At 35.2% G+C, this 72,089-nt stretch overlaps 3 protein-coding genes across 5 annotated transcripts; 2 read left to right on the plus strand and 1 right to left on the minus strand.

The window, feature by feature from the left end:
- The first annotated feature begins 31,209 nt into the window (after positions 1-31,209).
- LOC127108088 (ADP,ATP carrier protein 1, mitochondrial) lies at positions 31,210-34,096 on the plus strand. Of its 2 annotated transcripts, none has more exons than XM_051045456.1 (4): positions 31,210-31,370; positions 31,920-32,387; positions 32,851-33,222; positions 33,530-34,096. In XM_051045456.1, the coding sequence occupies exons 2-4, from the start codon at positions 31,941-31,943 to the stop codon at positions 33,824-33,826; spliced, it is 1,116 nt and encodes a 371-aa protein (XP_050901413.1). In that variant the 5' UTR covers positions 31,210-31,370; positions 31,920-31,940; the 3' UTR covers positions 33,827-34,096. The 2 variants fall into 2 exon arrangements, with proteins under 2 accessions (XP_050901413.1, XP_050901414.1); XM_051045457.1 differs by having other exon boundaries at positions 31,245-31,374.
- A 2,010-nt stretch (positions 34,097-36,106) lies between these two features.
- On the plus strand, positions 36,107-37,767 carry LOC127107052 (leucine-rich repeat extensin-like protein 4). Its single transcript, XM_051044324.1, has one exon. The coding sequence runs from the start codon at positions 36,212-36,214 to the stop codon at positions 37,466-37,468; it is 1,257 nt and encodes a 418-aa protein (XP_050900281.1). The 5' UTR covers positions 36,107-36,211; the 3' UTR covers positions 37,469-37,767.
- Positions 37,768-49,152: 11,385 nt separating this feature from the next.
- Positions 49,153-54,036, minus strand: LOC127103638 (transmembrane E3 ubiquitin-protein ligase FLY2). 2 transcript variants are annotated; one of them, XR_007794785.1, is made up of 14 exons: positions 53,481-54,036; positions 52,900-52,972; positions 52,367-52,494; positions 52,009-52,124; positions 51,834-51,897; positions 51,656-51,722; positions 51,455-51,532; positions 51,203-51,360; positions 51,054-51,113; positions 50,787-50,880; positions 50,404-50,571; positions 49,814-50,142; positions 49,447-49,733; positions 49,153-49,341 (listed from the first exon to the last, which is right to left on the minus strand). XR_007794785.1 is itself a non-coding variant. In XM_051040885.1 (13 exons), exons 1-13 carry the CDS (start codon positions 53,625-53,627, stop codon positions 49,512-49,514), a joined length of 1,704 nt encoding a protein of 567 aa, XP_050896842.1. In that variant the 5' UTR covers positions 53,628-54,036; the 3' UTR covers positions 49,153-49,511. The 2 variants fall into 2 exon arrangements, 1 of the variants encoding a protein (XP_050896842.1); XM_051040885.1 differs by having other exon boundaries at positions 49,153-49,733.
- Positions 54,037-72,089: the final 18,053 nt, after the last annotated feature.

Here is a 72,089-nt window from a genome sequence, read left to right on the forward strand (position 1 = left end):
AATTTCAAAAGAATTTTCTCTTTTAAATATAAACATTGGGATGAAAAGGAGAATAGTAAGCTTCCGCTTCACTATCTCTCGACTATTCGAATAATTGGCGTACGCCATATTGCTCGGATTTTCGTCATTCAAATCAAACCCTTTCAATCAATACACTCCTCAAAACCTTTTAATAATTAATCTTTGAATGAAAAGGAGAATAGTGAGCATCCGCTTTATTATCTCTCGATTATTCGAATAATTGGCGTACGCCATATTGCTCGGATCTTCGTCATTCAAATCAAAACCATAATCATACAATTTCAAATCATTTCTACAAATTCCAAATCCTTTTAATTCCATATTTCAGATGAAAAGGAGAATAGTGAGCATCCGTTTCATTATCTCTCGATTATTCGAATAATTGGCGTACGCCATATTGCTCGAATCTTCGTCATCAAATCAAAACCACAATCGAATAAATCCAAGCCTACCAAAATTTAAATTATTTTCGCAAATCAAATACGACATCTAAGGGAATTTCTTTTATAATTTAAACCTCGGATGATAAAAGAGATAGGAGGCGTACGCCTCACCATCTCTCGATTATTTGAATAATTGGCGAACGCCATATTGCACAAATTATCGACTTCCGATTAAAACACGCTAAATAAACTTGGATAAAGGAATAGTAGGCGCACGCCTCATTATTCTTTGAATAAGCAAGTAGGGGCGTACGCTTCACTACCGTGCATATTCAACATCCACAAGCAAACTTTCAAAATAATTCGAACGAAAAGGGACTAGAAGGCGGACGCCTTATTATTCCTCGAAAGAATTGGATAATTGGTGTACACCATATTGCTCAATCTTTCGTCGTTCTCCAAAAACATCTCAAACACATCAAACCTAGCTTCTCTCCCCCGTGCGATCGAAACCAACCAAACCAAAACACCCCAACACATCAAATCAACTTGTCACCCCCGCGTGAACAAAACCTCTTCAAAAGAACACTGTCAATCCTTTCTAATGCGCCCAACAAACCAGTGCTAGAGCCTCCCCCGAGAGTAGACAAGCCAACGTTTAGTCGTTAGAATGCCGACCTACACAGTCGTTCATCAAAACAAAACACACCAAATATTCGTAGTAGCCCGAACTACGAATGCTCTGATTTCCTTATTGCACTATAAGGATACGTAGGCAGGAGATTGCTGTATCTTCGCGAGCACACTAATAAAAAACCTCCCATTTCCCCTCCTGAGGTCTTCATCCATATCTATCATCAATTCTAATCACTCGAAGCAAGCAAATAACAGTCAATTAACAGTCAAATAGCAAAATCAGACTAAAAGGTTCCCGTTGAGTACAATGGACGTGAGGGGTGCTAATACCTTCCCCTTGCGTAATCGACTCCCGAACCCGAATATGGTTGCGACGACCATCATTCTTATTTTTAAAGGTTTTCTCGATATTTTCCTATTCCTTCATTGGAATGAATAAAGTTCGGTGGCGACTCTGTTTCGAACAACATTTTTTCCGCGTCCTATCGCAAGGGATCGCATTTTTGAGGTGCGACAGACTGGCGACTCTGCTGGGGATCCTGCTCCAAGCAAGAGAGAGTCTAGCCTAACTTAGTCTGATTTTGCTATGACTGTTGGAGGATATTCTTTTCTTCCATATTTATTTCTCTATATTCTATTCTGATTGCTTGTGTTGTATGTATTTTATCTTGATACTTTGATATGGGACTTGGTGTATGTTGTGAGATAAGCTCCATACCCGAGCTTCGAGAAAAAACTTAGAACCCGGAGTTGTGTAGTATTGAACCGGGGGGTGTACACCTCATTGGGACAATACGAAGACTCCACCTAGAGTAGATCTGTTTGGAGTTTCCATCACAATATGGCTAGCCCATCATTGTGGGGGAGGTTCTAAACACGATCCGTGACTCTAGGGACCTCGCCTTAAACCCAAGTTTTGTTTTCATGATTGGTGATTATGTAGTATTGAACCGAAGGGTCTACACCCTGTTCGTACAATACGAGAATCCCACTTAGATTAGATCATTTCAGAACTCCCATCACGATGTGGCTAGCCCACCATTGCGAGGAAGTTTTGAACTTGATCCGTGAGTCTAAGTTCCTTCCTTGAAAACATAACTTTAGAACCTACCTTTGGGAATTTCTAATCAGAGAAACCTTTGCTTCTTCCAGTTATACTGATGTACTCGACATGTGGATAATCTTGAGTCTGTATTCCTTTGCGAAAAACATGGCAGAATTTCATGCATTTGCATATCATCAACATGCATTGCATATCATTGTCCAGAAACAAAAAAAAAACTCACACCATATTCTACCCTTTGTCCAGTAACGCTGACTACTCGACACCGGTATGAGACACGCCGCAATTGCAAGATGACACTTGAACAGTTGAAAGCAAACCAGGTTTCGATGAGAACCAACATTGACTCCATGCAGGCAAAGATGGATCGCTTGCTGGAAAACATGTTACTCTTGGCCCAGAAGGAGAAAGATGCTAAGACTAACGCTGAAGCCAGAAGAGTTGCTTCCCAGTTTGGATCACCATCACTTAGCATCCCTGGAGTAACTGAACTTGATGGTAATCCTGCCCATCCTGGAGGAGGACTCATACCTATTTCGATCCCCATAGTCAACATGAACCCTCACGAGCATTCTGCTACATCTGCTTGACATGGATCAATGATGGGTGATGAAGATCCATATGACGCCTTCTTCATGCCACAACCCTCCAAACCTGTTGTTGGAGGTCTCCCAGACCCAGTTGTTGATAGACTCCATGCTTTGGAGGAAAAGTTTAAGTCCTTGGAGGTTCATACTACTCCCGGCTTGGACGCTGTTGATATGTGCCTGGTGCCAGGCCTCGTGATTCCGCAGAAGTTCAAAGTCCTAGACTTTGACAAGTACAAAGGGATCAGCTGCCCAAGAACACACCTCAGAGCTTATTGCCGTAAAATGGCTGCCCACATCAGTAATGATCAACTCCTGATCCATTACTTCCAAGATAGCCTCAGTGGGGCATCTTTGGAGTGGTACATGCAACTAGAGAGGGGCCAGGTCCAATCATGGAGAGACCTTGCTGAAGCTTTCCTCAGGCATTATCAGTACAACACTGATCTAGCGCCCAATCGCGCACAACTGCAAGACATGACTCAACGCAACAATGAGTCATTCAAAGAATACGCCCAGCGGTGGAGGGAGCTCGCAGCTCGTGTCCAACCTCCTCTCCTTGACAAAGAGCTAATTGACATGTTTATGGGAACTCTGCATACCCAATACATGGAGAAAATGGCAGGATCCAGCTTCCCAACTTTTGCTGAGGTTGTCTCCGTGGGAGAACGAATTGAAAGCCAGATCAAGAAGGGAAAGCTACCTTGTGCTGCTAATGCTTCAATTGGGATGAAGAAACCTTATCCTAATATTCCGAAGAAGCCAGAAGGTCAAACCAATGCCATAATGGGAGGAGGAGGACATAGGGCACATCCGAATGTTCCTATGCCTTATCACCAGACTGCCGCGGTCATCCCAACATCGTATCAGCAACCCTATCAGCAACCGTATCAACAACCTTACCAACAACAACATCAGAATCAACAACAACATGCTCCACAACCACGTCCACCTAACCAACAAAGGGCAAGGAGGCAAGAAAGACATTTCGATCCTTTGCCAGTATCATACAGCAAGATCCTTCCCTACTTGCTAAAGGATGGATCAATTGTTCTAAAGGAGATAACACCTGCAACTCCACCATATCCTTCAGGCTACGACGCCAATGCTCACTGTGAGTATCACATGGGTGCCCCAGGGCACACAATAGAGAACTGTAAGGCTTTCAAGCACAAGGTTCAAGATTTGATTGACAGTAAAGCACTTACCTTCACGCCAGTGAGGCCAAACGTTGCAACAAACCCCATGCCAGCGCATGCAGAGCACAGTGAAGCTCGAAGATAGAGCTCCTCACCAGCCTGAAAAAGCAGAACAACTCCCCACGAAGAATCCAAAGATGAAGGCCTGTTCATTTGAATGAAGGCGATCATTATGCCATTTTAACCATTTTGCATTCTTGTAATTTGATCTTGTTGTCTAAGTATTGTATGCTTTAAACATTGTTATTTGTATTTGGCTTTGTTAATGGGATGATTATGCATGCTTTGAATAAATCTTTCATATTCACTCATGTATCACATTTACAAATCACAAACACATACTTTTCCACCTCACTTTCTTCATCACACTATTATTAGTAAATGTTGGAAGGAGGATGACGAAAATGAAATACCCATAATTGCTGATTGTATGCTTTTGGATAAAATCCAGCTAATGATGTACATGCATTGTTTCAAATCCCCAAACACTGGAGAGATAAGGAGTTAATCCCTAGTCAACCACTTCGAGCCTAGAAGTAGGAGTTTTTTTCGGATCTACAAACCCTTGCGCTTAACCTGGGGCAGGGTAATGTTCAGTTGATTTGACTACGCGTTCAAATTACAAGATGAGATATCCCATACAAGGGTCAATCACATGATATTCTTCGCACACATCTTGGAGTGTCGAAGAAACCATACAAATCCAAAATTTATGTCTGTTGTTCTTTAATGACCAATGACTTAGCAGTCACAATTTCAAAAAAAAAAAGTCAAAGAAAGATCCCGCTAAGTCCAACACCCTGAAAGGAGACTTAGGCAAAAACAGGGGCAATCCCGATGGATTAAAGCTTCAAACAAAGTGGTCCATGCAAAAGATAGGGATCAAAACAAAAATCGAAAGAGACAATGAAAGTCTCCAACAAAACAAAACAAGATTCAGTGACCACCATACCAAAATCAAAGGGTCACCGACATCCAAAAACGAAATAAGGTGGTTGCCATTCCAAGAGACCTTGAATCACCATTTTTATCCTTACACCTACAAAAGACGAGTGTGTGTGAATTAACTGAACATAGGATTGGAGATCATCATGAAGAAGGGGTGGGTTAAAATAAACTTTGAGCCTTATATCCTTTTGTTTCAATAACCATGAACCAAGCCACGTTACAACCTTCAAAAGACCTAATTGAAGTAAGGTTTGTTCTGAAAGCATACTATAGCAAGGTTGAGTAAACTGACTCCTAGAGATTTGCTAATATTCTATGCTCACTATATCACTCACACACTAGCTAAATCAGCACCACGTTTGGACTCATGGTCCACTCGCCACACACTACCACAACACTCCAAATGAATGATTGTTTTTCAAAACTTGCATAACTGTTACATTAAAATCACCATTTCTTGAATAACTATTCTTAATTGTCAGTCAGTACTTGACATCAAGAAAAATCCTACAAAGGGCAATTCAAGGGGCACTTGATCGTTGGCGCTGACACGAATCAAGCCCATCTCATAAATCAGGGGCATGGCATCCGTCTGATTATGTTGACTGAAGAGGTAGTCAGTATAAGATAAATCTCCAAGCATCGGTTGACCAGGGAGGAAAAACACTTCAATACTCAGTCCGTCAGGGGCAAGTCCCTCAAAGGCTAATCAGGGAGCAAGACGAGTTGCAAGGGGCAAATTCCCTTCATATCTTCAAGTCAGTCAAGCAGATTGCATCAGACACTAGTAACTGCTTGGATTCACCATCAAAATGTCGAAAGTCCATACATGTCGACAAGAAACCTTGCAGCACGTCAAAGGCACAATCATCATGCGTTGATCACGTCGCTATGCTCAGTTACAGGCTGGCCAGACATCTCAGAAGAAGAAGTTGAGATCTTCTCAAAGACAAGTACACAACATATCAGCAAGAGATCAAACTTGGGGCACCAAGAGTATCCACATCCGTTGCGTGTTCATCACATCATCAACCTCCGAGTGTCGGGAAGTCAGATCCTTTCCACCAACTGATAGTCCAACCCACATCGACAATTACAAAAAAAAAAAATCCAAAGCCCACCTCGTTGGCGCTCCACACAAAAACAAATACAACCAGCACTGGTTTCCACAAAATACATTGCCTTTGAAAAGGGGGGCCAATCCCAAACAAACCAATCAGCCTTTGCATTCAAACATGCATCACATGCATCACCTCATACATAACATATACATGACATTTATGCATATAGCACGATTCAAAATCCAAGGTTTAGCCGTAGGCATCCAGGCCAACCCTCAGTTGAGTCATTGTCACTTTCTCTGAGTGAGTTCCTACCCTACTATCGGGCGTTCCCCATTGAGTTACATCCTTCAACCTTTTGTTGATAAGATGTTATCCTCATCTAAGTCAAGCATTATTTCTTTAAACACTTACCTTGTTTCACGTTGAGCGTCCCTCAACAAGTCGTTTCCTGTAACCTTTTGTTGATAGAAACTACACCTCCCCAGTGAATATTGTTCTGCAACCTTTTGTTGTCAATACCCTGAGCAAATCTTACCCAGCAATGTTCCAATACTACCCAGCAAACCGGGTTTACTGAACTTTGACAGTAGCCTTATGTTTCCAATTTTTTTCTCGCTATCATCCTTTTGGTGAAAGTCCATTGAGGAATAATATTGATCATTGTCCTATTTATGGTAACCGTTATCCTTTTGGTAATGGTAAATCCTTGACATTTGTGATCTTATCGTCATCCTTTTGGTGTCAAAGATCCTTGAAGTTTCAGTTCAACCTTCATCCTTTTGGTGAATGGTGACCTCTACAATTATTACAGCCTACCGTCATCCTTTTGGTGTCGGCGATCCTTGTGGTGATAAGGATCCTTGTCATTTTGGTTCAATCATCATCCTTTTGGTGATGACGTCCAGTTCAATCTAAATATCATCCTTTTGGTGATAGAGACTATGAAGTTTGGTTTAAGCTATCATCCTTTTGGTGATGGTGACATTTGGAAAGTCCATTCCCACTGTCATCCTTTTGGTGTCAGCAATATTTGAAGCTATTATAACTTATTATCATCCTTTTGGTGGTAACAAGTTTCGAAGTTATAATCTCACCTTCATCCTTTTGGTGTTGGTGATAGTTGATTCATTATCATCCTTTTGGTGATAACGAGTTCTGTTGTGTTGTAGTGCCTTCATCCTTTTGGTGATGGTGACTATCGACTTATTATCATCCTTTTGGTGATAACAAGTTTTTGTCCTGATCCTAACTTCATCCTTTTGGTGACGGCGATCAGTAAAAGTTATTAACTTATTATCATCCTTTTGGTGGTAACAAGTTTTGTCGATTGGTCTTACCTTCATCCTTTTGGTGACAGTGACCATTTGAGTTATGGGCTCATTATCATCCTTTTGGTGATAACGGGATTTGTTTTGATCTTACCCTCATCCTTTTGGTGATGGAGATCATTGAGTCTGTTTCAGCTTATTATCATCCTTTTGGTGATAATAAGTTTTGAAGTTTTGTCCTTATTATCATCCTTTTGGTGATAACAAGTTCTGTTGTTGATCTTACCTTCATCCTTTTGGTGATGGTGATCAATTGTGTGTGTGCTTATTATCATCCTTTTGGTGGTAACAAGTTGTGTCGTTTGACAATACCTTCATCCTTTTGGTGATGGTGATTGTCGACTTATTATCATCCTTTTGGTGATAACAAGTTTGTGTCTTGATCCTACCTTCATCCTTTTGGTGATGGTGATCAATTGCGTTGTGTACTTATTATCATCCTTTTGGTGGTAACAAGTTTTATCGTTTGACAACACCTTCATCCTTTTGGTGATGGTGGTTGTTGACTTATTATCATCCTTTTGGTGATAACAAGTTTTTGTCTTGATCCTACCTTCATCCTTTTGGTGATGGTGATCAATTACGTTGTGTGCTTATTATCATCCTTTTGGTGATAACAAGTTTTGGTGTTTGATAATACCTTCATCCTTTTGGTGATGGTGATTGTCGACTTATTATCATCCTTTTGGTGGTAACGAGTTTGGTTGTTTAATCCTACCTTCATCCTTTTGGTGATGGTGACCATTTGAGTTGTAGACTCATTATCATCCTTTTGGTGATAACGGGTTTTTGTTTTGATCTTACCCTCATCCTTTTGGTGATGGCGATCATTGAGTTTGTTTTGACTTATTATCATCCTTTTGGTGGTAACAAGTTTTGTCTTTTATTGTACCTTCACCCTTTTGGTGATGGTGACCGTTGACTTATTATCATCCTTTTGGTGGTAACAAAGTTTTGTTTTGATCTTACTATCATCCTTTTGGTGATGGGGATCCTTTGAGTTGTGTGACTTATTATCATCCTTTTAGTGGTAACAAGTTTGTTGTGTAACTATACCTTCATCCTTTTGGTGATGGTGATCATTGAAGTTATTTGACTTATTATCATCCTTTTGGTGATAACAGGTTTTGTTGTTGGATCTTACCTTCATCCTTTTGGTGGCGGTGATCTTTGAAGTTGATGAGCTAACTATCATCCTTTTGGTGGTAGCCTTGATCTTATACTCCCGGTAGTAGGAAACTTTATCAGAATAACCATCATCCTTTTGGTGACGGACATCATCCTTTTGGTGATGGGAATCTTTGGATTGTGTCTAGCTTTCATCCTTTTGGTGATAGCGATTAGTTCTACTGTCATCCTTTTGGTGCCAGAAAACATGTTCAGTTTGTGTCTCACATCAGAGACGACCTTTGATAGATCGAGTGTTGACTCGAGGGTTGGCATTGATTTGGTATTCTACCCCTATTACCTTGGTGCTGTTAGAATCCATCGCATTTTCTTTCTGCATTTCTCCATTTCATTTCAAAGGACAAAATTTGGATCTTTTCGTATTTAATTACCTTCCACCATGAATGTATGAAGAATGTTGTCATTCTTACCTTCTAGTTCACGTTAATTAAATAGGGGCAGCTGTCATACCCCAATTTTGTCCGGACATATTTAAATTTTCACAGAATTGATTTCATTTTTATTTTTGCATCATATGCATAACATTACATACGTTGCATCATGAATAAACACCTAAAATGTCAGTCGGAATGAATTTATTTGAGAATACAGACAAATCGGTTGAATTGTCAAAATTTGAGGAAACAGTGTATTTTTCAAATAATGTGTTTTGTGTTGATAATTTTAGTATGATTGATTTAAATTTCCGAGCAAATTTTTTTACTCGATTTCTAGTTCCAATTGATCAATAGTCCTTGGTTTAGTTATTTAATTAAAACAATTAAATTTTATTTTAATTAAATATTAGTTAACATTTTTTTTTATGATTTGTTATTCAATAATAGTGTAAAAATAAATATATTTTTTATTGGACAGCTCATTAAGTCCCACTCATACTCCTCACGTTTCTCCCTAAATCTCCAACGGACACTCACAACACCTCACACTAAATGACAAAAATCCTCACTATATCTCTCCATTTCCAACAAACTCTCTGCACACACGCGTTCACCTCACCCTTTCCTCACTCTCAAATCCACCAAATACCTCACACTCACCACTCTCTCAAAAAAAACGGAGAAAACCCTTCATCGCTCACACTTCCTCCATACAAAATCGCTCACCACGCTTCCATAACCCTCAAAACCCATTCTCCGCCGTTTCACCGCCACCACCACTCATCCTAACCTCCGTTCAACCAATCATCCACCACATGCGACCTTCATCATCTCCCTCACCGACGGATTCACCATCGTCAAACCCTTCACAACGCCCTAACCTCCTCAACCCATAGCCGTTCGCAACCCATCCAAAACCCTCCGACGAAACCTTCATCCACCGTGGGAAAAGCCCCAAAACGCTTCCGTCAAACCCCAATCAACAGCCCACTTGAACCAACGTTGCACCTCACCGCCACTACCATTCATCACAAACCATCACCGTGAATCCTCTTCCGTCTCCACCACCAAAGCCCTCACCGACGGATTCGCCACCGTCAAATCACCTCACGACCCGCACCTCATAAAACCATCCCCTAAATCTCCGACCGCAAAGCCACTCCAAGAAGTATATCTTACTGGATTGTTCGTCCTCTTCGATTTCTTGTGTACACGAAGGATCCATCGGATCCGTTTTCTTTTTTTCCTGAAAAAAGCTGTTAAGAAAGAGGAAAGAAAGGAAATCGATTGGGGATAGTCTGTGTTTTGCTATTGTGTTTTTGATTGTTTTTGCAGGAAAAAGGATATCCACTGTTGGAGATGAGATCCATGTGATGGTCCCTTGATCAAAACCCGTATTCGGCACCAATACTAAGAACAAACGCGAATACAACGTCTGTATACCCAGCATCTCCGCCTCCTGACGATCTTCAAATTTCAACCGGGAATCACTGCAGTAAGATTTCCACCATCACCTTGGAAACGTGGACTTCGGTGTCTAGATTTGGAGAGGCTTGAGGTTTGCGTTTTCTTCTTGAACCTTTTCGAATTTCCTCCTAATGTAAAGGCAAACACTTTGATACTTTATACGTATTCATCAAAGCATTATTATTTTTCTTACATACGTATAACTTTAATTTCTTTTATATTATTACTCATTAATTGGTATTTAGTTCTAATTAGTTACTAGAATATGTCATATTGGAAATTTGGTTTATGTTTAGTTTATGTTAAATATAGTGATGTAGTTATGACTCTAGTTGTTGTTTGAAATATTGTAGTGTATATAGATGTTGATTCTATTGAGATCTGTTTGTATTTGATTTTGATACTGTGATGAGATGAATGTTGTAAATATGTAAATATAATATTGGGTTTTTGTTTCATTTTCATTGCGATCAAATCAGATTTTTTCTTAAAACTATGGATTCGGTAATTCAATGCCGTTATGCCGCCCAAGGTTCTAATATATTAACTTGTACATTTTCACCGCGTTACAACCTCGCATAGGACATCAATCATATTGTCTTTATGCTCAAACCGGTTTCGAGAACATATTCATCGTTACATGATTAAATCAATGTTAATTCCTATTTTCTTTCTCTTTTGGCTTAATTAATTGATTAAAACTTGATGAGTTTAATTTCTATTAATCAATTTTAATTAACTTAATTATTTGAATTAATTAAATAATTTTGATAATTAACTTTAACTAATTTAATTAACTGATTTAATCAAATTTTAATAAGTTAATTTTGCTAAAAAGAATTGGATTAATGTCTTCCACTCTCACAAACTTCACATTATTTCAAACAAAAAAGTATATATTTTATGTCATCATCACTTAATAAATCATTTTCAATGTCATTTCAATTCATCAACAACACAAACCAATTTCAAAAAATGCACAATTCTCGATTTAAACATCGAGCCCATTTGAAAACACCTTTGTAAGTCGATTGCTCTTCGCATCGCCATCAACCTCACATAGCTTGCTCTTGGGCTTCCTTACAATGAAACCTATGTGATTATTGATTAATCGAGTAGATGAAATAATACACTAAATAAAATTCATTTCATTTATAAACATGAATTCAAACCTTTTTCCAAACCATTCAATTTCAAAAGAATTTTCTCTTTTAAATATAAACATTGGGATGAAAAGGAGAATAGTAAGCTTCCGCTTCACTATCTCTCGACTATTCGAATAATTGGCGTACGCCATATTGCTCGGATTTTCGTCATTCAAATCAAACCCTTTCAATCAATACACTCCTCAAAACCTTTTAATAATTAATCTTTGAATGAAAAGGAGAATAGTGAGCATCCGCTTTATTATCTCTCGATTATTCGAATAATTGGCGTACGCCATATTGCTTGGATCTTCGTCATTCAAATCAAAACCATAATCATACAATTTCAAATCATTTCTACAAATTCCAAATCCTTTTAATTCCATATTTCAGATGAAAAGGAGAATAGTGAGCATCCGCTTCATTATCTCTCGATTATTCGAATAATTGGCGTACGCCATATTGCTCGAATCTTCGTCATCAAATCAAAACCACAATCGAATAAATCCAAGCCTACCAAAATTCAAATTATTTTCGCAAATCAAATACGACATCTAAGGGAATTTCTTTTATAATTTAAACCTCGGATGATAAAAGAGATAGGAGGCGTACGCCTCACCATCTCTCGATTATTTGAATAATTGGCGAACGCCATATTGCACAAATTATCGACTTCCGATTAAAACACGCTAAATAAACTTGGATAAAGGAATAGTAGGCGCACGCCTCATTATTCTTTGAATAAGCAAGTAGGGGGCGTACGCTTCACTACCGTGCATATTCAACATCCACAAGCAAACTTTCAAAATAATTCGAACGAAAAGGGACTAGAAGGCGGACGCCTTATTATTCCTCGAAAGAATTGGATAATTGGTGTACACCATATTGCTCAATCTTTCGTCGTTCTCCAAAAACATCTCAAACACATCAAACCTAGCTTCTCGCCCCCGTGCGATCGAAACCAACCAAACCAAAACACCCAAACACATCAAATCAACTTGTCACCCCCGCGTGACCAAAACCTCTTCAAAAGAACACTGTCAATCCTTTCTAATGCGCCCAACAAACCAGTGCTAGAGCCTCCCCCGAGAGTAGACAAGCCAGCGTTTAGCCGTTAGAACGCCGACCTACACAGTCGTTCATCAAAACAAAACACACCAAATATTCGTAGTAGCCCGAACTACGAATGCTCTGATTTCCTTATTGCACTATAAGGATACGTAGGCAGGAGATTGTTGTATCTTCGCGAGCACACTAATAAAAAACCTCCCATTTCCCCTCCTGAGGTCTTCATCCATATCTATCATCAATTCTAATCACTCGAAGCAAGCAAATAACAGTCAATTAACAGTCAAATAGCAAAATCAGACTAAAAGGTTCTCGTTGAGTACAATGGACGTGAGGGGTGCTAATACCTTCCCCTTGCGTAATCGACTCCCGAACCCGAATATGGTTGCGACGACCATCATTCTTATTTTTAAAGGTTTTCTCGATATTTTCCTATTCCTTCATTGGAATGAATAAAGTTCGGTGGCGACTCTGTTTCGAACAACATTTTTTCCGCGTCCTATCGCGAGGGATCGCATTTTTGAGGTGCGACACGTTGGTGGTGGCCATGAGGAGGAAGATTGAGGAGTTTGTTTGAATTATAGTAGAATTTTATTTTGAGTTTTTTGAGACTATTATTGTTTTTGTTTAATTATGATTGTACTTTTGGTGGCTCTAGTTTCACCATAAACTTTTGGGTTGTTAATTTGTTTTGTTAATTGCATGAATATTCTGTGAGATTTAAGTGTGTGTTACGATGAATTTGGTATACCAACATTTGTTTGTTTAATTGTTCTTATTCTTAACTCAAGCTTAAAGCAACCAAGAAATGTTTGCAAAGAAGGAAGCGTAGGACACTTCGAGTGGCGATGATAAGAATTAGTGTCGGCATTTCAAGGTACAGTTTATCGCTTTCTAGACTTAACATGAGTAGTTTGATGGTGTGTTCCAAATTCCATATCATAAATTCATTGAGATACATGTCATTTTTTAATCAAATTAGGACTTAACCAATTGTGAGGAAGCTTTCCATTGTACACTAAATGCGGGAAACCAAACATTATTTCAACTCATTCTTATCATGCTAAATCCTACATTAATCTATTTTTGTGAAAATTGTGAAAATGATAGATGCATTGTTTGTCATGAGAAAAACCACTTGACCAAAAAAGTTTTGAATCAACTAACCTTGTGAGGAGTGATCCTTAGTTAACCCCCTTTGAGCTTGTTTTAGGATTCATTTGATTGATAAGTGTAAAGTCAATTGAAAAATTTGTGAATAAATGAATCCTAATTTCTTTTGTTTCAATTGAACCCTCAAACCGAGTTGTTTGCAAATTTTGCCTTTTGCTTATGTCTAAGTAGGGAGCATTATTGAATAAATTTGGTTGTGGAATATAAAGTTGGGGAGAGTAAAGTAAAAAGATTTGATTAGAAACTTGGAAAAGTGATGTTTTATAAAAGGGTGAAAGTATGAAAAGAAACAAGAAAAAGAAATCACCCTTGAAACTATAGAGCAAAGAAAAAGAAAAAGAAAAGAAAGAAGAAACAAAGAAAAAGCTCATGGTTGTGTGGATGTAAAATAAGAAAAGAAGAAAGACGGGGATCAAAGAAATGGAAATTGTGTAGAGTTGAATGTATGAGAATGCTCCCTTAGGATAGACATTTTTGTTGAATTCTCTTAATCATATCCTTTCTTGTAACCCAAGCCACATTATAACCCTTGAAAGACCTCTTGATTCTCATTTTTCACATGATTTGGTATTTGTTTTGATGACCGCATGATTCGAGTTATTGTTGATTTAATTGCTTGGATGAGTGAAAGTAAACCTTCATGTTTATTCATCATTATTATGATGTGTGTGTAAGTTTGATTCAATTTTGACATGTATGGCTTTGAATTCCTTGGTATGATTTTTGCACCCAACCATTGCTCTTATTCATGTTTTGTCTAGCATTGAGATAGGTGGATTGAGAAAGTGCCATACACTTTTGAACCATTTGAATGTCCTTGGTTAATCCTTGTTTCAATCTTTTGTTTCATTGCTTTGGTTGTGTTGGTGAAAACTTTTGTTTAGGGACAAACAAAATGATAAGTTGGGGAGAGTTGTTAGGGACCAATTAGTACTACTTTTCATATAATTTTATTGGTCCCTTTTACCAATTTTTGATTTAATTACACACTTTTATTCTCACAATTTTGTATAAATGCAATTAAGTTTAATTGATTTTGTTTTGAGTAGATATTTCACGTATTTGTTAGTTTTGTAGAGTTTTTGGACAAGAGAGCATCGGAGTGCATAAGCATAATCTGGAAGAAGTGTCAATGGCAATTTGGAGGCATAATTTGGACGACTAACACTTGGGAGAATTATTACATGAAGCTTGCAAGGTAAGGAAGCTGAATTAGCTTCAGTTCGCACCGCGACCAGGGATGGCGCCGCGAACCTTGCGAAACCAGCAAGCAGTTTGTTGGGCCAAGTGTTCTGTTTTCAAGCCAACTGTATTGTGACAGTTTTATATCTGTTTTAGAGTGCTTTTCAGTTTTAGATGAAAATGAACATTTTAGGAAAGGTTCAACTCTTTAAGAAAACAGAATGGAAAATAGAAAAACATTCATTCCTAGATACACATATTGTAAGAGAAAAACAGAGTTTGTTGAGCCATTACATTTTGCTATCCAAAATGATGATAAGGAGCTAAACCCTATTTTGTCAAGATTGGAGGTAGTAGCTATTCCTATCTGTTTATGTATTTCATTTGAATCTTGTATATGACAAAAGGTTATTGATGTTTGAATGATATTTTTGCCCTAAGTTGAATATTTAGATTTGAGTAGTTGTTGAGAAAGATTATTCAAGTCTTGACTTAAAATATACTTTCAAGTAGTGAATGAGTTGTAGAAATAGATTTATACATTACTCTTCTTTTGTATCAAACATTAAAGATTGCTATATTGATAGTTAGGTAGAGAAATCATTTAACCATTAATATAGTGATTATCACAATATCATTTAGAGATAAATGATATTGAGAGGATACTTGAATATCATCAATAATCTTAAGTCTATATAGTTGTCATAAGGAATCATAAGCAATTTGAATAATGAACTCCAATCTTGCCAAGTCTTTCACATTTGATTAAAACTATTTTATTGTTTTAGTGACATTTTACTCAAAAGACAACTTTTCAAACAAAACAACTTGGTTACATTTTGAACTTATAACAATTTGGATTATAGAACGGCGGTAATAACAACCAATCTCTGTGGATACGATATTAAAATATTTGTCGAAAATATACTTTTCAACATACTGCTCTAGTATCCTCAGAGAGTCTTAGATTCAATTAAGGTATCATTCCATTGTTCGGAACATCTTAATTCTATCATATAAGATGCTGCTTCGACTCGATACAGAAAGTCTCATTTTTACTGTTTGAGATACTGCTTCATCAATATGAAGAGTCTCATTTCAGATTTTGTTAGAGATACTGCTCTAAGTATCCTCGGAGAGTCTTAGATTCAATTAAGGTATCTTTCCCTTGCTGGAATATCTTAATTCTATCATATAAGATGCTCTTTCGACTCGATACAGAGAATCTCACTTTTACTGTTTGAGATGCTACTTCATCAATATGAAGAGTTTCATTTCAGATTTTTTTAGAGATACTACTCTAGTATACTTGAAGAGTATTAGATTCAATTAAGGTATCATTCCCTTGTTCGGAATATCTTAATTCTATCATATAAGATACTGCTTCGATTCGATAAAGAGAATCTCATTTTGCTGTTCGAGATGTTGCTTCATCAATATGAAGAGTCTCATTCATTTTTAGAGATACTTCTCTAGTATACTTGAAGATTCTTAGATTCAATTAAGGTATCATTCCCTTGTTCGGAATATCTTAATTCTATCATATAAGATACTGCTTCGATTCGATACAGAGAATCTCATTTTGTTGTTCAAGATGTTGCTTCATCAATATGAAGAGTCTCATTCATTTTTAGAGATACTGCTTTAGTATCCTTGAAGAGTCTTAGATACGATTGAGGTATCATTCCCTTGTCGGAATATCTCGATTATATCATATGGGATACTGCTTCATTGATACCCAGAGAATCTCATGTGTTCAAATCAAGACGCTGTTCTGCTAATGCTCGGAAAGTCTTAGGTACAGTTGAGGTATCATTCCATTGTTGAAAAATCTTAGCCGTGATATCCAAGATACTGTTCTGACGATTCTCAAAGAGTCTTAACTATTTCATTTTACCTTCCGATAACCTTTTCTTACTGTATTTGTCACTGCATTTTGTGTATGCATTTCTTCCTTGCTTTTCAAAGGACAAAATTTGGGTCTTTTCGTATTTAATTACCTTCCACTACGAATGTATGAAGACTGTTGTCATTCTTACCTTCTAGTTCAAGATAATGAAATAGGGATAGCTGTCATACCCCAATTTTGTCCGGGCATTTTAAATTTTCATAAATTCGATTTAATTTTCAGTTTACATCATATGTACAGCATAACATGCATTTTATCATTAATAATACCTGAAATATCAGTCAGGATAAATTTATTGAAAATACAGACAAATCGGTTGAATCTTTCCTTAAGTACGGACAAAATCAGCAGATAAAAAGTTTTAAATTTAAAATTGCAGACGCCAGTATTATTAACCTACGGTTCATGTAGTTTAAACTGGTGTGCCCGTTATATTTTTCAGCGACTATTTCGGTTGCATTTTGACCCGCCTGAGTCTTTTAACCGATGTAAATCTATTTCAAAATTTAACGAAACGCTGTATTTTTTCAATAAGTATATTTTGTGCTGATCATTTTAGTGTGCCCGATTTAATTTTTCGAGCAAATTTATATTCGGGCCCTATTTATAATCGATCACTATTTTTTTGGTTTAGTTATTTAATTAAAGTAATTAGAATTTTTTTTAAAATCAAATATTGATTAGAAATTTTATATATTTCCTTAAATAAATAATAATTGTTTGAAAATAAATAAATATCAACATTGGATTCCTATCTTTTTTTTACAGCTCATGTCTCTCTCATCACTCTCCCTCACGTTTCCTATCTCCCTCACGTTTCCTCTCTCTCACACGTTACCCTCATTGTCTCTCTGCTACAAAAGAAAGCAACTTAAAAGAAAAAGACTCACTGCTCTCTCTCTCAAAAAGAAGAAAAAGAAAACTAAAATGAGAGGATAATAAAAAGAATCCTCACTCCCTTTCCTCAACAACTCCCTTGCCGCTACAACCGCCGGCAAACCCAACCGTCACAACATCACTCCTCTTCTCCACTACACACACACACGACTCCATTCATTTCTCTCTGCTGAAACTCACCTCACTATCACCCACCTCTCCTTCAGCAAAAACGCCAAAACTGTTCACCATCTACCGCCGCTTTTCCCTCCACCACATTCTTCTTCCTCACTACATCGCCTAAACACAACCTCCATCTTCCATTGTTAACCCTGTAACATCATCATAACCATTCACATCTAAGCTTCCAACGCCACCGACAAAGAACCTCTCAGTCGTGTAAGCCTCTCTATTCTGTCGTTTCAACCCGCCGTGGAGCAAACAATAACCTTCACACTTCGTCTTCTCCCTCATAATCACACAAACCTTCCGCTGGATCCCCCTCACCGTTCTCCCTCTGAACCGCGAACCACCCACTTAATATCCAAGGACACTTCTGTTTCAACCACCGTGTGAATGAATGGTTACCGCCACAGATCCGCAACTAGACTCAACGACACCATAAACCCTCATGTCCCTTGACCATCGGAAATTCTCTTAGCCACCACAAAGTTCCTGGATATCACCAAGATGTGGAACTTGTGATCCGTTAGGACTTCGTTGACGAAGCAAGCTCACAAGATTTTCGAACAACAAAACTGCTACAGTGCAGCCTACCTTTGCTACAGCGGCAAGATCGAACAATAAATGAGCCTCTTGCTTCAACGGTATTTTGGACGATTTTGAGTTAGCAAGGTGTTCTTCTATTGGATTGCTGTTGGTTTTGACTTTTATGCAGGTGCTGGTCCGGTTAGGATTTGAAATGGAAGGCAGCCCAAACACGTTGTGTAACTTGCAGCACGTAGATCAAACTCTACAACAACCTCGTTGCTGAATGTTTGTTTTAATCTTTCATGCCATGTACGAGATGAATTCCATGGATGCGCCAGTGAGATAAATATTGAAGTGATGTGTTACCGTTGGTTTCATTTTCGGTCAACAATTCGACATTGCGGTAATTTTTTGAATCAAATTTCAGTTTTATCCAAGTTTCTAATGTTACTAAGTTTAATTTCAATTCAATTTTTTAGATGTTATTGTTTCATGATTGTTTAATGTTATATTAATTTTTGATGTTGCATATGGAATTTCTTTTGCATAGCCATTAGTGATAGTATTTATTGAATTGTTTTACTGTATTTTGATACTGCATGTTGATATTGCACATAACGTTATTATTTCATGAATATGGTGTTCATATTGAATTGCATGGCTTTTAAAAAAGGTTGGTTTGTAATACTGCGGGTTTGTTTTTGTTCCATGAACATGGTGCATATGCATTTGTGTTTTGATTAGTAATTTGTACTACTGTTGTTTTAAAATGTAGTTTGTTTATAAAATTTGTAATTATAATGTTAATAGAATATTGCGGTGCCTGTAAATTTCGATCCGATTATGTCGTGTTGTTGCTGATTTTTGGTAACATATTGTAAATAATATTGAGTGGTTGCTATTTAAAATTGATTCCATTACGATAAAGTCTGAATTTCGATCCGCGGATTCGACAATTTTATGTCGTTGTGCCGCCCAAATTTCAACATATCAATTGAATATTTTCACCGCGTTTAGATCTTGTGAATGACATTAATCATGTTGTCATTTTGCACAAACCGGTTTGAGCACACCGATTCAATTAAATAAATCAATATCGTCACTTAATTCTTTTTATTTTAATCTATATTAAATTAATTAATTAAATTTTGACCAATTAGTTAATTATTATTAATTAAATTTAATTAACATGATTATTTGATTTAACTAAATAATCGTTAATTAATTTTAATTAATTTAGTTAATCGATTCAAGCGAACTTTAATCAACTGATTTTAATAATTAAACATTGATCGATTTATTTTACAATCGTTTCAATTATTTATAAACCAATACCAATTCAATTTCATCATCAATCCAAACCAATTTCAAAACCACTTTAAACCACTAAAAATCACACAGTTCTTGATTCCAAGTCAAGCCCATTTTCAAACACCTTTGTAAGTCGATCGCTTTTAAAGCATCGCCATCAACCTCACATAGCTTACTCTTGGGCTTTCTTACAATGAGACCTATTTGGTTATTAAATAATCGATTAGATGATTGATTCACTCAATAAAGTACAATTTATTCACAAACACCAATTCAAACCTCGATCTAATATCGGACATTTTTATTCAAACTCAATTAAAATACTCAATCACAATCAAATACCATTTCATTTGGAAATGAAAAGGGGGATGGTTTTGAGTTTTCAACTCCTCTCCTCGATTATTTGAATAACGAGTTCTCTTACTCGGTTAGTCAAATAGTCGTCATTTCTATCCTCCTAAACACAATTAAAACGAATCATTCTTGTAATGAAGAAATGAAAAGGGAGATGGTTTTAATCCTTTAACTCCTCTCCTCGATTGTTTGAATACGAGTTTTCTTACTCGGTCAGTTAGACAATCGTCATTTCTTTACAAACCTTAAACCAAGATTAAATCAAATTATTTTCATACTAAATGAAAAGGGAGATGATTTTGAGCCTTTAACTTCTCTCCTCAATTGATTGAATACGAGTTCTCTTACTCAGTTAGTCAAACAATTGTCATTTTCCCACAAACTTGTGACTTAATCAAATCATATTCACAGTAAACTATATGAAAAAGGAGATGGTCTTGAGTTTTCAATTCCTTTCCTCAAATGCTTGGATATGAGTTGTCTTACTCAGCCATTCAAGTATCTGTTGTTTATTCTAAAAATATATCAACCATACCCAAACCTATTTTCATAATCACTCAGATGAAGAAGAAAGCGGTCTAGAGTCTTCTATTCCCTTTCCCGATTATTAGGATATGAGTTGTCTTACTCGGTTATCCGAGTATTCGTCATCCATTTAAAATACCTTAATCATCATTAAGATCCTTTCACAATTAAGGATGAAAAAGAAAGCGGTCTAGAGTCTTCTATTCCCTTTCCTGACTGTTAGGATACGAGTTGTCTTACTCGACTATCCGAGTAATCGTCATCCAACCGAAAATATCTCAACACATCAAACCTATCTTTTCTCGCCATCGTGCGATCATAACCAATCAAACAAAACACCCAACATATTGAGTCAACTTGTCACCCCCTGTGACCAAAACTCTTTTCAGAAAGAACACTGTTTAATCCTTTCTAATGCGCACAACAAGCCAATGCTTAAGCCTCCGCCGAGAATAGACAAGCCAATGTTTAGCCTTTAGGATGCGATCTAAATAGTTGTTCATTAAAAAACACCAACCGACCGTAGTTCCCCGAACTACGAATGCTCTGACTTCCTTATTGCACCATAAGGATACGTAGGCCGGAGATTGGTGTATCTTCGCGAGCACACTAATAAAAAACCTCCCCTTTCCCTTTCTGAGGTTCTCATCCATTTCTATTTTTAATAATTTTATAACCTAAAGATAACAAAAAAAACATAAATTAACACTCGAAACACACATTAGAACTAAAAGGTTCCCGTTGACTATAACAGACGTAAGGGGTGCTAATACATTCCCCTTACGTAATCCACTCCCGAACCCGAATATGGTTGCGACGACCATTATTCCATTTCCTAAAGGTTTTATCGATATTTTCCTATTCCTTCATTGGGATAAATAAAGTTCGGTGGCGACTCTGTTCGAACATAATTTTTTCCGCGACCATCGCGAGGAATCGTATTTTTCGAGATGCGACACAACTATCTGAGGTCGGTCAATAATAATGTAGGCAACAACACAAGTTAGAGATCTTGATTAGTGAATCAAGCTCCTACAACTTGCCATGCCAAAAAGAAGAAGAGAAATGATCTTGTATTGATTTAGGTTCTTTGCTTGATTAGGAAGCAACCTATCCTTAATGCAAAACCATTCACTTGATCCATTGATCAAGATGAATTAGATTTGAATCAAGGAAGGTTAAACCTCTCATGCATCAAGGCTAACCACCAATCTTTAACTCATTGATAAAAAAGAAAAAGAAGAAGGAGAAGAAGAAGATGAATATTAAAGTTCATTAATGGAAATGGAAAGAAATAATCAACAAGCATTGACCAAAGATAGAGAAGATCAAGGTCAAACAATAGAAAACAGAAGCAAAATGAAGATTAGAAGTCAAGAAACAAATAAAATATTTTTGGTATTTTTCAATATTAAAATAAAACTTGAATTAAAATAATAAAGAAAGGTCAAACTTCAAACTCACTTCAAATCAACTTTGAAAAGTCCAAGTGAATTATCCCAAGTTCAATAAGGTCAAACAAGGTTTGACAAAAAATTGCAGCATTTTTAGAAGTCAGAAACTATTTTTAATCAATTAAAAATGCATAAAAATAACCTAATTGAATTAAAATCTCAAATAAATCTCAAATCAATTAATAAATTGATGAGAATATTTTTCATAGATTTATCATCATTCAAAAAGATTGGAAAAATATTTTTGTATTTTTTTAATATCAAAAACTATTTTAAATGAATTAAAAATGAGCAGACAAGAGAAAATTCTTAAAAAATATTAAATGATAAAATAAAAAATATTAAAAATTATTTTTAGAAACTAGAAATTAAAAGGAGAAAAATGCAATTGGTCTCATATTTTTTGGACCAATAATGAAGGAGATGTGCATTTTTAAAATGAAATGGAATTAAAAGAAATAAAAGAAAATAGAAATCAGAAATTAAAATGATGAAAATGCGTGGACCGTCTGATGAGACCTCATTAATTGACGTGGATCATCACGTGGCCAGAAAGCGCACGCTCACCATACACGCGAGTCAAATGGAAAACACCTGGCCTATGGGAAAGTCATAACAATGTGTGGACTGGATCTAATCTGGAAAATGAAATGGATGGTTCATATTCCATCTGGATACCAGACGGTGACCTGCGCCACCGTCTTCTCCGGCCAACTCCGGCGAGGTTCAAAAATTGCAGAGAAAAAAAGTTAATGAAAAGCCACGATCCAGATACCAATCGAAACTTGGGGTGATGTACATTACCCCTGCACCAACCAAATCCACTATAGGTTTCTACATTGAGAGAAATCAGAGATGGAAGTTTAATGGTGTTCAACTGAACTTGCTAAACTTTAAAAATTCAAAGCTCAAGATTGTTGCCTATATGCAGAGGACTTCAGATCACACAACAACAGCAAGAAACAACCAGTATATTAGTTGATTCGAAGAAATTAAAATGTGAAGTGAACCTCTGATTTGCAGAGCTTGGAGTCACAATTCCTTGTTATGGATGCTTGCAGTTTGTTCCTTGGATCAAAGGGAAGAAGGCTAAGGAACTTTAGATCTAAGAAAACAATCGATGCAATTGAATTCTAGATCTGAAAATTGAGAGAAAAATTAGAGAGTTCTTTTGGTGTGAGGGTGAGGGTTCAATTGCACAGCATTTAGGGCGCCTTTAGGTTAGTGAAATGAAGAGCATTGACATTGTATTTATAGGAGAAGCAAGCTGAAATGCATGATCAAAATGCTTGCATGAATGGAAAGGGCCTCCATGCATGGGCCTGTACAGGCGCATGGAGGGCCCAATTCCATCTGGATTTGGCAGCTGATCATCACCATGTGCAAACTGGACGTGCAAATTGTGCATAATCATCTCATGCAATGCAAATTTTATGAATTTCCAAAATTGTACCATAATGTTTAGGTCTTCGAAAATGCCATGTCCAAAATAGAAACACCACCTCATGAGTAATGGTTGGAAAGCTTTTTGCATAAGGATCATTTGTCATGTTGATCAAAACTCCATTTGACCCTTGGAAATTGATGAAAAGTGATCATGAAGTGTAGGGTGCAAAACATGTACATGTGAGATTTTCAAAAATGGTCAAAGTTCAAGCCCTTCTATTTCAATGATGCAAGCTCCAAATAACAAATTCTTCAACATGAAAGTTGTAGATCTTTTCAAGGCAATCAATTTGGCCTTAACATTTGCATCAAATGGATTTTTGATGAAGAAGTTATAGGCACTTGAAGTTGGACTTTTTTCACATTTCAATGCTTTTGGTCCAAAGTGACCTATAATGTTTTGCATTATCACATGTATTTATTTTAAGATTTTGAAATTTTTATTAACATAACATTTGAAGTGGACCTCTTAATACTTCTAATTCATTTTATCCCACCTCAAAATCATGAAAAATGAAGTAGTTATACCCTTGGGAAGTTGACCCAAAATTAGGGTTTCGGTCAAAATGACCTATAATGTCTTGGAATGGATGATGATCTTCCAAGCTTCAAATCAATTTTTGATGAACATGAAAGTTGTTCATATGGTTCTTAAGAATATTGTTTCTCTTGGGGTCATATCCATTTGACAAACACATCAAAAGTTAGGTCTCAGTGTATTTCAAAATAGTCAAATGAATTGACTGATCAACTTCTCAAGTCCATGCCTCATATCTTGATGAATTGATGATTGAGGACACTCAAGTAGGTTCAAATATGCATGAAATTATGAATTAAAGAACTTCCCTTGATTGTATTTGATCATGGGTTGAGGTTGCTTCATGAGCAAGGCACAGTTGATGAACAGATGAATTAAGGTTTCCTTGGGAAACAAGCTTCAACCCTTTGATTTTCTTTTATCAAAATGATGAATTGAGATACTTGGGAGGCATATTTGAAGGATGAGATCTTTTGGAACCATTGTCATGCTTGCTTTCATCTCCCCTTGGCCATATCAATGCACATAGGATCTCCTAGAAGCTTTAGACCTTGTGACTGCTCAAGCTACAAAACAAAAGATGTTAGTGACATATTTTTGTGCTTTTGGTTAGTAAATAAAATGAGAAAAGCAATAATATACAATTCAAGCATGCTTGGTGATCTCAAACCAACTCTCAAGAGATCCCATCCAAAGGTAAGAGCCCTGATGCTATGATCCTTGAGGCAAGATGCAAATGCAATGTTATGATGCCATGAGGGATCTTAGGGTCAAAATTGGGGTCTTACACACCCTTATTTTTAAATTAATATTTTATATAATTATTGGAGTGCTTATGTATGTTTTTTTTGTGTTATTTTGGTGTTTTGAGGGAATTATGGATATTTTAATAATTTAATAATTATTGGGAATTTAGAGTTGAAAGCGGATAAATAAAATAAAATATATTTAAATTATTAGATATAATTAAATAATTTTAATTATTTAATAATAATTGGAGAAAATAGATTTATTATGACTAATTCACATTTTGGAAATTTTTATTAAATATTTACTTAATTGAGATTTTTATTTAAATAAAATAAAATAAAATATTTTATTTAAAAAATAGAATTTTTGGAATAAGTTATGAACATTAGACGTTTGAGTGTGATGGTTTAAGCTCATTTAAGATTTGAAATAACTTAGGTTATTATATATTCCAAAATAGAGAGAAACTAGGTTTTACGTAAAAAGAAAATTAAAAGTTGGGAGCGGCTGATATGGAAATTGAGATTTGCACAAGTCATTGGAAGTGATCGTATGAAGAGGAAAAGTTGCAATTTTTTAGGTAAATGGGGGGTGGGGGAGGATTTCATTACTTATGAGTGATAATAGGCAGTTAGGATGGTGAGGAATCCTTACCCTCCCATTCGCGTCTTGTAAGGGTGGCAAAATGGATCGTGACCCACCAGGCCGACCCGCACACCTGCCAAAAAATGAAGGGTTGGATTGGGATTTTGTGCCCGCCTACCCGTTCAGCCCACTCCGTCTTAAGCCCGTCTCACCTTAAGTCCGTCAAAAAAGGGGTGGATTGCCCCGCCAACCTATTTATCAAGCACTTAAAATATTTTGATTTATTAACATGGCTCTTGTTTAGCTTCAAAGAGTTCACAACTCTAAATTTTGAAACAATAAATATGGAGAAGATTGATATTTGGAGTTTAAACTAAGACTCAAACACATCAAATATTTACAAGATCTTATTTTAAGATGAAGTTCATGCACCCTTTTAACATTTGAGCGATAATCATGATATGTTAATGTGAAACTTAACATATCACAATGATTAATTTATACTTCTTATGCCTAGAAAAGTTGCAGCAAATTAGAAATGATTTATATTAAAGAAGAAACATGATATTGAATTTTACCGAGGATTGATTGATATAATTGTTGAGTTGTAATACAATTTTATAAAATTTGTCTAACAAATATTGATTATGAAGTTTGTTAGAACTTAGTTTCTTGGTTTCAATCATCCATTAATCTCTAATCAAGATTAATGACAAAGTCTATTAATATATTACAAAAATAAAAAATAAACAAACAAATAAATAGGAGGGAATTCGTCATCTTGGCGGGACATACTAGATTTTTAAGTCCAATTTCACTTGACGGGCTTGGCCGCCCCACCTTTTTTTTAGCAGGCTTAAGGCGGGGTGGGGCGAACGATCCGTTTTATCACCCCTAACGTCATGGGTGTCAGTATTTTCTTCAAATTTCCTTAATTATGTAATATGTTGGCAAAACGAGGTTTAGGCAAAACCCCATTGACTTTGATTATTTTGGGTGTTACTGTGTTTGACCAAATAGGATATGGGCAAAACCTATTGGCATCGATAAATAAATATTTTTCTTGTCTGTTATGTTTGTTGTTTTCTATTATCTATGGTTAACTTGTATGAATTGAAGTGATAATATATTCTATTGACGCCTTGCGATAAGGTGAATGTTGAATTTGTTATTCTCCCTATTGATGTCATATGATAAGGGGAGAATTCGAGTTATTATCCTTAAATGGTTAAATCCATGATGTTGTTACGATAACATGTTAGATCTATGGTGTTTGAGACATATTGATCAGTGTTGTATTTATCAGTGTGTTTTTTGGGCTGTTAGAACTCTAATAAGCGAAATAGGTGAGTTTTGAATTTGTTCAATTGGGAGAAAAACGCAAAAATTCACAGGCAGACGTAGAAGGGCTGAACTAAAATGATGTTGAGGAGGAATCAAAGTTTGAAACGTCAGGACTTTGACTCCTTGCACCTAATTCTACACGGCAGTAACAAAATTAGTACGTATCAAGGAAGAAGAAGCTCACCTACGAGGCGAAGATTTTTCAATGATTGCAACTGGCTAATTGAAATGACCTGAATTGGTGACAAAACATCTAGGATGAAATTGACACTAGAACTTGGACTTATGATATTAGTTGTTGGGATTTTATGTTGTTAGTGGATGTTAATTGGACCAGTTAGAAAGTATTCAAATATGTTTGAATGATAGTTATAATATGCTTGTGTCCTAATATGCTCATGGTAGTTATGAGATGCATGTGTAACTGGTTAACCAATAAGGTTAGTCGGTTATAATCATGATTGTTTGTGTTCTTAGCATGCTATATATATATATATATATATATATATATATATATATATATATATATATATATATATATATATATATATATATATATATATATATATATATATATAGAGAGAGAGAGAGAGAGAGAGAGAGAGAGAGAGAGAGAGAGAGAGAGAGAGAGAGAGAGAGAGAGAGAGAGAGAGAGAGAGAGAGAGAGAGAGAGAGAGAGAGAGAGAGAGAGATAGATAGATAGATAGATAGATAGATAGATAGAGAGAGAGAGAGAGAGAGAGTAGGCAAGTAGTTGTTTAGGAAATTCCCCAATCGACCTCGCTATGAGTACGTATGCCCTTAATTCGAATTCAAATTGAGATATTAATATAATTAATCTTACTTTGCAAAAGTATCAATACAAGAGATGATAAATTAAATCCCACAAACCCTAGATTTGTTCTTGACTCTAGCACCTCCAAAAACCTTGATCAAGTCACCAACAATGCTGCTTCAATTCACCTGTTGTTGCTACTTCCTTGCACGACCTCCTTGTCTCATGGCTTTCACCCGACTGAATTAATCCCAAACAGACGCTTGTTAGTCTCAAGGATTTCACTTGATCGGATCCAAATTGCACAATCTTGACAAAAAACCTTCAAACCCTAAAGATCTTGAAGGAAAACCGTAAACCGGTTTTCTTATTTGAATCCCTCAAAGATCGCAACCCAATATTCTCAGTACAACAAACCTAATTGGATGTTATCAATCCTAATCTAGATGACACCCAATCAAAAATTTATTATGTGTAGTTTAATTGTGTGTATGCATAGATTGAATTGAAGATGATGAGATGCTTTGAAATCTTGAATTCATGTAGGTTTTAATCACTCTAGAAACCTTACTAGAGAATGATGCATGTAAATGTATTTATATATGTGATACTCATATGAGGAAAAAGGAATGCAAAAGGAATGAAAACAAATGCAATTTTTCAAAAAATATAACCAATAGGTCGACATATATGAATCATGTGTCGACCTATTCAAGTCATGTGTTGACCTGTTGGAAGCATGTGTCGACCTGTAAGGTTACGTGTTTCCCATAGGTCGACCTGAAGACTCGACACATGAGACAGAAGCTGAAAAATTTAATACTGCAGCGTTTGTGGCGACCTATACCATCTACGTATCGACCTATAGTTTTAAAAATTCATCTATACGTCGACTTGTAGTCGTATGTGTCGACCTATAACGAGAAATTTTCACTTAAAACAAGTTTCTCATGCACAACACACTATTTTGATGCACACATATTTTCAAGACCATTTCCAACAATGTTGACATGTTTCCTAATGCAAGAACGCTAAAATGCATAACTAGACTCTGATGATACCGTCCAATGTACATAAACGCTAATTCATAGTTTTGACATCATGCAAAACATATCTATACGGAAGAATGCACTTGCATACTCCCCCTTTTTGATGATGGAAAAACTTGAGACAATGCGTTCTTGTTCATGGAAAGCTCCCCCTGAATGTGTGTATCATACTTCTCCCCCTTTGACAACAACAAAAAGAGACCAATCACACAATTAGAAGAATCAATATATATATATATATATATATATATATATATATATATATATATATATATATATATATATATATATATATATATATATATATATATATATATATATATATATATATATATATAATAGAGAATATAAAGGCAATTCGCAAAGGAAAGAAATGTGCTCACATGTATACAACATATATGATAACGCACAAACTAAATAAACGACACAACAATAACAACAACCATAAGTACTTAATACAACAACCATTGTTTAAATCCAAACAGTTAAAGAGTCATTGTTAATACATAAACCAAGAGGAAAGAAAACTATAATATAAAAGGCATATGCATAAAGATACCAAACATGAATTAACAAAATACATAACATCACACGAACCAAACATAAACAGACACCACTAGACCAATCTTACAACACATCATTTAAACACCAATCTATCTTCTCCCACATCCTCTTGGTGCACCCATTTGCCAACCATGTCCTTCATTGCGATATTCAGAATCTATAAGCTCACATATCTCCCTGTAGAAATACTCATACCGATGAAAGTCATCTTCATGTGCAACAATAATGTGGTTAATCTTAGCCAAAATGACTTCATGATTTGCATTCATGTCTGTATGTAAGGATACAAATGCCTTAGTCACGCATGAAGCAGAAACCTCAAAGTTGGAATCCTAAGTAAACATATGTCGTTGCATCAGACAAAACTGCTCCATTTGTGCACTTTCAAAGGACTCTTGCCACTTACGATCCTCATCATATCTCTCATCTTGTTTCAGCTGCATATCCTAAAGCATAGTCACAACAAAGGCAGTATCAGGATAGTTATTACCAAAACCTGCACCATGATCATCACCACTAAGAGCATCATGCATTAAAACATCTCCTTGCGTAACATTATGATGAACCCGCATAGGATGCTCATCATTCATGGGAGCTCTAGCTGTGTCATCACCACACTCAATGGGATCATCAAAGTTGTACACCTTCCTGCCATGCTTACTTAAGCGTAGATAGTATACACGCCGATTTACATCCCAAAAGTAGTTCATGTTAACTAGTGTGCAGTGAGAGAATTCTTGAGAAGAACCAAGTGATTTCTAGGTGAGATTTGGTAAACCAATGTCAAAGTAGTTTAGAATCTTAACAATCATAGAGGGATAGCAGAAAGAAGTGCCCTTGTTGCATTTTTTGATAGAGAACATACGAGATACAAAATAGTGAGGCCAATTGATTTTGACCTTGTGCAGCAAAATGTATACCAAATGAATCTCAATATAGTCAATTCTGGAAAACCCGTCATTCTTTGGTCGCAAGATATGAGACACCACTCATAGCAGAATTCTTGGCACCATCTTCAAATGAGCGGTGGTAACAAAATCATAACAATCCTCGGCACGAGGAGCCTTAAATATCTCATTCAAATGAACATTCCAATTAAAGTATATGTGTGTAAAGATCCGTTACCAATGGATCAACCTTGTCAGCCTCATCAGCATCACCCATAGTAATTCCAAACAAAATTTTCCACCATTCATTAATAAAGTGATAAACTTTATTACCAATCGAAAACTTAAAACAAGAACCTTATTCTTCATGTAGAAATGAGAAAATAAAAAATAAGATAAACAAGTAGAAAATTCAACAAACGTAACTACCCTATGCGTGTAGTTTTTTCCTCAAGTATAGATTACTCATATTGTTGATAAAGAGCATGAAGTTATTGAATATTCAAAATAATTAAGTTGAATTTAATATTCTGATAATTTGTTATTTCAATAAATTAAAGAATAAATATAAAATTATATAAGCGAATTCAAATCATAATTATTTAATTTCTTTTAAAAAAAATTGTTATAGAACTTTTTTTTTAAACATTAAAAATTAGGATTTAAATATGTATTACTACAAATAAATGAAGATCATTATTAATAAGGAAGTACAATAGTATTTAAAAATTATTATAACAGATCTTTAATCTTTATAATTGCAGTTTTCTATTAGTGAATTCTCTTAATTATAAATTTAATCAAATTTTTCTCTTACTTTTATATGTCTTTTATGATTGAGAGGAAGAGAGAATTCAAAATCAGTATTCATGTAACAACTAGCCAATTAGGGGCACATGATATTTTATTTTTTATCATTATGTGATTTTGTGTAAGAACTAATAATAAAAAGCATTGCGTCATCTGCTCACATAAGCACGATTTAATTAAGAGAATTAAAATATAAGACAAAATTATACAAAAGATTTTTTAAATTATTTTTTTGTAATTGTCCTTTAATTTTTTTTAATAATTTAATCTTTTAATTTAATAAATATGTTGAATTAAAATCTTACTATATATATTGAAGTACTTTATATATTTAAGATGTTACTTTATCTATTTTGGTGCAAACTTTATGTATGTTGAATGATTAGTTTAATCAAAGAATTAAGAAAAAAGTAACTGTTAAATGACCAACTTATTAAAAAACTTACAGGTCAACCTATTAAATAGAATAACTTAAAGACCCCTGATATAAAATGTATGCTTTATTTATTACAAAAGAATTGAAAAATAACAAGAGGGCAAATACGTCATTACAAAAAACCCTAGTCTCTTCATTTCGGTGCTCTCATTTATATTCAATTTCAGTCTCTCTGTTTTCTCCATAGCTCGCGATCTGAACGAAGCTCTCTCTTTTGGTAGGTATCACCATTCTCTACTCTTCACTCTTCTCTTTCTTTTCGTATTCATGCTCTTTTTTCTGTGTTTAGTTCCACAGTGATTTTTGAGTTGTGTATGATTTTTCTCCACGATCATGTTATTTGTATGCTATTTACTTGATTTTGTACTGCCGGTTAAACTTAGGATTTAGTGCAAAATTAGAAACTAGAATATTGTGTCATTTGATAGTGAGAATAACTATTCTAGATTATACTGTAGTAAACTAGTAGTAGCTGATTCATGCTTTGTAAGATACTTGAATTTGGCTATGATTGAACTTAGGGTTTTTGTTAATTACCTTTGTTAAGAAGTGATGTGTGATTTATGCATGTTTTGAACTTGTTTTCTTGACGTGTATTTCAATTTGATACAGATTGTGAAGATTTTATTTATGCATTTTTGCAAGAGTCTTGCCTGTTGTGGAACTTTGAATTGATGTTACGTTGATGTGTATTTCATTTAATTGCAAGGATTTTGGCTGTTGTGAAATTTTGAATTGATGTTATGGTTTGATTTGATTTTCGAAGGTCATCTTCAAGGCTGCAATCATGACTGATGGACCACATTATCCATCAGTTGCTCAGAAGTTAGGTGGACATTCTTATTTGGTGTCCAGGCTAAGCTCTAACCCTAGCTACAGGAATTATTCTACATCTGGTGGTTTTACCGATGGAGGAGTGCATGCTTCTGGTTTGGCGATAGCGTCACCTTTATCGTCGTTTACTGTGCCTTCTCCTGCGGAGAAAGGGCCGTCTGCGTTTTTCGTTGATTTTCTGATGGGAGGAGTGTCTGCTGCTGTGTCAAAGACAGCTGCTGCTCCTATTGAACGGGTTAAATTGCTTATCCAAAACCAGGATGAAATGCTCAAGAGTGGTAGGTTGTCTGAGCCATATAAGGGAATTGGGGATTGTTTTGCTCGAACCATGAAGGATGAGGGTGTAATTGCTCTGTGGAGAGGAAATACTGCTAATGTCATCAGATACTTCCCTACTCAGGTGACATATGAATGCCTTCGTTGTCTCTTGCATCTATATTTCCTTTATTGTAACACATTCTAACAGCCTGTATAAGTTATATGGGTGGTAAGGGTTGTTGCTCAGGGTGTAGACATTGTTAAAATATAACTAATATATGTAGTCACGTAACTGCTGATTTTATTGTTTAACCGTCATTTTTTTTACCAGGGTTAAGTATTCCTTTGATTTCCACTATTTCTATGAACACTAAACATAAACTCAGTATAACTACTATTCCAGTGTCATGAGATTTTCATCTTGATCTTCAAAGAGTGTCCAAACATCCTTGCTTTTGAGATGTACGTTCCCAGACATAAGAGTTGTTCTCTGTTCTTTTTATCTGATTGTAATGCATGTGAATGTATTTCTGCTGTTTGACTGTTGATTCTTAAGTTTCTATGTGCTGTTTCTTTCATTTCTAATTTCCTCCTTTTCCATTTAGGCTCTGAACTTTGCTTTTAAGGATTACTTCAAGAGGCTTTTCAATTTTAAAAAAGACAGAGATGGCTACTGGAAGTGGTTTGCTGGGAATTTAGCATCCGGTGGGGCTGCTGGGGCTTCCTCACTCGCATTTGTCTATTCTTTGGATTATGCCCGTACCCGTTTGGCAAATGACGCAAAGGCTGCTAAGAAGGGTGGTGGGAGGCAATTCAATGGAATGGTTGATGTTTACAGTAAAACTCTAAAGTCTGATGGCATTGCCGGCCTTTATCGTGGATTCAACATCTCGTGTGTTGGAATTATAGTGTATCGTGGTCTTTACTTTGGAATGTATGATTCTCTGAAACCAGTTGTTTTGGTTGGTGATATGCAGGTATGCACAAAATCTGAATGTGAAATACGTTCTTTCTTAATTTGTGTTGTGTTAGACTAACACTACTCCACTTAGCAGGTTTTACTTTAAATAATTTTTATGTGATTTTGCTTTTATCTGGCATGTTAGGATTCAGTCACTTGCTTTTATTAAACAACTTTGTATCCTACCTACCATGACTACTAAACCTTAAACTTAAATTGAACTTGGGAAATTTGCTCTTTAATTCTACCGTTCTTTTGCCCCTCTCACATTATTGTAATTCATGTTTATAATTTCTTACCTATGGTACTCATCTTGTAAACAGGATAGTTTCTTTGCTAGTTTCCTTTTGGGATGGGCAATCACAATTGGTGCTGGTCTGGCTTCTTATCCCATTGACACCGTGCGTAGAAGGATGATGATGACCTCTGGAGAAGCTGTGAAGTATAGGAGCTCTTTGCATGCATTCCAAACCATTGTTGCAAAAGAGGGTACTAAATCTCTTTTCAAAGGTGCCGGTGCAAACATATTACGTGCTGTTGCAGGTGCTGGTGTGCTTGCTGGTTATGACAAGCTGCAGCTGGTTTTGTTTGGAAAGAAATATGGCTCTGGTGGCGGCTAAATGATGATGATAACTATCTGGGGTATGTGGTTCCGGTGGTGGCTAAATGATGACGATAACTTTCTGGAGTCCCTGTGTTTGTTCCCTTGTGATTTGGATTTTTAAATCAAAAGTGACATTTATGTTTTCAGAATTTAGGGCCTGTCTATTTTGTGATTATAGTTATCCGAACTTTAATTTCCTTTGGTTGTTACATATCATGAGTTTATTATACCTTGCAGTTTGAGACCACCTTTTGGTTTAATACATAATTTTCGTTCTTATTGCTAATATTTTGTGAGAATGCGCTTCTCTAGCATAAGTTTCATTAAAATTTTGATTATATGGTGGGTGGTTTACATTTAGTGACTAGGGTTTAGGGTTTACTGAATACATTGTTACCCGTCTTAATCGTAGTTATGTTTGTACTATCATATTGCTGCGTATTTACCCTTTCTTTGTTGGAGAACCAACCTTAAATATTGAGTTATGTTTTTGCTGTTTTTTTTGTATGCAAAATTATTATAATTAGATAATCTAAAGAACAGAAGCTTCAGAAGTGTTTTTCTTGTGAGAAATTTTATAGTTCTTTAATCATTTTATTCTCAGAAGTGTTCTTTGATCTAATAGATATCAATGTCTAATTGACAAACTTAATGAACAAACCAACATTACTTTGATGTCAATGTTGTTAGCTAATTTCTAAATACTCTGGTAATGACCATTGGAGCGATGTGAAGAGCGTATTGAGTAAAAGATATTTTATCAAAATAAGATAATATCCGAGTAATAGACTATTTCTTTTTTTGACTGGGCAGCTTCACTAGTAGATAAAAAGTTCACTTTAGGGTATTATATTCTCATTGAAGGAAATTTAATCTCATGATGCAAGAAGCAAATAACATTTGATATTGTGTTATGACAACAATAAACTTGTCACAAGGCAATAAAATTAATTTGTGACAAAGTTGCAGATAGATTATCACTTTTTAAAAGATAAAGTTCTTTCAAGAAAAAACATAACTGGTTTTATTGGAACAAATAATCAATTAACTAACATATTTGTAACAAACTTGTTTGTTGCATATGACATATATGCTTTATTTTAAAGAGGGGTGTTAAAATTAAATAATCATGTAAATATTCTATAGAATATACAAATTCTAAGGTTAGTTTGTCATTAACATTCGATATATTTATTATAACACTATTATCATACTCATGCGTAAGTATCATAGATATGAAAAGGAAAGATAAGAAAAATAATCATAGTAATCAATTTCCTTGTTGGACTTAGATTATAAAATCTTCAAGCAGGGGTAGTCACCTCACAAGTCACAACATAGGACCTTGAATATTTGTAGCTAATTGGTGAAGTTGCACAAAATTCATGACATCCCTTTGGTTTGAAGAAATCGAATTTCTCTAAACTCCACTCTAACTACTACGAAAACAACATGGAAGGAGATAAGTCCTTATAATGCGCTTGGTCCTCTTCTTCAAGTTTCATGGTCAAGTCCAAACATCATCAATGGCACTGTTGACTTTGTATCTAATCTAGAAACTCATTGGTAGAGAATAAACCTACATCTATAACAATAACCCAAACATTGGTTATTAGATTCTTGTAACGGTTAACCATCACATTAAAAATGGTGGTTGGGATTATTTTGTCTTTAACTTTTTAATTATTATTGTTGAAATATGTCTTAAAGGAAATATATTTCGAGATTGTAGAAATCAGAAATAAATCTGAAAGTCGACGGAGTCGGCTCGGTTGGGCGGCGGTTCGGATATCGGTCTGTGACGATTTGAATTTTCAGTCGTCTTGTATGGTTTTCATGAAAAATGTTTCGAGATTACAGAAATCAGAAACCAACCTAAAAGTCGACGGAACCGACTCGGTCGAACGGCTGTTCGAGTCAGTCCGCGACAATTTTTAAAAGTTCAGCAAATCGGATATTAGATTGTTTGATGAGTTTTTTTGTCTTTTATTTTCTTTTGAAAAAAAGAAGCTATTTTTGCTTAAGTTCATTTATTTTAGTGGGATTTCAATTTCAAAACCCTAGAGAAAAGTATTTTTAGTCATGAAATTTTATCTAAAAATAAGTAAAGTCTCATCAACAATTCTTCCAACTAAAACTAAAAACCAGTTTCTCTCAAATGATTTATATTTAACTGAATTTTATTGATTATTTGTGCTCAGCCACTTAATTAGTTGTTGAGATTATTTTGATGCTGTCATTTTCAACCATTTTTGGATTATGCTAATCTAAAACATGAACAAAAGACAGCATGATTGAACATAAGACCATGCTTTTATGGTTTGAAATTGAAAAGAGCTCTTCATTCTATTACATATTTATATACACATTGCTTCATTCATTTTATTAATATCACAAAACAATGGCTTCAACTTCATCAACATGTATATTATTATTCCTCTTTTTTCTGCATTCCTCTTTTTTCTTCAACAACCTTAATGCAAAACACAGCATAACCAACAATCACAAGCATCTCCACAGGCACAACAATAACCACAATCCACCATTAAACATTCGGCTTTATCGCGCTTTTCTTGCGCTGCAAGCATGGAAGCATGTCATCTACTCAGATCCACATAACATCACTTCCAATTGGGTAGGTCCTTCAGTTTGCAACTACACAGGTATCTACTGTGCTCCATCACTAGATGATCCTAAAACAAAAGTTGTCGCGGGAATCGACCTTAACCACGCAGACATAGCCGGATTCCTACCCGACGAATTAGCCTTCCTGTGTGACCTTTCGATTCTCCACCTCAACAGCAACCGTTTCTGCGGCATTGTTCCAGAAACCTTCGCCAATCTAACACGTCTCTCTGAGCTTGACCTTAGCAACAACAGATTCGTCGGACCGTTTCCTTCTGTCGTTCTTTCCCTTCCTTCCCTTGTCTATCTAGACCTTCGTTACAACGAGTTCGAAGGGTCGTTACCTACTCAACTTTTCGACAAACCTTTCGATGCTTTTTTTCTTAACAACAATCGCTTCACAAGTTCTATTCCAAGAAATTTAGGAAAAAGTAAAGCTTCTGTCATGGTTTTCGCTAATAACAAATTCGGAGGATGTTTACCGGAAAGCATAGTAAACTTTGCCGATACTTTAGAAGAACTTCTCTTAATTAACACAAGCATATCAGGTTGTCTTCCAATACAAGTTGGATTTCTATACAAATTGACAGTTTTGGATGTTAGTTTCAACAATATTGTTGGTCCTATACCTTATAGTCTTTCAGGGTTATCTCATTTGGAGCAGTTAAATATAGGACATAACATGATGAGTGGAATAGTTCCTATGGGAGTTTGTGCTTTACCAAAGTTGGTGAATTTCACTTTTTCTTACAACTTTTTCTGTGAGGAAGAGGGTATTTGTAAGAATCTGACATCAAAGAAGATAGTTTATGATGATCGGCGCAATTGCTTGCCGAACAAGGCACTGCAGAGAAGTGAAAAGGAATGTAGAGCCAAACTTGAACAGCCACCAGTTGATTGTTTTGAGGTTTGTTGTGTTGAAAGTGGTTTTGGGAAGAATGTTAGTGTTGGTTCTGTGGCTATTCCACCTTCTGCAATTCCAGTAGCAGCAATGCCAGTTTCTGCTCCTATTCTTGCACCAAGATACCCCTGACTTTGAGTAAAGTGTTTATGTTGATGTAATAAAAGTTCAAATTTGGGTTAGGACAATTACTTTGTACATACTTTGTTTTTAATGTGGTGTGTTAGTTCATATGTCCCTATATTGTGTATCAGAATCTATGTTACTTGGAAAGTGTAATATCCGACTGAATTAGAGAGTATGTTATATTTGAATGCATGTTTGTCAAACTTCATTAAAAATGTATTTGATTTTGTAAAATTGATTTCATGAGATTCTAAAATGTATGATGTAAAACACTACAAAAAGAATAAGTATTTTATTTTGCCTAAGAGTATTTTTTAACGATTAAATAAGTTTATGGTCTTTGAATTGGTATATTAGTAAGGGGTCTATGAGAGACGTTGAAGGCAACTAATGTATTGTCTCATCCATAAAATCTTATTATCGCCTATTTCGTAGTTTGATCGTCTATTAGTTAGATGTGTCTCATCTTTGTTAAATATGTCGTCCATTTCTGTGATATCTCGTCCAATGCGGAAAAACGGGGAAGTGATGTGTTCCTAGTCCACAACATTTTGGAAGAAGTCATGGGGGAAGTTAACCATGCTCTCATAATTAACAGATGATTAACTATCCACTCCCACACTATCTCAAAAGTGGTTGTTATTCCCTACTCTGATAAAATACATCAACCATGAAGTTGAGAGAACAATCACATATTCACACACATAGAGCTTCTCAGTTCTTTACGTGAGTTATCTCTAAACCCTACTACAACAAACCCTAAAAGCCTATGATATCTCGTAATCATTAGGGGTTGTCACGTATTGTATTTTTAGGAAGTATATTTTACGCCCACCGTGGAGTCCCGGTAAAACCAATTTTGACCACCATAACAACTCTGGTCAACGAAGAATCTGAAGACGAATAAAGCGCCACAATAGAGATGTGCACGGCTATGGACGATCTACATCGCCAAAACCAAACTTTGGAGCCCATATCTAGTAGATCCAACAGGAGGTAGACCTCATAGACGAGGTGGAGATGCTAGACCTCTAACTTTCCTAAGAAGAGATATGAGAGGCGCATGTTGCAGAGAACTTTTAACTCGTCTTCTTTGGATAAATTTGATGGATTCAACTACCTATATGAACATGTCGCCTCCATCAACACGCAAATGACCATCATAGGAGACTCTGACTCCTTGAAATGCAAGCTCCTCTCTGGCACCTTCAGAGATGCAACCCTAATATGGTATGTGGGCCTTCCTCGGCTCTTCGTCACCAGTTATCAAAATTTAGTGAAGAAACTAGTCCACCAGTTTATAGCAAGCAGGCACAAAAAGATGGTTTCCACCAGTCTCTTCAATATTCACCAAGGCCCCTCTGAATCTCTAAAGGAGTACCTCGTTCGTTTCAATGAGGCAAAAATCAAGGTAATCCTTGGTGCCGAGAAATTATGAAAGATTCCATGTTCTTCGCAAAACTCTTCGAAGGAGGCATTTTGGAATTCTCCACCACGGTCGCTTCTTATGGAGGCAATAGTTAGCGATTTCTCATTTTGGACTTGCTTCGCATATTTCTTGAATGCCTTGAATGCATCATTTTTCTGCACTAAGAAGAAAGTCCAAGTGTATCTAGAGAAATCATCAACAATAACTAAAGCATATACATTACCTCCGAAGCTTCTTATTCTTGATGGACCAAGTAAGTCCATATGCAACAATTGTAGTGGCCTTGTAGTGGACACCACATTCTTTGATATGAAAGTTGATTTGGTTTGTTTCCCTTTTTGACATGCATCACAAAGTCTATCTTTGACGAATTTTATCTTAGGCAAACCAATGACAAGATCATGCTTTATAAGTTTATTCAAATGTTCCATATGAATATGTGCGAATCTTTTATGCCACAACCATGACTCATTATTGTTTACCATAAGACATTTTACCTTAAAAGGTAAATCATCAAGGGAAATCATAGAAATATTATTAATTCTTGTACCTTTGAGTTTTACCTCGTGAGAGACTTCATCTTCAATCAAGCATTCATCTTTGGTGAACTTGATTTTGAAGCCCTTGTCGCAAAGTTGGCTAATGCTTAGAAGATTATGCTTTAGTCCTTCAACATAAAGGACATCTTCAATGGATGCGAAAGGTGGTGCTCCAACTTTGCATATGCCAAGAATTCTCTCTTTGTTGTTATCACCATATGTGACATAACCCTTGGCCTTCAATGCTAGATTTGAAAATTTGTTTATATCTCCCGTCATATGCTTGGAACACCTACTATCAAGATACCAAAGATTTGATGTGGTTTTCAAGCATACCTACAAAATAAAGTTACATTTTGTTAGGTACCCAAATTGTTTTGGGTCCTTCATAATTAGTGCCTTTCTTTACCCATACGTAATGCCCACTTGCTACGCTAAAGTTTCTAACATAGCATGCATTAGGTGTATGGCAAATTATTTCGCAATAAAAACAAGTAGGTTCAAAATTGCTTTTATATCTAGGAACATAAGATTTCTTTTTAGAAAATATTTTTCTTTTAGGATAGTGATGAACATTTTTTGCCTTGTTCACTTTCTCTTTGGTTGGTTGGTCATTAGCCTTAACAAAGACAGTTTTGCTTGAACTTGGCTTGGAAAATTTTGAATAACCAAGTCCACTTTTGTCATTGAAATATCTTTGTTGGCTAAGGAAACATTCCAACCCAATTTGTCCTTTTTCATACCTTTCAAGAACTCTTTTTAATTGGACAATTTGGAAAGAAAGTGATTCACAATTTTTACATATAAAATTTTGTTTTTCACTAATCATCTTTTGTTTTTCATCGTTGACATCTTTTTCAATTGTCACGATTTTTTATTCTAAAGATAAAATTGTTTTCTTTTGAGATGATATAGTTTTATACAGAATTTTGCATTCTTCAAGAAGTTCATTTATAGCACCTTGTGCATCACTATCGAAAAGAGAAAACTCATTACTAACCTCATCTTCTTCATCGTCGGAATGGTGTGAGGCCATTAATGCTAGATTTGCACATTCGTCGCTTTCTAATTCAGATGAAGAACTTATCTCATTATCTTACCATGCAACATATGCCTTTTTATTCTTGAAATCCTTCTTGCCTTTAAAGTCACCTTTCTTTGAGAGTTTCGGATAATCCGACTTTATGTGACCTTGCTTTCCACATTCATAACATGTGACTTCTTGCGTAGATGTGGAAGCCTCCCTTTTCCTGAAATGTTTATTTCTTTTTGCATTAAAGGGTTTGTCATTTTTACTAAAAAACTTACCAAGTCTTTTAACAAGAAGCATGAAATTTTCATCTTCCTTCGATACGCCATCATTTCTATCTTCCTTTAAATCTACTTTTAAAGCAATTCCTTTGGATTTCTTCTCTTGATTTTCATGCTTTTCGAGTCTTCCAATTTCAAGTTCATGTTCTTGGAGTTTTCCAAATAATGATGCGGACGTCATAGTGGAAAGACTTTTCTTCTCCGATATGGCCGTTACTTTTGGTTGCCATTCTCTAGTCAAGGATCTGAGCACTTTAAGGTTGAGATCATCATTTGTGAAGGTCTTTCCAAGAGCGATTAAGTGATTTGTTAAGTGAGCAAATCTTTTCTGTAAAGCAACGATGGATTCTCCGGGCTGCATTCTGAACATTTCGTATTCTTGACTCAATGTATTTAATCTGGATCTTTTGACTTCAGTGGTTCCTTCGTGAGTCTCCACCAAGGTATCCCATATTTCTTTCGCAGATTTGCATTGAGATATGCGGAAGAACTCGTCTGTACTTAATGCACTTTGAAGAATGTTGATGACCTTCTTCTCATTAAGTATTTTCTTCTTATCGTTTTCATCATACAAACTTTTGATCTTTGGGGTGCCAACACCATTGATCACACTTGTTTGATTATGCAGACCATTTTCAACGGTTTCCCAGATACCATCTCCTTGTGCTTCTAAATGTGCTTTCATGCGGATTTTCCAGAAATTGAAATATTCGCCAGAAAATAAAGGTGGTTTGTTGCTACTACCTCCATCTTTAAAAACCGAGTTTGCTCTTGCGGAAGCCATTGTCTGGATCTGTGGAGCAAGTTACCAAAACCTGCTTTGATGCCAATTGTTAGTTGAGTAGCGCCTAAGAGGGGGTGAATTAGGATCTTTGAACACCTTTTCCGGTTTGTGAAAAACTTTGTTCTTTCTTTTCTGGTTATGTTAAGCGATGAACGGTAAAGTGCGGAAAGATAAAGAACACGAAGAAATATTCGGCTTCCCCTCATAGATCGAGAGTACTCCAGTCCCCTTTCAACATGAAAGAGATTTCACTATCTGTTATGACTTGTACACGACAAACACAATCACCAAGAATAACCTCTTGTGATTCACCAAGTTGATATGAGAACATCCTCTCAAGCTCAACTCTCTTGTTTCCAACAATCCTGGACAGCAAGGTGTTTACAAAACACACAATCTTATTTTTCAACAATTCTAAAAATAAGATATGGATTACAACAATGGTTTGAATGTAAAGTTTGTAGTATAATGATCACTCAAAGTGATATATCAATTTGCTTGATCTTATCTTCCAATTAAAATAACTCACAACACAAAGATATTAGGTTGCTCAAGAATTTTCTGTTTTGAATGATATGAAAATATGCAGAAAATATCTTGAATGAAGGTTTAAAACAATAAGTGTGAATTCTGAAAATTCTAAGAGATTGATTGGAAGAGGTGAAATTTGAATTTGAAAGATCATGTATTTATTTGCACATAACACCTCAAATGAAACATGGTAATATTCTGAAAGAATCATGAACAATTGTCAAAGATGAAATGAAAAGATTCCATGAAATGGTACATGAAGAGGTGTATGAGCAACCACTGATTTTTCAGAAACGCACAGTGGTAAATCGATTTACATAATGGGTAAATCGATTACCCTGTTGCAACGTTTAAAAATTTTCAAAATCTTTCAGTGGTAAATCGATTTCCCTAAGAGGTAAATCGATTTACCTAGTTAAAAAACTTAAAATTTCGCTTCTAGAAATGTAATGCTCCAGTGGTAAATCGATTTTCCTAAGTGGTAAATCGATTTACCTAAGTGAAAAAATTAATTTTTGCTTTTAAAAAATATGTAAGCTTTAGTGGTAAATTGATTTCCCTTATAGGTAAATCGATTTACCCAGTTTGAAAATGAAAAATATGATTCTGAGACATTTTCCATGCACTATGAAAAGTTATGCAAAAGCCAGATGAATACTTGAGCATCTAAGACTTTAGTGAAGGTAAGTATTCGCATTATACCTTGTCGAAGTGAAAAGCTTAACTTCTTGAATCAAGATGCTTTATCATAGAATAAAATCTTTGCCTTCTTGTTGCTTGGAGTTTTATCTTCATCAAAAACATTCATCATAGAGAAGCTTGACTTCACACTGTAGACATCCTCTATTGGAATGCATTAAAGAGGCTTCTCCTAGACTTATATGACAGCAATCCCTTCCAAGGATCATTGGTGAGATTTTCGGGCGAGCAAGTGCAGGTGAAAAGGTTATATAACATTGAAGACCACCTTTAGAGAAGAAGAAAACTCCAGGCATATCAAGGTAAGTTATCTTGTCATTTATGCATATTCCTTGTATAACATGATTATATGGTGGTCCGCCTTTAACCAGTTAGGATCCTCCATCTCCATATTATAGTGCATCAAATACATGCTCCTATATGGGCGAGTCAAGGTTATCTAGTGGGACCAAGAGATCGCCAAAAAATTATACATAGATGAGTCTGAAGTTGAAGAAGGTCGTGACCGTGGGCATAAACTCTGATGGCATGAAGTTGAAGGCCAAGCCCTTCAAGGAAGATCTAATGGATGAGGTTTTGGCCACTCTAAGCCATGTAGACATGAGGGCGATAGGAAAATATATCTTGTAAAATGATGACAATTGTTAAGGCATTGATCCTCATTTAGTTTAGTTTCATCTACTATTTTGTCTTATTTATGAGAGTTACAATCTCTCCCACTTGTAAGGATAAACATGTTACATTCTTCATTTTTATGGGGAATTCTATTTTCCCATGTGTTGTCAACGTAGCACAGGGTTTTTAATGAGGTCTTTCACTTTATTATATGAATTGAGATTATTGTTTCTTTTTTGGTAGGGAACTAAGGAGCGAAAAAGATTTTATCGAAATTCCCCCATGAGGTGACCATATATGTCGAATCCTTATACATGAATCTTGGTCGCCCTTTGAGGCTATCACATATGTTGGAACCTTATAAATGAATCATTATTGTCCCTCGAGGAGATTACACATGTTGGATCCTTATGAAGGAATCCTTATTGCCCCCTCGAGGAGATCACACATGTTGGAACCTCACATAGAAATTCTTGTCTCCCCTAGGGAAACATTAACATCGTAGAGAAAGAATCCTTGTTCTTCAAGATAACACCAAGGCTAAAACATAGTTTAGGGATATCCCCTTACAATTCGTAAAAATATGACCATAGTAAAGAAGTAAGTCAAATATAAGGAAATGCCTTGAAGGAAAAATTCAAAAAAGGAGCCTCTGGTGCCTAATCAAAAAAGGAGCCTCTTAAATATCTAAAAAGAAATAAGAAAGATCCCCATGATCATTGGCCCTCTTTAGGAACCTGTTTTTTTCTAGGATGTCTCCTTGGAGGGTAACCCCTGAATTAATGTCCTTCACTGCCTTATCGCCCTGAGGATTATCTTGGGCATCCTTAACAAGAGAATCGATTGGCTTGATTGGAGAAGGATCATCTAATTTGTCCATCAGTTGGTCATCATGGACGACTTTGAACATGTCCATGAGGCTCAGATGTAACCCAGAATAAAAGAAGGTTTACTTCTCCTTTTCCCTATCAAAGTAAACATTGGAGGTCTCCACCAGATCTTCTTTGAGCATATACACTTCCTTCTATTGCTTCCTCTGATAGCTAAGGGTTGAATCTAGAGATACCTCTAGTCTTTGTTCTGAGGTGGCAAACTCCATGGCCTTGGTATCGTCTTCCTAGAGCTTGTCCAACAAGGTATCTTTCTCCTTATGCAACGCATCTATTATGGCCTTACCCTTAGTCAAGTCATCTTGGTAACCTATGAGCTTCGTCCTCAATTCGTTCTTAGTCTGGGCATGCATTTATCTACCAACATGTCCATTAAATGAACCCTTAACAGGTGGTTCTCCTTAAGATTAGACAGCCTAAGGGAGGGCCTTTTGTAGACAACATATGGGAAGTCCTCAAGAAAGGGAAGGAGACACCATTGAACTTAATGATGTTGAAGTTAGGATCATTCCGCGTAGAGGGATGAGTTGGACAATCCTTGGTTAGAGATGATGTATGGGCGTCCGCCCCCTCTGCAACACTGACCCAAATTGCCATACCCTTTGAGCCAGAGATGAGGCGTATCTCCCTCAATTTTTCACTTATCCCCCCTGATGTGCAACTCGTCCAGGAGACTCATAAGATTGTCCAATCTTGAGTGTTAGGCCTTCCTCTTAGCCAGACGTTCCTTCTTCTTGTCTAGGGAGATTTTGGACATTTCTTTTTTCAAAAAGAATAATAACAAATATGAGTTGAATGACCATATACAAAATCCTAAACATGGATCGTTATCGTTAAAACTTACTTGGGTATTTATCCATATACTTATCGCCCCATAATCCAATGTGATCATGGTGTGGGAGTCCATGACCTCAAACTCGTCCAAAAGTTGGACTACCTCAACCTCTTCAGCAGTAATATGGTCAAAGTTGTATCCCATAATCGTCACTAGGTTGTTGTCAAGGACAAAGGGAAATAGGGTACGGCGTCTGCCCCAATAGTAACTATTGAGGAGCCATCTCGCCCTAGCACTCTTGCACACTTGTCTTTACAACCCTTGTAAGTGATTGTAATAGGGTTTGAACAAAGTTGTCCTAGTAAAGGTGCCTAGGGTCAGCCAACCCCCTCGAATAGTCGCTTTTATGCCGTAGAAGAGAAGAATGACCATATGGTAGAATGGACCCCCAGTTGCCAACATATGATCCTCAACTCCTAGATTAAACTCCACCCGTTGGATGTGATTAGGGATGGGGAAATGTTGAGCACCTTTAGAACCTCTGCCTCAAATGGGGAGATGGGGAAGACCCTAATATTACAAACGATAAGGAGATAGAAGTAAAAAGAGGGATTGGGGGAGTTATCCAAGGAAACCACATTGGCCCTCTCCGACATGGAATACGCCTCCAGGATAATTTTTTTCTTGTTGCCTAAAGAGGAGAAGTTAACATGTTGCTTGAAGGAGGCTATTTTTACCTAAGTGGTGTAGTGAGACTCGACTTCCCTAATGTCTTTGAGCTCAGTGTCAGAGGTGGCAATTATTTTCTTGTTTCCTAATAAAACAGAAGGGAAAAAGGAACCAATACTAAAGGGACTCATTCGTGAAAGGGGACGAGAGCAAGACTAACTTAATTCGTCCTTTCCAAACCCTCAGGCTTAAGAGGCTATGTATTGGCATAGTAGTAAGGGGTCCATAAGGGAAGATGTGGGAGGAAAGTAATGCAATTGCCTCTCCCATAAATCCCAATCACTTGTTTCGTAGTTCGATCATGTATTTTCTAGATGTGTCGCTCCTTTGTTAAATATGTCGCTTGTTTTTGGGATATCTCACCCGAAGCAAGAAAATGGGGAAGTGATGTGTCCCTAGTCCATAATGGTGTCGAATAATAATTTATGGGGGAATTTAACCATGCTCTCTTGAATAACATGTGGTTAACTATCCACTCATGTCTTCTCTGAAAAGTGGTTGTTATTCCCAAGGGGCCTGGGATCCAGGTCCATTACTGCTATAAAATACATCAACCTCTAAAGTTGAGAGGATAATACAACAAATCCTAAAAGCCTCTGATAACTGTTAATCATTAGGGGTTGTCACATATTATACTTTTAGCAAGTATAATCCTCTAAATATTTCAAAATTTATTTCTAGTCTTTCAAAAAATATTTTGAATAATGTTTTTTCTTTACCAATATTAGTTTATTTTGTTAATCCAACTAACAGAAACTAACATGACAAGTTAACTGGACGTTTTTTTTATTGTCTGCTGACTAGGGTAGTGATTGGATACTGAATGGCCTGCCAACATGGACTAATGAGTCTAAACCAAACAAAACAAAAACTCAATTTCAAGAAAAAAAGGTTTAAATCCCTACTTTATTATCCTGTTTCTTCTTCTTCTCCAAAGTAAACCATTTTCCTCCAAACACCCCATCATCTTATGATTCATAGCTTTTCATAATTATTGTTACACATTTTATTAGAGCTTCAGTTGTCGCATTTGTCTACATCCATTCACCACCGTGTATGAGGTTTAATTGCAAAATTTCCATCGTACTTGTTGTTTTTGCAAAATGTAAACCATTATCTTATAGTTTTCTTTCTCCTCTTAAAGTTAATTATAACATGACTTCTACATAATAAACAAGACAAACTCACTCTCAGATTGAATCAGAAAAATCAAAGACAATGTTAACTTCTTTGATTAAAATTCGTACTCGTAGACTCAGCTGATGTCATTCTCGTATGGTTTTCATACCACCGAAAGAATGACACAAACAAAGAAAAAGGTTTTTTTTTTATGTCCCTTTTGACAGGCTTGTGAGGAATTGATAAGTGGTTTGTTAATTTTGATAACAAATTATTTGACCATAATTTTACGTATACTTTACCATAGTTTGACATGTAATTGGCCATAGTTTTTCCTATATTTGACCATAATTTTGTCTAAAATTTGACATAGTTTTGTTTAAAATTCATATTTTGCTTAAAATTTGAACAATTCCCTTAAATTTGTTACTGTCATGTAACTAGATCAATTTCTATAATATAATCATGTTATCAACCATAAAGGATATATTGTTTGAAACTTGGAAAAGTTACATGTTCATAAGATGATAGTATTAAACTAAAATACTATCTTCCAACTCGTTCATAAACTTCATTCACCATAACATAACATGTTCATAATTTAGTACGAAACCAAATTAAAAGTCGAATACATAATAAATTTAAGTTTAATATCTCTAGAAAATGTTACAAACTATTATAAAATATATTGAATTTTATCATCTTTAGATAATATTCAATGTGTAAGCCTTTTACAAATCTTAGACCAAATCTTCAATTTTCTAATGGGATCCACATAAGTATCAATCTTTGAATCTGGGTCTAATCCGCTAATGTCACAGATGGATTGTCAAGTTGATTTATGAAGTACTCATCTTTTATCACATGTTCTTTTCACATCTCTAGTGTTATATACTCGTGTCGTCATTTAGTGTTGATTCAATCAAATAAATTCTTTGCAAACAATTTAACACCACTAGGTTGTTAATAAGTGAGTCCTTAATATGAACTTCATCTGCAACAGTTCTGAAACCATCATGAAACCCTTACTCAATCCTAACCTTTCTCAATGCCTTCCAAGCATACACCTCTAACTAAATCATCAATGTTGTCCTTTTCTACACCATCACTTAAGTAACTACCAACACCAACAACAAAAGTATTTTCCATTTTACTCTTTATATCTGATCGACAAATGTATAATATCCTACAGCTACTTTCGTTTAACATATGATTCTACATCACACATGTTGTCTTCCACGTATTTTGACATTTCAGTTGCATCACTATCATTCTTGGATGACTTGAAGTCTTCATCCAAAGATTCACTTTCATAATTCCACCACAGTTTTGCTACATTTACTTCAAACTTTGAATTCATTCCTTTAATTATGTTATGAGCCTCAACATAGGATTGTATTAGATAAATACAATTGACCACACCATTAATTAAGCATATGAATCACCACCTTCATACATTAACTTTGAGATGATACACAATGTAAATATCATGATCAGATACATAAGTTTGACCTTGCATAATACTCACGCAAAATATAATTTAACTTCATACCCATAGATATAATCAACAAATACATACAATATCAACGCATGCATGCGCACGCGCGCATAATACAGTCAAATACATACCCAATAAAGTTCATTTAACATTTGCATATGCAATACATGCACAATACAATTTAAATGTGCGTGACATACAAAAATATGTTACAATACATATTAAGAGTGTGCTTCTCTCGATGTCTCGTGTTTGAATCCTGTTAGATGTAACAATCATTGTGTCTGACTACTCCGTAAGAGTGTGCTTCTCTTAATGTCTCGTATTTGAACCCTGCTAGATGTAACAATCATTGTGTTTGACTAATCCATATATAACTTTGGTTTGACTTTGAATTGGTCTCCCACTAGTGGACGGTGGAATTAGTCTCCTAATAAATCTTTTTACCACTTTTAGCCATATAGAGATTTGAAGGTTATACAAAATAAAGAGATTTAGAGGTAAAATTGGTTTTTGTACCATGTAGTTAAAGTAGTTAGATAAAGTTACATATTTGCATGTTTGGAGGATGATCAACTTTCACACATGTCCCCATATTAGTTATAATCCTCTCCATAGACAGATCTATTTATAAGGTTGTTTTGCTATACACTTTACTTGATTGTGGTGTCCATTAGTTTTATTTTTCTACAAGAGTAATTTAACCTCAATATTTGTACTGAAACTATAGCATATAAAAAAAAAGAATAGAGATGCACTGAAAGCCAAAGGTGGAATCCAAAAGATTATCCAATGGAAATTAATCATTGACACAACCACTAACCAGTTTTTAAAATTTAAAAAAAAAAAAAACTATTAATCAGCTATAAACAAATGCTGCATGATACAAGTATCACAAGTTCCATATTTCAGCCTTGTACTGAAAAGCTCAACTATACCCAATATTGATTCTATCCCAACCTGCAAATCAAAACAACACAAAAAATGGTAAAATGCAAACTTAACACTTGAGTTGAAATTATGTGTTACTGATTACCGAAGGCCTTTTCATAATAAGCATATTACCGAAATTATATTCGAGTTGGACGGTGTCAGTTGATTCTAATGATATGAACATTTCGATAATCTACTCATGCAGGTGGGAGCGGGCGCCGGCATGTTGGACACTCCATCTTTATATCCATCCATCTTTGTAAACAGCCGGTGTGGAAAAAATGATCACAAGGCGTCACCATACAATCATTTGATCGTGGCGTGAGATCAATGCCTGTCATGCAAATAACACAGTCTGTCGCGTGATTCGTATCCTGAGAAGAAGACCTCCTATAATAGCTGTATTTCTCAGGTAGAATCTGTTATAAAGAACGAAAGATAGTTAGATTGTTGGATGAAGTCAATCCAGTAAAAAAGCGCGACAAGATTTTGGCCTTACCTGATGAGGAATGAACCAACGGGAGCCGAGATAATGCTGAAGAAGGAGAATTGCGGCTTGAAATCCGGTAAATAAAACCAAACAAGCGCACCAGGTGTGATCTGGTTCTATGCGCAAGAAGTTGTTAGGACAGCCGAAAACGTATAATGGGATTGCTAGCCGAGTAACGGTTATGCCTAATATATAATGAGGATGCAACGGTTTGCGCGAATCGCGAACAATGTTGGTGATTATCTGAGGTATCCAAAAGGAGTATACAAGAAGTAGAATAGGTTTCAAATAATAATGGAATTCGTACATGAATAGAATTCCCCCCAACAGGATCCCATCTGCAAGAAAAGTTTTTTAAAAACTTAATCAAACGCTTGTAGCATAAGCACTTATTAAGTCAAATAAGCCAAAAAAAAGCTTAGAAACATGTCATAAGTTTTCTCAAACAGTCTCATCACAAGTGTTTATGTCGATAGATAAGCTCAAAAAAGTCGATCCAAACAGGTTCTAAGACCCGTGTCAAACATGTGGCCGTGAATAACAATGAGATCACAAAAACAAAATGCAACAGAAACTTTGATTCCGAACAGGTTACTTACAGAAACGGCTGTATAAAACGGAAAGCTCGCGCCTCATTGTCTCCCAACCTTCGCCATTACTCAAAGGCCGACTTGCCTTCCAAATTGCAAGGAGATATCTCATCTCAAATATTGAGAAAACTACGAACTTGAAGAATGCAGCAGTTGCAAAAGCGTTGAACAAGGACTCTACATGGCAGAAAATAACAACAATGATCAGACTATCTAACTTTAAACGGAAATATCAACCGATCGAATCATATCTATCGTAACAATTATAATGTCAACACACTGCAATTAATTTGAACAGAATTATATTTATAATATTCTATTTCAGTTACACCGAGAGTGATTACATTCAATAGTCAAACATGAAAATCCGAGACACTTATTTCAAAACTTACCGACTAGTATTCCCGCCGTCAGATGTACGAGGCAAAGATAAGCATCCACTATAGCTTGCTGACCAATCATTATTATCGAAACCTTTGCAGCGCCCTGCAAAGGTATATAAGAATCATATTCATTTTATATATTCATATATTTACTTATAAATTAATTAAACGAAAATTCTCCGGCATATTCATTCAAATATTGAATCATTTCTATCAATTACGTTGGTTAAATCTATGGCCTGAAATTTAAAATAAAATTCAGAAGAAATTTCTTACAGATTGGGTGTTGCTATGCTCCATTTGCCGAATCAAAAGAAGAACTTGCAAGAATGAGACCTAATATGTAAATTAAGGAACTCGCACCGAAGAAGAAAATATATATGTCGGCTTAAAGTCAAGAAAGATAATTGATGATGGAAGGATACAAAAGTAACCATCAAGGTATAGTTCACTGCTTTATTGTAGTAGGCTCCAATATTAATAGATGTTGCATTTAACTGTAACGGTGAGATGCAATCTCCGTCATCATCCACGGAGGGACTTTCCATTAATCCTTCCAGCTGAAAAGAATCGTGCTCCCCTTCTATAAGAAAGTGTAAAACAACTTGGTTAATGGCGAGATTAAAATGACAGCGTTCAAATCTAAATTCGTCTTGTCCTTCAGAGAACTCGTATACCGTGTTTTGACGATGACAAGCGTGAAACCCGTGCTGAAATTTCAACATTACAATTTTTCTCCATGCCGTGCAAAGGAGCTGCGGAGAGTGCAAAAAACAACAACAAATAGAACAAGTTAGAAGTGTAGCATAGCGTGAACCAACCAAAACGGGGAGATTCTTCGACATATAGTTGTATACTGGTAAATGCGGAAACATTACAATGCTTTCGTCTCCACATGGTATGTCGCGAAGATTCTTGGAATACTTGAGACGAGAAAACTCCAAGCTGTAAATGTAAAGCCAAATATATAGAAACTAAGTATTTTGAATGCTCATTGTACTCAAAAAAGCAACAATGAATGAATGAATGAATGATACATCGTGAAAGATGCAATACCAGATGATATGGATTGGATAGAATATAATCTCCATCTTGATTCAACCCTCCTCCGTCTTTTCCGCTGCAATAGGAGAAAAGAGAAAGAAATTTCCTATTACTACTTCAATTCTCAATAGGTTCTGATCATCAGATTAATAAGGTAACATATAAAATTGAGATGCACATTGTTCACCTGTTGGCTACCATTCGAAGTTGTCTAAAAGGCCATATATATACACCTTCTATTTTGATTTGAGCACCGCCGACATTGTATTCATTGTCAAACACATCATGGAATATAACCACTCCCTGATAAAAACACATGGAAAAAGAGAAATAATCATTATTCATGTATTTATCCAAAAAATGATAAAATAGCAGCCATTCCGCTATATGCAATCCCATTTTTAGGGTCAGGCGCTTTGCGCGCCGTTCTATTAAGGTGGGACCTACTTTCATCGTTTTAAAAATAAGTAATAAAGCAAAAAGAAAAGAAATTGTGTCGTATACAAAAGCTGACTTCTTTTTAGCTATATAGCTAAATATTTCACCTGCACATAATGTACCCCGGTTATCTTTGTAGGCGTACTAACTAATTCAATTACGGAATTTCCATTTATTTTTCTGATGTCTGGAAATCTAGAAGAGCCATTTGTATTATCTAAAAACTTCCAAGTCCCTGCATTCAAAGAGGGTAATATCAATATGAATCATCAAACTGACAAACATATAAACTCATTCGAAAATAAATTAGCTAACAAAGTTGACTAGAAGATGGTGCAGTCGCGTAAAAATGAAGCATATTTTAGTAAGATAAGAGCACCTCTAGAAAAAGTTGATTTCAAATCATATAGAAAACTTATTTATAAGACTCATTAATAATTCATTGCATGATCATTTCAACTTTTCTTTTCTTATTCAAGCTTGTTCAAATGTTGGTTCAATTTGGCTCTAATTTTTTTTACCGAAATCATATATCCCCTTAATAGACATCAATCCATGAATGACGCAGATACTCAGCAATTAATAATACATCCAAGTAGTCAATCTAAAATTATAAATATACTTATGTAAGAATACCAACCTCGGTACGTTCCGGTTATATTCCATTGTGAAAAAGGACCTATGTCGCTTTCATCTTTTCCAGAAAAAATCCACTGAAAAATGCAATGACAATACAAGAAAATGGATGTAATTTGCCACAAACACTAATATCACACTTACTTTAGGTAAGTCTATTAAAAGTCGCGCTAAAGACATGCCAAATGCTAAAACAAAATCCTAGGACTAAACCATGTATCGAAATTAAACGGTCCTATATGATCAAATGTAGAACTCTTCATCAAGATGGAAGCACAAAGTCACCCCAAATACACATATATATACATTTCGACATAGAAATCCGATAAAGAATACTCAAGCTATTTCCGCAATCCGCTATTAACAACACTGAATATCATACTCCCAAATTCACAACATGACCAAATCAAAATCAAAAATCAAAAGGGCTGAGAAAACAGCGACACCTAAACCTAAAGCAATTCATCAGGGCTTAATTAATCAGAAATGATCAATATTAAAGCCAAAACATTCAAACTTACAAAATGCATCCATCAAAATAAAGTAAACAAAACAACTACATCAAATAAGAGTTGATAAACAAACCTCATCGCCCCAAGAACCAGTTTTATCCCTCAAGGGTCTGAGACCAACAACAGGACTAAGAAACAACATAAACACCAACCATCCAAACACCACTTCCTTCCTCTTAACAAAACAAACCTCCAACCTTTGAGCTTCAACCTCAACCATTTCTGTCAACAACCCTGTTCCCAATTCAAGTATCTCTGAATCCAACAACAAAATCCAAAACCCATCAATGGAAACAAACACCTTAAGAAACACAAAGGGTTGCTTCAAAAGCAGTCAAACGAGTGAATCACCGAGTCACAACAACAACGAGTCACAATTTGATTAGATAGAAACGACAGTGAAAGCCCAACGACTTCAAACAACGAAATTCCCTTCACCAGCAAGGTTTTGCTTTCCACCAAATGAAACGAACCTTGTTAAATAATAATAATTGCGATAATAATTTAAAAAGATTAAATTTTTTTGATGAGATGAAGAAAAAAACAAAAATTGATTAGTGGGTTTTGCAATAGAAGAAGAGGGAAGAGCAGTAGTTGACGAGGTTGGGTGTAACTGTGCTGTGTGGTGAGTCATGCTGGCTTTGGTCTTCTATAGCTCGGAGCCTTTTGGGAGGTGTTCACACGCGCCACGCAAAACAAAATCTAAAATATATTTTATTTTTAATAAATTTAAGCTTAAATGAATTTATGATTCCTTATTTTAGTTGAATCTAATAATGTATTTATGATTTCTTATTGTTCAAAATCTACATTTTAATCTTTATGTTTGAAGAAATAGTTTTTTTTTAATAATTATTGTTTTCTGAAGAAAAAAAAAGATGTAAGTTGTGTTGGAATCAATTAACATAGTTATATAACATTGCATTATTAAATTAAAATATAATGTAACTTTTTCATAAAATAGAATAAAATTTAAGATAGAAACAAATAAAATGTGAAATAGAAACTTCAATTTTTTTATAATATAAAATTTAATGAAAACTATAATGGAAATAACAAAACTAAATAGATAAATAAAAAATATAATTGTAAAAACATGGTATCAATTATTTTTTTAGTTAGTAGATAAAATTATTTTGATAATATAATAATAACTAAAAAATTAAGTTTATCGTATAAATTAAGAAAATTATTGATTGTCATTTCCTATTCCTATTTTATTTATATGAATTAATAAAATTATTTTGATGATATAATAATAATTAGAAAACTACAATCTAAAATCGAGATAGTGGTGAGAAAGAGTTAATTTGTTAATTAAAATCAAAAATGCAAAGTTAGTGGAATAAATAATAATAAATAAATAAGTATTAGAATAGGATTTATATGAATTGAGAAGATGATTTTTTTTAATATAATAGTAATTAGAAAATGAGATTTATTATATGAATTAAGAAAATTATTAAAATGTAATTAATTAATAAAAATATGAATTAAGAAAATTATTTTGGTAATATAATAATACTTGCCAAGATTATTTTATATGAATTAATAAAAATATTTTGGTAATATAATAATAATTATAAAACGAGGTTTATTATATGTTAATGAAAATATGAATTAAGAAAATTATTTTGGTAATATAATACTAATTACTAAAATTATTTTATATCTAGTAAAAAACTTGGTAATATAATAATAATTAGAAAATGTGGTTTATTATATGAATTAATAAAATTATTGATTCTCATTTCCCATTTCTATTTTATTTATATGAATTAAGAAAATTATTTTGGTAATATAATAATAATTAAAAAAACTATTTTATTATAATATAGATAATATAAAATTGAGTTAGTGGTGGAAATGGTTAGAAGGGAGGGAGAATTAATTTATTAATTAAAATAAAAAATACAAAGTTAGTAGAATAAATAATAATAAATAAATATAAAATAAGAAATGACAATGTTATCCACAATTTGGGTGCAAAATTGTAAAGTGATTTAACAACTTTTATATATAAGAGTTAATAAAATTATCGATTCTCATTTTCTATTTATATTTTATTTAGATGAAATTAAAAAATTACTTTGATAATACAATATTAATTAGAAAACTACCTTATTATAATAGAGATAATACAAAATTGAGTTAGTGGTGGAATGGTTAGAAGAGAGAAATAATTAATTTATTAATTAAAATAAAAAATACAAAGTTAGTGGAATAAATAATAATAAATAAATATAAGAATAGGAAATGACAATGTTATTTATAATTTTGGCGCCAAAATTTTTAAGTGACTTAACTAATTTTTATATATAAAAAAATTACTTTGATAATATAATAATAATTAGAAAACTATCTTATTATAATAGAGATAATATAAAATTGAGTTAGTGGTGGAAATGATTAAAAGAGAGAAAGAATTAATTTATTAATTAAAATAAAAAATATAAAGTTAGTGGGTAAATAATAATAAATAAATAAATATAAGAATAGAAAATGACAATCTTATCATAATTTTGGCACCAAAATTGTTAAGTGACTTAACAACTTTAAAATAAAAAATTTAAAGTTAGTGGAATAAATAATAATAAATAAATAAATATAAGAATAGGAAATGACAATGTTATACATAATTTTGACGTCAAAATTGTTAAGTGAGTTAACAACTTTTATATTTTATATATAAGATATATAATTTAAAGCAATTTTATATGTGTGTATGTACTAGTTGTTATTATTATATTAATGTGTATTATGGTAGTTTGTTATATTTAAAAAAATAATTTTTTATTTATATTTTAAAAAGAAATTATCAAAAAATTAAAATATTAAAGGTTTTTAATTTATTTTTATAAACTAGAGATTAATTTAATATTTGGTAACATAGTATATATTATTGAAATTTAAAACATAATCAAAATTGTATAATTTTTAAAACAATATATATCTCGAAAATAATTTTATGAAAACTATTCAAATTAACTTCAAACTCAAGTGATTTTTAAAAAAAATTGATATCCAAAATAATTTAAAGTAAAATGATGAAATATCTAAAATAGCATATTGTGAAAAACTATTTAAATCAAATTTTTATTTGAAGTTTTAAAAAAATTCTTTGTAAATTTTTTTAAACAAAAGTATAACAGTGTAAAAATCATTTTTATAAAAAATGAAATAAACTAACAATTTAATTAAAGATAAGTGTGTGCCTATCATATTTTAGTTATTCGTAAATTATACGTTGTGGTAGAGTGTTCTTGATGGATTATGTCGAGGATTCTCCTCTGGTGTTAATGGTTTACTTCGATTGAGATCTATCGTCTCCTTCTTAGGGTGTAGCTTTATTTTGGAGTTTTTATCTTTGTCATCATGTGATTATTGTTTTGGTCGAGCATTTGGTTTTCTTTGCATTTGCTAGTTCATTATGTTTTTGTATGGATTTGTGGTAAAGTATCAATTCTACTTATTTTGACTCTTTATTTTAATTTGTGAGGACTTTCTCCCTACCTTATTTGATATAACTATTTCTCGTTAAAAAATAGTATTTTTTTTATTTGTATATATTATGAATGAATATTTTAGTATATGATTGTACTTGTAAAACATACAATCAAAGTTAAAGAAAGTTTGATCATGTGTGAATGGTAAGAGAATGTGTATGTATATTAAGGTTTAGTGGAATTAGTCAATGAATCTTCAAGCCATAAAGTTTGAGTATTTATGGAGATCTTTTGAGCCTGAATCAAGAGGAGATAAACATTTTTCTCCTAGTTTCCTGGTGAAGGTTAGGGGTGTTCATTGATTCGGGCAAATCTGAACCAAACCGAAATTCAAACTAAACCAAGGTGTTTGAGTTAGGCATTTTTTTAGTTCGGGCAAAAACCGAAGCAAACCAATGAAACCTGATGTTAATTGGTTCAGATAATAGATTTCTAAAAAATTCTACCCGTGAGACCGCCTACCCGAACCAGCCATAATTAATTTGTATAATTTATATCATCATTAACATGGAACCAGCATAAGGTATTCAATTTCAATAAGATAAAAATGAAACGTCGTCTGTGACATTCACAACTTATATGGAGAAACGGAAAATATTAGAAATTTTATATTAATGTGGAAAATTAGTTGATGTAAATTAGATATTTTTTAAAAATATTTTGCATGTTTGTTTCTAATATATCTGATCAATCCGATGCAAATAAGCATGTTTCTCAATTTGGTTCGGATTGGACTTTATCGCAAATATGTGAAAATCCAATCCATACCAATCCATATATTTTTGATTAGTTTAAGCATTGAATTCTCTCGAAGCCGAACCAAATCGGCCATCGAACACCCCTAGTGAAGGCGTGGAAACGAGGGAAGGTCGGTTTTCCCTTAAATATTAGGAAAGTTTTTTCCCCTATGAATATAGTCTTTCAAACTGTTTTCCCCAATACACCTCACTAGACACGTGAGGATAATGGATAGGGCATAAATCTTGAGTCAGGCGAGGCGACCTAGACCTAGTCGAACGACCCGGTGTGTGCCCATCCAATACTGATGAACTTTGTTTTTGCTTGTATTCTTGAGATTTCTCCTTTTAGGCCCAATAAAATTATATAAGTCCACATTCTCTCAACCACGAGAACTGAAAGGATGAAATGATTAACTTAAAATGGGACGCATTCTCATTAATATGGTATTGAAAACACTTTAGATGAGCTCAAGCGATGCTTGGGGCGAGTCCCTTGAGTGTTTTTTGGGCAAGTCCCTTAATTATTGCTTGGGGATAGTCCCTTAAGTGTTTCCTGGAGCGAGTCTCTCAAGCTTCGCTTGGGACACGTGTAACATTCAACATATTGGCATATTGATCATTGTCTCGATAAGGCGTGATTGTTCTGGCCGTAGATATTATGCATGCAGATGGATCTAGTCGCAATTGTCTTTCTCTCTCTTCTTACATATGCATGTCAATGCTATGTCAATGATGTCATACACGACTTAGGCAACTCTGTCATTACTTAATTGGTGAGAGACTTTCATTCATTTTCACTTTTCTCTCAAATTCCTCAACTTCTTACCAACAAATTTTTTATTTATGATTCCTTATTTTAGTTTAATAGGGATTCAGTCTCCTCTATTTCATTAGAGATTATGTTTTTTTTATGAAAAAACTTATTGGTTGATAAATATCCAAAATTAGCTTATAATATAAATAAATATTGTCATCGAAGATTGCACCTTAGACCGACAACTTACATCCATTTAATTCAACTAGCACATATTAGTTGAACCGTCACATCTATCCAATTGAAGATTTTTTTCAAAATCTATTCTTTAAATAAAAAACAATGATTTTTTTTTATAAAATAAGATAATTATATATATATATATATATATATATATATATATATATATATATATATATATATATTTAACTTATAATAATAAATTTATTTAATTACTATAATTTTAGGAGCTATCACTTCTTTTTTTCAAAATACAGTTTATAATCAAAATTAGAATAACATAAATGCAACACCTATAGTTTTCCATAAATTTTATATATATATATATATATATATATATATATATATATATATATATATATATATATATATATATATATAGTTATTATTGTGAAATTTGTGTGTGTTAATTTAAGATAATAGTGCCTATCATATTTTAGTTATTCTTAAATTTGACCTTGTGGTGGAATGATCTTGGCGAATTTTGTTCAGGATTCTCCTATGGAGTTTTCTTAAATTTGTGTGTGTCATTTCTTTCTTAGAGTGGAGTTTTGTTTTTGAATTTTTGTCTATTGTCATCATGTGTTTCTTGTTTTGGTTAGGCATTTGGTCTATGTATATGTGGTAAGGTATTCTTCTGTTTATCTCGACTCTCGGATTGTATTTTTTATGATAATCTTACTACCTTATTTTTTTGATATAATTATCTTCCATTAAAAAATAATTATATTTTTTATTATTTATATTTAATTATGAATAAATATTTTAGTATATGATTGTACATGCAAAATGTACAATAGAGGTTAGAGAGAGTTTATTCACCGGTGAATGGTAACAGACTTTGTATGTGTATATTAGGGTTTGGTGGAATTAGGCAATAAATCTCCAAACCCTTAGATTGTAATATTTATGGAGATCCTATATGCTTGGATCAGAATGAGAGAAACGTCTTTTTCCTATTTTTCTAGTGAAGGTGTGGAAACGAGAGAATATCGATTCTCCCTCAGATTTTGGGGAGACTGATTTCCCCCTTTGACCATAGCCTCTCAAACCATATTCACTAGGACACCTTACTAGTCATGTTGGGATAATGGACAAGACATAAATCTTGAGCCGGGAAGGGCAACCTAGTGTACGCCTGTCCAATGTTGATGAACTTTGTTTGGGCTTGTATTATTGGGTTTCTTTTTCTTGGGTTATCTGTAACACCCATAAACCATAAACACGTCATTTATAAAAACATGTGGAGTATATTACTCAAATAGGATGCTACATTTCTCGGCATAACATTCTCAATCATAATATAAGCAAAAAAATAACTTTCAACACAACTCTAAATTGTCTCATAAATAAAAATTAACTTCATTTAATCATAAAATAATTAATTCAAAAACTCGTAGAAAATAAAATAAAGTCTTCTCAACCCAGTGTTACACTACTATCAGAGTGAAATGCAATAATTATGGTGATTATAAGTATAGAAAGTCGGAATGATGAATACCTGAACTGAAGGAAAATCTCCATGAGAAGACCAGACCAAAGGCTCAAAGGGTGCAGTGTGATCGAATTGAAAGTGAGACATTTTGGTTGAACTGAACTTCACCCTATTTGTGTCTGACTCTTCTTCTTCGTCATTGTCATATTCTTCTTCTTCTAGTTAAACTTGTTGTTATTGTTGGGTTTTTGAGTGGTTGTGTTATGAAAGGAAGTTGTATGGATGAAAAGGTGGGTCGTCCGGGTCTTAAAGGAGACGAAGCTGGTGGGAAAGAGAGGATTTATGGATTGGGAAATGAGAATTGAAATCGCGGAGAATAGAATTGGATTAGGAAGAAGAAGAAGATGGTTGTGATTGTTGGTTTATGCAATGTTTGAGTGTTTCCTTCAGAGTATGCAATGACATGGAGAGAGAGAGAGAGAGGAGGGGGAGTTTTAATTTTGATTATTTTTCGTGTTTCAAAATACTGCAGTTGTTAACGGCCAAGTACAATTTTTACGGACAATTTGGTGTTTTCCTTTTTGGTGTCGTCGTCTAATTTGGCTTAGCATCGCAAATATGCTAAGTTTTTTTTCTCTTAATAATTAGTTATGCTTTTTTATAAGCAAGTTTTATTTTTGTAAATGAAGAGGGCAAAGCCCAAACAAACACACAACTAACCAATATCACTATTGTCTTCTAACAGAAGATTCGATAAAAAAACTAGGACAATCACTAAATTATATTACACCCCCTTGCAGACTCAAACTATGCTTAGCAAGTGGATTAACACATTGGTTAGCGGTACATGTGGATTTTAACAACTTTAACTTTTGTGATTCCTTCCATGTACAACTTGATTTTGCGAATTAATTATGGTCTATAACTTTGGTTGTTTTCCTCATGAATCGCGTATACCACTTATTGACTATCGACTTGCAGTTCCACCTTGGTAAAACCTTTAGCCAGTGCAAGTTTTAAGCCTTCGAAAACACCTCATAATTCGACATTAAACACGTTGCAGTACCCCACATTCTTTGCCATTCTACAAAATCATTCTCCTTCTCTATTTTTAGCAAGACAGCCACATCCAACAACTTTTGACTTCGCTACAGCGCCATTCGTGTTGATGCAAACCCAATCCTGCTCTGGACTTTTCTAAACAGCTTCAATATTATCAATACCCCTTTGGTTCAGTTGGTGTTGCATACTCATGACAAGCTTATAGTTCCTTACCTTTTCACAGATTGCATCAGATGTATTATTTGACTCTATACAATCTTCCTCAAACGTTCTTTTATTCCTTTCGTGCCAAAGTTGGTGACATGTTGTTGCCCAAATGGCCTGCCAATTCTCCTCTCCACGTCATAGCTTCCTTTGCATATTCAAACTCAACCAGTCCTCCTAGTTAACTTTAAAGAAGAGTTGTGCGACACTTGTTTTTAGCAACTGTGTCCAAATGTTTTTTTTCGCTTTACAGTCCCGCATTACATGTAATGTTGTTTCTTCCATCCCTATACATTGTTCACACCATGAATCTCTCACTTGAATAAATCTAAGATAGTGATTTGTCTTGAGACCATTGTGATGTAGTATCTAGATAAAGCTTCAGACTCGTTCCGGCATATTCAACTTCCAAATGGCCTTCCATCTATTGCTAACTCCCTCCTGTGCCAGCCCTGCAATATAGTAAATTGACATGTTTTGGGACCTCCCCACATGGAGTAATTTGGTTCTTGACTCTCCATATTATGAGGGTTTATTGCACGAATTTTTTCGAGGGTCTCATGAGGAAGAAGGTTCCTCAACTATTCTAGTCCCATCCACTTTCCCTTATTAGTAAGGATTCCAAATAATTTTCTTCATTACACCTTGTCGGGTCCTCTATAAGATTATTGAGCCTAATATTTGACTTCACCCAGCAATCTGTCCAAGCCTTGATTGTGTGTCCATTATCTATTTCCCATTTTGCCATGCTTTCAAGTAGAGGCCAAACTTTCACTATATGTTTCCAAAGACTTGAATCATAGCTTTTTGTTTCCACTAGTCCATCAGACACAACCATTCGCTTATACTTACCACGTATCACATTACTCCATAGAGAATCTTCACCACTCTTAACTTTCCAACCTAACTTGGCTATATAAGTTGTATTCATATCTTTGAGATTCCTTAGCCTCAATCCTCTAGAATGTTTAGGTTTAGTCATTTTCTTCCATCGGATTATGTGCACCTGCCTCTCATTATCTCCATGACCCTAGATAAAATTCCGCTGGATCTTGTTAATCTCCTTAAGACAGTTTTGAGGCACTTTATTGCTCATCATAACATATGTAGGAAGTGCTTCTATTACCGTTTTGGCCAATGTAACCCTCCTAGAAAAGGTTAGATGTTTTCCTTTCTAGTCGATAAGCATTGCTCTCACCTTCTATATGATATACTGATAGTTATTGGCTCTAGGGATTTGTCCTAACAGAGGGACCCCTAAATACATATCAAGATCCTTAATTTCTTTTAAGCCTGATGCCTGCATTATCTATCTTCTAAGATGTTGCAATGTGTTTTTATAGAACATTATGTTAGACTTTTCAATACTCACTATTTGGTCTGACGCCTCATAGAAATTCTTCAACACCTTAATGATATTAGTCACCTGTTGCACAGTTGCCTTTCTGAATAGATAAGGTTGTCAGCAAACATTACATGAGAAATTAAAGAGCCCCGCCTTCCAGCCTTCAATCCTTCCCACTATTTCTTGTCCACGACATCCATAATCATATGGGATAGTTTGTTTATGCAAAACACGGATAGATAAGGAGATATCGGGTCCCCTTGGCTCAAACTTTTCTTCAACTTAAAATACTCGCCCTTTTGCCCCTTCCACAACACTCTCATCTTAACAGTGGTGATAACTGCCATGATAATGTTTTGTAGGAATGCGGAACTCTTTTAGTACCTCCTCCATAAATTTTGAGTTTAACATATCATATGCCTTTCCTAAATCCATTTTAACTGCAAAATAGCCTTTCTTGCCTTTTAAGTTGTCCATATCATGCAGAAGTTCTTATGCCACCATAATGTTCTCTTGAATGTTTCTATTAGGGATAAAACATGTTTGATTATCAGACACAACCTTGTGCAGACACTTCTTCAATCTGTTGACCATGATTTTACTAATCACTTTATATATAGCATTGCACAGAGCAATGAGGATAAATTGAGTTACCTTCTCCGGATTAGAAACCTTTGGAATGAGACATATTTTAGTTAGATTGACCTCTTCTATGTTGTTAGGATTGTTCCAAAGCTTCTGAATTAAATTACACACCCTTTTGCTAACTATATTCCAAGAGTTTTGGTAGAATCCTGCAGGATATCCATCAGGTCCAAGAGACTTTCATGGAGCCATCCCAAACATTGCCTTCTTTATTCCCCCGTCCTTTAAATCTTCTTCTAGATTCCTCAACAATTTTTCTTCCATTGGAGGATAGGTATGAACTGTTGGAAACCAATATGAAATCTCCACCTCTATAATGTATAAATCATGATAATGGTTTTTGAATAAGCCCTTGATTACCTCCGCATCTTCAGTCTATATTCCTCGCGTATTCTTTATGGTATGGATAATCTTCATACGCCTCATTTGAATCGCTTTGACATTGTATAATCTAGTACTTCTATCTCCATCATCCAGTCTATTTTGCTTTGATCTCTGGAACCACGTATGTTCTTATTGGAGCAACATTTTAGCCAAGGAATATTGTAATGATTTCTCTATCTCATTGATTCCCTCATGGCCTCTTCCTTTGTGTATAGTCTTTTGGATACCCTGCAACCTGCTCATTATCCTTTTCTTTTCTTTTTGGATGCTCAACATTATATGCATATTCCATTTAATTGCATGCATCCTAAATTCCTCCAAATTGAGATTAAAGTTAACATTAGCATCCCATGCTTCATGGAGCATTTCCTGGTAGGAGTTATCAAGCACCCATGCACTTTAGAACTTAAAAGACCTGGGGAAATATATTCCAAAATCATCCATCAGAGAAAGGATTATTGGATGGTGATTAGAAAACTCAATTCGAGGAAGGACTATTACCTGAACATCTGGGAACTAGAGTCGCCACTATTTGTTTCCCAACACTCTATCAAGCATTTCATAGACTCTGCATCCCCAATGTTTGATAGATCTCATTCAAGTATATTTATATCCAAAAGAACCTAGGTCCATGAGATTACACCCATTGATTCTTTCCGGAAACTTTGCACATTTCCTTGCAGACGGTATAACTCCCCCTTCTTTTCTTCCCCACACAATATATCATTGAAGTCACCTCCAATAATCCACCCTTTATCCACTGTATCAGCTATGCTCCGTAGCTCATTCTACAACTCCCTTCTACCCTTTTCTCTAGGACTGACATAAACCATCGAAAGCATCCACTCAGTCTCCTCCCCAAGTTAGATTCTTACATGAATGGATTGTAAATGTTTCCTAATCACATTCACTTTAAGCTTAATCGTCTTCCAACCCAAAGCAATCCCTCTTGCATAACCTTTGACCTCCGTAAAATCAGAACCAGCAAAGCCTATACTTTTTAACTTCTTGCAAAGTTTAGCTGGGTATGCTCTTATTTCCATGACCACAAAAATATCGGGATTATTCTGTCGCTGATAATAGTTGTTAACCCGAGTAAATGCTTGACTATCTGCACCTCGACAATTCCAAAACAAAATTTTACATTGCTCCTTAATCATTAAAATTATTGATTGGTAATTGTTTCCCCTTGCTTCTCCTATGGTGTTTCCTTCATCAACTCTATGTCAGTATTGTCTAGTCCTTCCCCATTAACCTCGTCATTTTTTATCAGAGACACTTTATTCTTCTCCTGTTCTGCTGATTGAATATCGTTGTGTACCAAAAAATTGATAAGAGAGTTTTGGATGATTGTGTCGCTTAAGATAACTCCTTGGGCCCTTAGAGTTTTTGGGCCCAACTGATCCAAGTTATTTCTCTTTATGGATTTTGGCCCACCTTCATCCATAATTATCAATGGTTATCCTTCCTCGTGGCATGTGGTTAGGGACATGTCACACACCATATCATTTACTTCATTCACTACCAGTATATTGTCTAATTCCACACCTCCCTTACCACGTGTCGCCACTCGTTTGCTCACCTTTTTAATCCATTGGGACACCACCACAAGCTTGTAACTCTTTTTTTCTCCATTTTATTTTTATTTTTCTTCTTTTCTCTTTCACTTTCCATTTATCTCATTGCTAGTGGCCCATTTGAATTTCTCCTTTCTTTTGTGTTGCATGGTTCATTCTTTACATTACCTTTCTTACTCCCCATAATAATGTTGCCTTTATTATGCTCCATAACTTCACTTGAATCCTCTTAAATAGCATTGAATATGGACCCCAAAGTTGTTCCCTAGCATTAATTGTTGAGTGTTTCCCCGGAGAGCCGCTAGAAGTTTCTCTCCTTGCTTTCCTAACCTTATGCACCACCACCCAAGGACCAAGATTTTCCTTCATACTATTGTGAATTTGTTTCTCCCCTCCTACGATAACTATCTCCTCCACATATTTTTCCATCCTCACCACTTCCTTCTTCTCACTGCATACTTCCACATGATGACCAAATCTACCACAACTTATACACAAAAGGTGAATCCCCTCATATTCCACCTTATAGTGTCTTCCCTTAATGAAGAACATATCAAGCAGAGGTTTTGATGGATCAACTTGTATACAGAGTCTTGCATACTTACCTCTCTCTCTCTAGTAATGGTATTTTTGTCCACTTTTACCATTTTTCTAATACGGACTCCAATGAAGCCAAGCACTCTGGTATCATAATATTCAATGGGGAGCCCTGATATTCTAATTCAAACAACTCATTGCGCGATGGCATCTCCAGCTGGATAGAAGTTAGAACTTCACTCCATAACTGTTAGATAATGATTATATATTAGCCATGGCCCCTCCAACATAGAAAAGTCGTGATCTTCCTCACTAGTAAATGTAACAAGATAGAATTCTTGTCCAAGATCAACTATGCTCAACATCCCTCTCCTAGCCCATATTTGTTGGAGTCTATTTTCAAGTGCCTTAAAGCCTATCATTCTCCCAAACATTTTGAATATGACTCCTTTTTACCAAGGTTTGGCTATCCTTTTCTCCCTTTTATCAAAGAGAATGATTTATGGGCAGTCGTAATCTCCATATGTCATCTCTTCTATACGTAAATCTTCTATTGGTCTTTTGATTTCCCATAATTCCTCGTCCTAATTAGTTATCTTATCATCCTCTTTCTCGTCGCCAGAATATTCACCAGTTACCACAACTTTATACGATACTATCTTCCCAAATTCCTTCTCTCTTCTGTTTGGGCTTTCTTGATCCCGCATATGCTTGTCTCCTTCTGGCATGGTTGTCTCCTCCATGTCTTTAACCTTCTTGGTGCTCCTAGATTTAAAGTATTCATCCTTGCGTGTGGTCTTTTGGTTTGCATCAACAAACCCTAGCAATGGATTATGCATTAAGCCCTAGCATAGAAACCCTAGCAGAGAACAACTCGGTTCAATTCAATAAGAGATTACTTTTAGTCTTTCATTTTAAAAATAATCTTTTTGGTCCCTGAACTTTACATAACTTGAGATTTTGATGGTCCCCCTCCAATTTTGCATATGCGACAATGATAATTGGGACAAAAAAATTATTTTTTATGAGTTGACAATGATGACTATGATTACTTATTATTTAATATTTTTTTATAGAATAAATTAATTTATAATTAATTATTTTTATAAATTTTTGTTTTATATTTATTTGTAATTTAATTATTAGATTAATAGATACTTTAAAAGAAATTGATAGGGTCTTAGGCCCAAACCACTTCAACATCTCTCTAGCCCATTTAATAAAACATGATATGTAACCTCTAGTGTTGAACCCCAAAATCTGCCCTCCCTTTTTCCTAGTCTTCCATCCAACTATATGACTTGGGATCATTTGCATACATTCATAATTTATTCATATGCATCATTCCTTCATTCAAAACCTTGGGCTTGTGAAGCTAGGGTTTGTGTGGATATCAAGCTTCAAAAGCATGGTTTGACTATCTCATCAAGCATAGGGATTGTCTAGCCAATCCTTAGGGGTCCTCAAAAAGCCTAATTCCACAAGATATGATTATGGGGTCTCATGGGGCTGCTCTGAATCTTTTCTTAACCATCAAAACCCTAATGAGGGCTCAGACATTGGAATACTTGTTGTTGAATCATATGATTGTGTTCAAAGGACTTGCTTGAGGGGTAGGCTCTAGGGAAACCCCAATAAGGAGATGATGAATCTGATGGACTTGGTGGCTTGACTTTTCAGCTAGTAACATCCATAACCCTAATGTCACCCACTTTTCATCTATTGTCATGTAAATGGTCTAATCTTAATTTGGTCTCCTTTGGGCATTGGTCTTGAATCCACCTTGGTCTCAATGTCCTATTGTTTGGTCCATCTGATTGTTGGTGCATCTATGGTCTTTGTCATCCAAACCACCAGTTCTTCTTGTTTCACAAGCCATTGTTGATCATGCCATTTGATTCATGGACATCCCATTCAAACCCTAGTCTTATACCCTCATTTCATGGCCTTGTTAACATATGGTGTCAGCCAAGTCATGTCCTTTGTCACAATCAAGCATTCAAGTCATAAAAAAGAAAACAAAACCAATTGGAAAACCAATTTCAATCACTTTTTAAACCATTTCAATTCATTCCATGTCATTTTTAACCATTACACATGATTCTACACAATAAAGTACAAAATTTGACATTTTTGGCCAATTGTTGACTTTGGTCAATAGTTGACTTTTTGGTCAACTTTGACCAAAGTCAACCCCAAATTCAAAAACCCTAAAATTACCCATAATCATCAATTCAATGTCCATTTACAAGAAAAATACAAAGAAAGGTGAATTTTGACCAATTGTTGATTTTGGTCAACATTTGACTTTTTGGTCAACTTTGACCAAAGTCAACCTTACCACTTTTGACTCTCTTAAACCTAATCTAATCCACTTTAGCCTTTATTCACCATCCAAAAGTCTTGTGTGATGAGAATGACTTTGGATCTTCTTGGCATAGTAACTTATCTCATGTTAACCTCATGTGCAACTTGTCTTGAATTGTCATTTTGGCTTGGCCCACCATTGGTTCTGCATTGCTAAGCAAGGCCATGCAGCTATCACAACCAAGAATCACAAGCACATTAGATACTACACCTACATTGGTCATTTGAACAAGGATAATGCTTGGGTTTGGTCTTGAACTCACATGAACAAACATCCTGTCATCAGGTTCTTGCAGCAGCCATATTCCTGCCACAAAGCAGCAGGAGCCTACAAAACTAGTTGGCATTATGTCATGGATCTCAAACAGAAATAGGACAATGATGTACTTCCATCCTGCACCTGCAAACCAGGTGCATGATTATTTCAAATGCCAACCTAATGCAGCACAAAAACATTGCTTATTGCTCATAGTAAAACCATACCATTGTTGCTTGTCTTAACCACAAGTCCAAGTCAGGAGCAATGCAGAATCATAGGAGCTAATTCAAAACAAACCAAGCCATAATGCCTCAGACCTGATGCAGAACCAAGTCCAATATGACCTACTACAACATACCTGCAGCACACTTGCTCTAATGCTATGAACCAAATACAACACAAAACCTGATGCCACTTGAGTGAGTTCCTAAATCCTGCTAGCAAGGCAACTGGTCATAGCAATAGAAACCAAATTCAACTTACAAGCCACAAACATGATTACCACATGATCCATCACCTTGAGGACAAACTCATGAGCATTACCCTGCACAACCAGAACACAACCATACATTTACTAACTCACACTTGCAAATCAACACCAAGTTAAACCTTCAAAAATTGTTTTCAACTTAAGCCTACATGTTTGTTACCTTACAACTCAACAAAATATCAGACATAGTAGCTTACCTGGTAGGAGGTTTCAACATGGTTCACACAGGTGCATTGCAAACAACAACCACATGACCAAGTCTGGACCTGAAGCATGGGCATCTCAACAGTAGTTCATCATCACAACAGTGGGACACACACCTCAAAGCAACACCATGTTCCAAGCCTGCACCAAAATGCTTCCACTGTCAGTTATAGCCAAACCAAGTTTGAGCATGATTTTCCACTAGGTGAGCCAAACATTCAAAACCAATGTCAAGCACATTAGCATTGCAGCAATCAATCCAAACAAGTGAACAAACCTTGAAATCAAAAGAGGTCCATGAGAGGTCTTTGGCTCAACCATCCAACCTGCATCAAAAGCATCATTATCCAAGGCATTGCAAAACCATCTGCATACCTGCAGCTGGCATGACTTGCAGTACCTCATAACACCCTGCCAGCATCACCAATGTTGGTTCTGTGTGTTGGCAGCAATTTTGGTAAAACCTGGAATGTTCACAAGTTGTCACAAGTGTTGTCTTGACATAAGATAACATGTACCTGCAGGATGTTTAAAATATGAATATGCAGGATTTTACTGAGATGTCAGACCCGATGTCATGACATATGTATATAGAACATTCAGTCTGAATGTTATGTATTGTGTGATTATGTTTTTTATGCTAATCTATGTATGATTGAAGAGATGATTAAACGCGCCATTCAATCAGTAATTATAACCAGATTGACTTATTTTCCAACGAGATATAATCAGCTGTCATGAGAAGATATGAATGGAAAATAGTTTTAGTGTTTTATGATGTCCAACCCCAGCCAAATGCTTCTATATAAAGGACATGGAAAACCTGGTTTTATACACAAGAAATAACGAACGAAATATTGAGAGAGAATAAGGGTTTTAGTCTTGTGTGGTCGTGTGTATTGTAAGCCATTCATTCATCCATAGATGATTGAATTGGACTGATTTTTGAGTTGTAATTTGTCCACTCTAAGCTTTGAAGCATGAGTGTGTGTTTACTTGATTGAAGCTTTTAAGCAAGATCAAGTATGTGTCTTTGAAGAGTGTCTTCTTTTCATTGTAATTCTTGTGTTATATCACTGTTGTGATTGAGGGGGAGTGAGTAGGATCTCATATCTAAGAGTTCTTAGGTAGAAGTCACACGGGTAGAGATTAGGTGAAAAGACTGTAACTTGAAGTTGTTTACTGAGAGTCTTTGAACTGATTATGTTTAGTGGATTTCCTTCCTGGCTTGGTAGCCCCCAGACATAGATATTAGTGTCGTGACATTACCTTCGACATCTCATATCTGATACCAGAATTTCAATTGGTATCAGAGCAGGCATCCTGCTCTGGTTCTGGGTGAGATCTAGGGACGTTACTTTCTGGTACTATGGATAGAGACGGAGGATCTGTTCACAGACCACCTATTCTGGATGGATCCAACTATGACTACTGGAAACCTTGAATGGTAGTCTTCCTAAAATCTTTGGATAATAAGGCTTGGAAGGCTGTTTTAACAGGCTGGGAACATCCAATTATTACTAAGGAAGGAAAAGCTACAACTGATAAGAAGGCTGAGGAACAATGGACCAAGGAGGAGGATGATCTAGCCCTTTGGAACTCTAAAGCATTGAATTCTATATTCAATGGAGTAGATAAGAACATCTTCATATTGGTAAACAACTGTGAGGTGGCTAAAGATGCTTGGAACATTCTCAAAACCACTCATGAAGGCACCTCTAGAGTGAAGATGTCTAGACTGCAGCTGCTCACTGCCAAGTTTGAAAATTTAAGGATGAAAGAAGATGAAAATATTCATGAATTTCATATGAATATCCTTGAAATTTCTAATGCCTCAGGAGCCCTGGGTGAGAAGATGGCAGATGAAAAACTATTAAGGAAAATACTCAGGTCACTTCCTAAGAGATTTGCCATGAAAGTGACAGCCATAGAAGAGTCTCAAGACATTTCCAATATGAGAGTAGATGAGCTAATTGGATCCCTCCAAACATTTGAGATGGGAATGTGTGATGGATCTGAAAAGAAAGTCAAAAGCATAGCCTTCATGTCAAACACTGAAGAGAAAGAGGAAGAAAGTGGTCAAGATACTGATGAAGATCTGGCAAATGATGTAGCATTACTAGGAAGACAGTTCAACAAACTTCTGAAAAAGATGGATGTAAGGTCTAAGTCTAATGTCAAGAACATCTCATCTGACATCAGTAAGTCCAATAATGCTGGAAGAAGAACAAGATCTGATGAAAAGTCCAAAGAAGGAAAAGGAGTTCAGTGCCATGAATGTGATGGGTATGGACACATTAGAGCTGAATGTGGAACCTACCTCAAGAAACAGAAGAAGAGTCTTGCTGCTACTTGGTCTGATGAAAGTGAAACAGAAGAGTATGCAAATCTTGTGACTGCCTTGATTGGAAGATGGGGTTCTGATGAAGACTCAAGTGATGATGAAGTAACCTTTGATGAGTTAGCCACTACCTACAGAAAGTTGTGTCACAGAAGTGAAGAAGTGTGTCAACAAGTTGAAAGTCAGAAGAAAGTGATAACACAACTGGAGAATGAGAAGGTAGAACACTTGGAAACCATCTCTAAGTTAAAGACTGAAGCAGTGTTCTTGAATTCCAAACTGGATGAGATGACAAAATATGTCAGAATGCTAAACAATGGATCTGACACCTTAGACAAAATTCTCCAGACTGGACAAATGGCAGGAGACAAGTCTGGAATTGGGTTCAATGAATCCAAACCTGAGTGCAGTCACACTGGTAGCAAACCAAAATCTAAACCTGAGTGCAGTCACACCGGTAGCAAACCAAAGATGTCACATCATATGTCACAACATCATAAAGGAAGACAGCATAAAGGGAAACATCAAAGATGGAGATGTCATTACTGTGGAAAATTTGACCACATAAAACCATTCTGCTATAAGTTGTATG

Source organism: Lathyrus oleraceus, chromosome 7, assembly GCF_024323335.1.
Source record: "Lathyrus oleraceus cultivar Zhongwan6 chromosome 7, CAAS_Psat_ZW6_1.0, whole genome shotgun sequence".
In the NCBI taxonomy this organism is placed as follows: domain Eukaryota; kingdom Viridiplantae; phylum Streptophyta; class Magnoliopsida; order Fabales; family Fabaceae; genus Lathyrus; species Lathyrus oleraceus.

What these genes read in the sequence shown, in the direction of transcription:
- LOC127108088 (XM_051045456.1), top strand. Translation starts at nt 31,941, where the DNA reads ATGACTGATGGACCACATTATCCATCAGTTGCTCAGAAGTTAGGTGGA. An exon ending in TCAGATACTTCCCTACTCAG is followed by an intron (nt 32,388 to 32,850) that starts GTGACATATGAA and finishes TTTTCCATTTAG; the next exon opens with GCTCTGAACTTTGCTTTTAA. An exon ending in TTTTGGTTGGTGATATGCAG is followed by an intron (nt 33,223 to 33,529) that starts GTATGCACAAAA and finishes TCTTGTAAACAG; the next exon opens with GATAGTTTCTTTGCTAGTTT.
- LOC127103638 (XM_051040885.1), bottom strand. Translation starts at nt 53,627, where the DNA reads ATGGTTGAGGTTGAAGCTCAAAGGTTGGAGGTTTGTTTTGTTAAGAGG. An exon ending in CTTCGAATGGTAGCCAACAG is followed by an intron (nt 51,898 to 52,008) that starts GTGAACAATGTG and finishes CTCCTATTGCAG; the next exon opens with CGGAAAAGACGGAGGAGGGT. An exon ending in CGTTTTATACAGCCGTTTCT is followed by an intron (nt 50,143 to 50,403) that starts GTAAGTAACCTG and finishes CTTTTCTTGCAG; the next exon opens with ATGGGATCCTGTTGGGGGGA.
- LOC127107052 (XM_051044324.1), top strand. Translation starts at nt 36,212, where the DNA reads ATGGCTTCAACTTCATCAACATGTATATTATTATTCCTCTTTTTTCTG.